This window comes from Camellia sinensis, chromosome 10, assembly GCF_055761805.1.
Source record: "Camellia sinensis isolate YWXY chromosome 10, ASM5576180v1, whole genome shotgun sequence".
NCBI classification, from domain to species: Eukaryota; Viridiplantae; Streptophyta; class Magnoliopsida; order Ericales; family Theaceae; genus Camellia; species Camellia sinensis.
The window spans coordinates 37,908,741-37,980,829 of NC_138970.1; the positions used below are offsets into that span (position 1 = coordinate 37,908,741).

General features: G+C 39.6%; 2 protein-coding genes across 2 annotated transcripts; both read right to left on the bottom strand.

The window, feature by feature from the left end:
- Positions 1 to 3,495: 3,495 nt before the first annotated feature.
- On the bottom strand, positions 3,496 to 5,506 carry LOC145801596 (uncharacterized). The gene is made up of 2 exons (XM_082893354.1): positions 4,760 to 5,506; positions 3,496 to 4,650 (listed from the first exon to the last, which is right to left on the bottom strand). Exons 1-2 carry the CDS (start codon positions 5,229 to 5,231, stop codon positions 4,088 to 4,090), a joined length of 1,035 nt encoding a protein of 344 aa, XP_082749480.1. The 5' UTR covers positions 5,232 to 5,506; the 3' UTR covers positions 3,496 to 4,087.
- A 3,220-nt stretch (positions 5,507 to 8,726) lies between these two features.
- LOC145800311 (uncharacterized) lies at positions 8,727 to 19,707 on the bottom strand. Its single transcript, XM_082889965.1, has 3 exons — positions 19,320 to 19,707; positions 18,899 to 19,210; positions 8,727 to 8,737 (listed from the first exon to the last, which is right to left on the bottom strand). The coding sequence occupies exons 1-3, from the start codon at positions 19,705 to 19,707 to the stop codon at positions 8,727 to 8,729; spliced, it is 711 nt and encodes a 236-aa protein (XP_082746091.1).
- Between the last annotated feature and the right edge of the window lie 52,382 nt (positions 19,708 to 72,089).

The window sequence follows — 72,089 nt, forward strand, 5'->3', positions numbered from 1 at the left end:
GTCATATAAGGAAATGCCCGGACTAGATCCTGACCTAGTCTCCCACTATCTTGATGTGTTCCCAAACTCCAAGCCAATTAAGCAAGCTGCTCGAAAATATCATCCAGATCTCGAAGAGAAGATTAAGGAGGAGATTGAAAAACTTCAACAGGCTGGTTTCATTCGGCCAATACAGTACCCCACGTGGTTAGCAAACATCGTGCCAGTAAAGAAGAAGAATGGCCAAATCAGAGTATGTGTAGACTTTCGAGATTTGAACAAATCTTGCCCGAATGATGAATTCCCTCTTCCTCACATCGACACCCTCGTGGATACTACCTCGGGACACCAGATGTTCTCATTCATGGATGGATTCAGTGGATACAATCAGATTAAGATGGCTGAAGAGGACGCAGAAAAGACCGCTTTTAGAACACCTCTCGGAAACTTCTTCTATACAGTCATGCCTTTCGGACTCAAGAATGCCGGTGCAACTTACCAAAGGGCTATGACTGCAATCTTTCATGACATGATCCATCATGAGATGGAAGATTATGTTGATGATCTAGTGGTGAAATCCAAGAAAGAAGAAGACCATCTCCGAGACCTTGAGAAGGTATTCAAGAGGTGCCAGAAATTCAAAATGAGGATGAATCCTCTCAAATGTGCTTTTGGGGTGACGGCCGGGAAGTTCCTCGGGTTTCTTGTACATAGGCATGGTATCGAGGCAGATGAAGACAAGGTCAAATCTATCAGAGCAATGCCTCCCCCGCATTCTCAGAAGGAGTTAAAGAAGTTCCTCGGGAAGGTGTCTTATATTCGGAGGTTTATCCCAGCACTGGCAGAGATCTCTGCGCCTTTCGGCTCTTTGTTAAAAGGAGATGCCAAGTTCGAGTGGAACCAAGAGCACCAAAAGGCCTTTGAGAGAATCAAGGCGGCCTTGACCTCGCCTCAGACCATGATAGCCCCGCAGCCCGGGGTGCCTCTAATGTTGTACCTAACTTCAACCCCCAAGTCCATAGGGGCATTATTGGTCCAAGATGTAGATGGAGTAGAACGCCCGGTGTATTACATCAGTCGGAAGATTCGAGGAGCAGAAGTCCGATATACTCCAGTAGAGAGACATTGTTTAGCTTTGGTATTCACTGCCCAAAAGCTCAGACATTACTTCCTAGCACATCAGATTCAGATTGTTACTAGAAGTGATCCAATCCGATACCTCCTCAGCAAGACTGCTCTAACCGGGAAGGTGGCAAGATGGTTGTTAGCACTGGGTGAATTCGAGATCACATGTGTAGCCCCCAAGGCGATCAAAAGCCAAGCCTTAGCTGATCTCCTTGCCCAATTTCCAAGTGGTGACTATGAGCCAGTGAATGAAGAATTAAGAGGAGAGGTGCACGCAGCTATGGCTTCCGAGGAAAGCTTCTGGACATTGAGCTTTGACGGAGCAGCAGCCGGAGGGAAGGGAGGAACCGGGATAGTCCTTACAAGTAAAAGTGGGGAAAAGTTATATTTGTCTTATAAACTGGATTTCCATTGTTCGAATAACGAAGCCGAGTATGAGGCTCTTATTTTAGGCTTGATAGCAGCTGAGAAGCACAGTATCAAGAAGATTCGGATCCGGGGGGACTCAAAGCTGATAGTGAAGCAAGTTTCAGGACAGTTCGTCTTAAAGGAGCCTGCCTTGGCCACATATCGAACAACAGTCCAAAGGCTTCTTGACAAATTTCAGAAGGTCGAAATAGAGCATGTGCCTCGCTCCTCGCAACATTAGGGGCAAGAGTTGACATTCCAGAGGAAGAGGCAACAATTGTTATCAAGAAGAGAACAGAACCTTCAATAATACCCGAAGACAAAGGCCTTCCGGAGGACTGGAGAGGAGAAGTCCTCGAACAACTCAGAAGCAAAGTTGGAAAACTGACTATGGCCAAGCTTGCCCAATTCACAATTATTCAAGGTGAACTTTACTTCCGAGGAGGTACCGGATTCCTAGCCCGGTGTGTTGGCCAACAAGAAGCAAGCTTCCGACTACAACAGATCCATGAAAAGTCTTGCGGGGATGGGGATATCAGTCTGTATAGAAGAATCCAAAGACAAGGTTATTATTGGCCCGAGATGGAGAAGGACTCGAATCAATTACAAAAGGAATGCCCCAAGTGTCAGTCATACATCCGGGAGGATGAGAGTTGCTTTGAAATTGATACCCCTGACTGGAGGCAAGTCTACATTGACTATCTCAAAGAGGGAACACTACCTGAGAGCCCGAGGGACATTGCACACCTCAAGAGGAGAGCGAGGCAGTACTTTCTTGATCAGGACAAGCTGTATAGAAGAAGTATTGAGGGCACTCCCCTGAGGTGTCTCTCCAAGGAGGAGTCAGATCTAGTCCTCGGAAGAGCCCACGAGATTGAACATCAAGGAGGGGCTCGGCTGTTCGAGCAACTTATACACCTTGGGTATTACTGGCCGACCATGGAGTCAGATGCATCCCATCACGTGAAGAGGTGCCAGACTTGTCAGAAACACGGAAATTTGATCCATGCTCCAGCTGTAGACCTGCATAGTATCCGAACGCCATGGCCGTTCCATACCTGGGCTTTTGGTCTGATAGGACCCATCTCCACATCTTCTAAGGGGTACAAGTGGATTCTCGCAGCCACAGAATTGAGTACAAAGTGGGTCGAAGCAATTCCTCTGAAGAACGCTACGGGGCCTGCAGTCGCGAACTTCATCAAGGAGAATATCATTTGCCGATTTGGGGTACCAAACACCATCCTCTCGGATAACGGCACTCCCTTCATAAACAAATATGTGAAGAGCCTCCTAGAGACTTACCAAGTGAAGCATCACAAATCCACACCCTACTATCCAAAAGGGAACGGGCAGGCGGAAGCCACAAACAAGACACTGATAAGGATTCTGAGCAAGATGATGGATGAGTTTGGGGGGACTTGGTCCGAACAGTTGATAGTAGCCCTATGGGCGTATCGCACTTCAAAGAGAAAGCCAACTCAAGCAACTCCTTACTCCCTTGTGTATGGGTCCGAGGCAGTGTTACCTATAGAGTTGGAAACGCCATCTGCTCGAATGGCTCTCGCCTCGGGGATGGTATTGGAGCCCCGAACCACCAGATTGGAAGCATTAGAGGAAAAGCATGACAGAGCTGCAAAAGTCATGGAAAGGTATCATGAGTCCATCGCCCGAGCCTATAACCAGACTGTGGTACCAAGGAAGTTTGAAGAAGGTGATCTAGTATGGAAGATTGTAGACCCAATCATGCGAGGACAATCTTTGCCCAAGTTTTCTCCAAAATGGGAAGGGCCCTACAAGGTGGTTCAGGCCAGCTCAAGTGGGTACTACAAGCTTGTAAGGGTTGAAGATGGCTTCCGAACTGGACCGCTCAATGCAAAGTTTATCAAGCATTACTACCCATAGTTGGACTCATCTATGTTGAAATTCATTTTCATTTTCTTACTTTGTCTAAAAGTCGTATTTCCCTTACGCTATGAAGAAGCTGGTTTTCTCTATGGTGTATGTTTTATCCCATCACTTACAGTGAATCTATTATACTTTTGTCAAGAAAGTTGAAGAACTAATGAGAATATTTCAGCTTTTATAAACATGTGCATATGATTGTTCTTTCCATTGTATCATTCGAAATAAATATTTTATCAAGTAGAATGAGAAAACAATACGAAAATATCCAAACAACAAAAATTTTGTCATTTCATTGCATTGTCCTAGATAAAACATTTTTATCGAAAGGGGCAAGAAAGTAATGATAAAAAAAAAAAAAAACTCAATCTTTCCTAAAGACACCCTCGAAGAAGCTGCCCGTCACATCTACATCTGGAGGACAAATAGTAGAGTGTGCCTCTAAAGTCTCTAAGGCCCGAGCATAACCCGACTCAAGTTCACGAAGAGTTGCCTTTATCTCATCTATAGAGGTGCGATAAGAGGCAAGCACAGACATAAGTTCCAGCCGATGACTGGCGTTCGAAGCTATATCCAGGCGCTTCCGAAGCCATGATAAGTCCACTTGGTGACGCTCCATGTCAGAGATCCCCTGATACGCCGTCTCGACTACTTTCCCATTAAGGTCACACAACTATTGTCTGTCCAAGCTATATAAGATAGTGGCAAAAGACTCGAGAAGAGCAGTCTGAATGAGTGGACACTGGCAAGCAAATGAAGCAAAGGTCTCCAGGTAACTTGAATGCACAAGCTGTAGAACTGAAGCAAACTCAGGAGCTACCCAATAATGGAGAAATGATACTTTGCCAGAAGCTGAAGGAGGAATTGGGGCCGGAAAGCTGCTAGTCTCAGGAATCTCCCCAATGTCTATCGGGTTAGATGAACCACCCGGAGGGGTAACTCCCGGCAGAGGTCCCGAGCCTGAGAATGCCGAACGATAAGGGGAAAGACCAAAAGCATCACTATCAATGTGAAAATCACTGAGATTCAAATCCAAAATATTCGAAGGCACTGGCGATGAAGAACCTCTGGCAGTCGTCTCAAAGGCAGGTGTTCCCCCTTGAGAAGGAGAACCGTGAGGAGTTACAAAGAGAGTCGGAGTAGAGTCCGGGGCAGGTGAAGACGGGACCACGGTAGCAGCTAACACTGGAGCAGAGTCTGAGGCAGGTGAAGGCAGGACCCCGGTAGCAGCTAACACTGAAGAAAAGATAAGGAAGCCTTATTAGAGGTAGGGAACAGGAAAGCCATTTGAGTAAAGATTTCTCACAGATAGAAGTAAATGACAAACTTCAGAAAGAAAGATTACCAGAGGGAGAATCAATATGCAAAGCCGGAGCAACTGAAGGACTCCTAGCATCAGCAAGGTCACTTGGCCGTATAGAGAGCACCTGATCGATCTCAATGTCTGACAAAGCCTGAACAGTAGCAGTCATCCCTGAAGAAGGAAGGAGGGCCGGAGGATGAGAATCACCATAAGTGCCAGAGCGAGTCTCAGAGATTTCTAGCACATCCACCTCCACACCATTCCCAGAGGCGCACCTCGTCTCTACATTGCTTCTAGATGCATGGCCTACGGCATCAATTTCTGTGGCATCAGTCCCTCCAGTAATCTCAACATCAGAACGGTGAGCCCCAATAACCTCGTCACCAAGATAGCGCTCCTCCTCAGCTACGGTAGGGCAGTGACGACGCATGCGTGGAATAAGGTCACAAAAATGGTCGGAGGACTCAGCCTCATCATCGTCCTCATCTATAACTGCTATACGAGAGGTGCGCATCTTCACAAGTCTTGCAGACAAAGGGAGGGTGTCGTCCAAGTCTGAGTCCGGCCTGGGGGAGGCAGCATGGCCAGGAGCCACGGTACTGAGAACGTCAACAACCGCAGGATCCTACACAACATGGACAAATAAAAGTTTTCATTTTAGAAGGTATAGTCGCAAAAAGGAAAGTAGCTTCAAATCAAAAATTTCGGGTACCTCATGAAGCCTTTTGGAAAGGCGAGAAGCGGAAGGACTGGCATCAGAAGTCCTCTTGTGAGCCATCTTCTTAAGGCGGGTCGTCCGAGGACCAGAGGCCTTATTCAAAGGGACTGGCTCCGGAGAAGAAATTGCCAAGCTAGAAGCAGATGCCCGAGCAGAAGGGTTAGTGGGAGCAGATGAGGTGAAGAAACTCTCGTACATGTGGTCAGATTTTCGGCTCTCGGGTAGCCGAAGAGAAGAATCCTTCTTATAAATCGGCGGAGGCAAACATACGGTCGGTCTGCTCTGGACAAATGCAATAAACGCATCGATATTCTTCTGCCAATACCGCCTGAAAGAGGAGGTGAAACCCCCTACTCGACTAAAGCCTGGCATCGTCAAAGAGCCGGATATGGGAAACACGGTGTGTACAAGCCCGCGACTGAAGCGCCCGTAGCTCGCTGAAAATGATAATAAAGGAGGTGCTGGCCCCGGGGCACATTGATCAAACCCGAATTGATATGCTACGCGGTCAGGCCTATAAACGGCACTATCAACGCCTTCCTCATGCCATACCGGTAATGAACTCGGACGGATCATAATCAGCATATCAACAAAGGGTGCAGGGATGTTCTTCGGCAAAGGAAAGGACACCGAGCGGGAGGAACCATGATAGATAAGCGGTGTGGCCACACCCACAGGCGGGCATACATACGGCCGTGCCACAAAGCGTCGGGGATCATCCACTAGAGTATTCAAGGATAAGGTGGAAATGGTACGTGACCAACGTGTAATCAACGGCTGGCAAGACTTCGCTTTCCCAAATGTTCGAGACCCATCAGTATCGAGCACGGGGATGCCATCTTTATCCACTATCTCCCGAAGAACCTCCGCCTCGAATACAGTCGGAGCAGGGGCAAATTTTGGGAACCTCTCGAAGAAGAAACAAAGCAGGAACTGGCTGTGAATAAAGGAGACAGGCTCATATCGACCCACGGAGCGAACCATATCTCGATGTAGTAGATCCAACCGATAATAGAGATTCCCAAGAAATAGGGGAGCCAAAGGGATCCGATCTCCTCTGAAGAGCCTGACTGCCAAGGGGAAGACGAAAGGATTGAGGGAATCCGGAGGCGTGCTCGGAAGAATGAAGAATGAAAGGAAGCAAGCCAGAAATCCCAAGAAATAGAGCCTGGAGTCGTACATCGGACCGACCTCATACTCCCGAGAGTTAGGGTCGGCATCTCTGGCCAAGGGCTGAAGATTTTTGAAGAAGTGGCGGATCCATGCAGTATAGGAGGCACGGTCCGTCCTTACTCGACTAGTCCTCCTCACTGAACCATCAAAAACGGAGCTCCACCGACCACAAGTTTGAAGATTTAGCTTCAGAGATTGGATCAAAGAATCATCTTCGGGGGGTGTCTGCTCAGGGTCGAAGGCATCAGGGCCGGTCACCTCCAGACGCAGCAACATGAACACATCCTCAAGGGTGGGCCCCATCTCGTGCTGGCCAAGTATAAAGGTGTGTGTCTCGGTGCTCCACCGAAGAGCCATGGCTTCCAGGCTAGCATTGTTGCGACGGATGGATAGGGATCGAGATATTTTCACTGGGATCAATAGGCGGGCCTCTTGAAGCCGCTGACAGAAGCTCTTGTCCGAGAGAACATCATCGACCCACTCCTGCCAACCAAAAGGAGGGTTTGAGAAGGCCTTGAACTGAGGATAACAGTATGGAAAGTCCCCCCGCTCAATCCGAAAGCGTAGCACCGAGGAAGGAGAAATGAAGGCCTCGTGTCCAGAGTCAGTGTCCTCAGTGAGACATAATGGAGCCCCCTTCGGAGATAGAAGAGAAGTGGTGGAGGTAGCCGCCTGCCAGAAGGGGTCCTTCCGACCAAAATAAGGAGATTTCCTCCACTCAGATGCCGGAGGTACATCCCTCTCTTTCATGAGAGCCGGTTCTGATGACCCCGGAGCTACGGGTTTCTTTTGAGAAGACATATGGCTGAAATAACCGGTATAAATATTAAAGAGTTGACCGTATTAAAATTCAGAATATTGTTACATGCAACATGATAGGTTTATCAACAAATTTTAATACCAATGGGTGCATCATCAACATATAGATTTTCGTCTTCTATCATCAATAAGAGGTACAATGTCATAGGTCGCTTCATGATGAAGTTCAATCGGGTCAATTTCTTAAAGTCACTATGTTCCATATTAAAGGTCCAATTTATACGGGGCTCAAAATTTGGACAGAGTGAAGTTCAATAGTAAATTTCAGGCCCGAGATCCGAAGTATATTACATTGCTTATCAGTAGCAAGATTCAATGGATCATTATGCAAATTACAAGAATGTCCTTTCCAAAGTCCATATTCATAAGTCCAGGGTTTTCTCTCTCCATGTCAAAAATGGAGCTCAAATACTAGTCAACAAGTTATATTCTTCCTTTCCTCGGTGATAAAGTTCAACAAATTATGTTCAAGCCAAACACCTCAATAAGGTTTCAAGTGCTAGTGCATGTTTCCATATGGCCAAAATCACAGTGTTTGAGCTAAAAAAAAAATATCATTGGGATTGCCACAAAAATTGAGTCCATATTCAGATTCAGTTTTTATTTATTTTATTTTTATTTTCATCAGACTGCTTGAGCCCTCTACATTGCCACAAAAATATATTTATATATATTTAAATATATTTATATTCGGAAGAGGGGGTCGAATGTCATACTTACAAATTTGGGCAGTTAGAGAGGTGAAGTCCGAAGCCGATACTGGAAATTTAAGCTGAAATCAGAGAGGCTTTACAGACTGTAATCAACAAGACTGGGCTAGGCTTGGGCAAGACCACACACGTTGCGTTGAGAGGGCGAACGTGCGTGGTCAACGTCGGATAAGCTGAAGCCGGAAGCAGCGATGTGGAGCTAGGTTGGGCAAGACCACACACGTTGCGTTGAAAGGGCGAACGTGCGTGGTCGACGTCGGATAAGCTGAAGCCGGAAGCAGCGATGGTGCCACAGAAGAGTCGGCAACCACACACGTCACGTTGAGTGGGGCGATATGTGTGGTCAGCGTTGGACCGTCGAAGCCAGAAGCAAACCAGCAGAGAGAGGCTAGCGGTGGGTATTGTCTTCACTAGTTCAAGATTGTTTGCAAGCCTCAAGACTGAAATAAATCATCACCAGAATTCCCAAATTAGGAAATGTATCAGTACATATTTATTTTGAGCACAAAAGTCCATCAAAACAATAAGATGGAATACCCACAGATCCAAAAATATAAGAAGAAAAAGGAAGAGGGCTTTGAACAAAGATTCAACTAGATCCTGAAGTCCAAAGATCAATAAATCTGAAACAGTGAAGGGAATGAAATTAGTTGAGTAAAAATCAAAATCCATATATATATATATATAAAGAGCTCACTCCCAGATCTGGGACAATTCAAGAAGATGGGGTATTAAACACTTACTCACAGATCTAGAGAACAAGAGAGAGTGTGCCCAAATGGGTCCTTGGAGTTTGATCTCCTGCAAATAAAAAAAAAAATATATATATATATATAAAAAAATCGTTAGTGAGGTAAGGTGTAGAGTAAGCACTGTGGAAGCATGGCACGGCCCCGACGAGGACGACGCACAGCCGAACCAACGACGGCACTATTTTGGCGAGGTTGGAAAATGATGACGTTGCAGAGGAGTCGGCATCGGTGTTTCGGTGACGTCGGTGGTCTTTAGTAGTTGCAAAGCAAGCTGGCCACGATTTGTTTTGTTAGCTGAGGAACGCTGAAGAAGAAAGCTGGGTGCCGAAATGGGTCCTTGAATTTTGATCTCCTGTACACAAAATAAAAAAATTCGTGGTGTCTGCTTTCTTGATTTAGAGAAGCGGCGGTGGTAGTCTTCAAATGGAGTCCAAAGCAAGCTTGGGTCTTGTCCCAGTGTAGAGAAAGGAGGAGGGTAACGAAGAAGACCCAGATGTAGTAGTAGAAATGGTTATGCCAGAGCTTGATGGAGAGGATCAGAAAAGTTTTGAGGCTGTTCAGCCGACATGGCTATGTCAAAAAGGTGAGAGGTATTGACTAGGATTGTTATCTCTTTCTTTAAATAGAATAAAAAAAGGGGTGTGATGGCCTATCCTCTCAAATATTTTGCATATATATATATATATATATATATACATATAACGGTTCACGGTTTTCCAATTTAAAAAAAAAAAAGTGGGTTTCCACTTTTGTAAAGAGAGAGATCACATGGGTCATCATGATATAGGACCTGTTTGTTTGCTAATGGAAAAATTATTTTTTGGGTTTGAAGTTTCTAGAGAGAGACTGCCTAAAAAAGCAATATGTTTATATATTGTAAAAAAAAAGGGGGGTCAGCTTTCTGATTTGTTTATTCTCGAAAAAAAAAAAAAAAAATCAGTTGCAAAAAAAAAAAAAAAAAAAAATTATTATTATTATTATTATTTTCTTTGGCAATTTAGTTGTTGCGGTATGAATTACATGTCCAGGTTGGTTTGGTGGGGCATTAAACAATTCAAGTTTTGATTTTCTTTCCAAAAAAAAAAAAAAAAAAGAGAAAAAAAAAAAGTTCAAAAAATAATAATAATAATAATATTAGTTGTCAATTTTATCCGTAATTTACAGTGAGTCCTCAGTTTTTATCTATAGATTTTATCAAGGCCAAATATTCTCGAAAACATGATGTGAAGTATGGATGATAAGGTGAAATTATGCATGTCCGAGAAAATTACAATTTCTCATACACGCAAGGGGCAAATGTAAGAGGAGCTAATTTAAGCCCACTAAATTATTTAGGCCCAATAGCCCAAGATTAGTGGGCCCGAATTTATCGCAAGTCCAAGATTGGTGGGCTTGGATTTATCGCCGTCAAACGGGCTGAATGGCTCTAAGCCTCGAAAGGGTTCGGATCCACGAACCTAGAGACTTACTCGGGTCCGGACTCGAAAGGGTATTAAGCAAGCCTAGAGATCCGAGGCACTCGGACTCGAAAGGGTTCGGATCCACGAACCTAGAGGTCCGAAACACTTGGCTTCGAACGGATTCAGACGCAATCTAGAAGTCACTCCGTTAATAAGTCCCAGAACACTTGCGGGCTCGGAGCTTTCCGGGATCTACGCACCAGAACCATGGGCGTAATGGAGTTCGAACAAAGGACCCGATCCCGAGGACGGTGAGTGGAGACAAATTCACTCTTCGGTTAAACTAGCCTATACCCGGGTCGAGGTGGCACGACCTCGGGGGGTCCATGAGACTCGGCAATACTTTGCGGCAGGACGTCCTCTGGGACTACCCCTGACCCTTTGGGATGATTGGGGATCATTGGTTAGGTGTGGCTAAGAAGAAGGGTTCGCCGAGGGACTGATCTCCTCTTCGGGGTTTTCTCATCCTCGGAGAAGTCACCTCCTCGGAGAGGTCACCTCCTCGGACAAGGTGGTTAGAGAGAATATCCCCCATGTGCCTTGCACATGGGCTCCATCCTACATCATGAGGTGCCTATAAATAGCACCCACCCATAGCTTTACAGGGGATGGATTTTGGAGATTTTTAACTCTTGGGAAAGAACTAATTTCCCTTCTCCATTATCAACCTTGAGAGTGAAAGTGGGAGATCAATGGGAGAGCCTTGCCATTATTCTATTCTCTAGCCATTTTGCCTTCTTCTTCACTCAATCTCTTATCTCCATCATCTCCTTTGTTGTTGTGTTCCTAAGTTGAGATTATTGAAGAATCTAAGCCTCTCATCATATTCTAGAGAATTTGAAGTTGTTCTTCAAGGATCTTTGAAGATCTTCGAATTTTCCAACTCCTTTCTCAAACTCTCTCCTACATTTTGGCGACTCTGCTGGGGAGGCGGATTGGTTAATGGTCTCAACGAGATCTGGAATCCACACAACTCCAACAAGGATGGCGGGAGAAGATGAAGTTCACCAACAAGGATCCTCTAATGGTGGTGATGACAGAACCATGGCTCCAGATCAACCACTTTTTCTTGAAGCCATTCAAGGACTTCAGAATACTCAGCAAGAGATTCTTACCACTCTTCAGAATCTCACTCACACCATGTTGGTGATGAGTTCTAACTTTGCACCGGCGCCAAACGGAAATCAAACTGGTGGTGGAGTTATTCCCGCCGGAGCGCAAAATCAAATCCAAGGAGAAGTAGGCCCCAATCAGCCTCTGGCTCATGGCAACACGGCCACAGTAACACATGCTCAAACCACAGTAGGCGGCGGCAGTTTGCCCATACCCGGGCTCCATGGCGTGCCATGCCAAGATCCAATGGTGACTAGGGGAGTTTCTGGTGTAATGAATGGTGCTCCGGCGACTGTTGGTGTCCAGGAAAGCATAAGGAGCATGATGGAGCAAAAGGGAGCTCTGCCCATACCTAATCTTGTCACGCCACCAGTAAATGTTACCCAAGCACCAAGCGGGCCTCCTTTGGTGCCGACAACAAATCTGCAAGCACAACCCGGTATAGCGGCGCCGTGCGGTGGACTCTATGGGCCTCAATTCAATATCTCATCACCAACTGGCTTGTCTATAGGCGCTGATGGCCAATATCGTCAAATGTCCTCACCAATGATGAATTCGCAGCACCAGAATGGCCAAGACGCCCCTAGCTCAGTCTTCGGGTACATAAGCCAAGTCCCGGGAATACCACCATCAAACTCTCTCCCTCAACAGTTTCTCACTCTCGCCGATGTGCAAGCCATGTTCGATCTCGAACGGGGCAAGAGGACCTTACCCTCTTTGCCTGATCCAGACGTCAAGCCGCCTTACCCCATTGAGATGCTGAGCTATCTATACCCTGAGGGGTATACAGTGCCGAAGTTCATCAAGTTCGACGGCAAACAAGGAAATGCCCGAGAACATGTTGTGCGATTCATCGAGACTCTAGGTATTCATGGTTCAAACCACGTCCTCCGACTGAGAGAATTCTCTAAGTCCCTCACCGACCGAGCATATAGTTGGTATGTTAATTTGGCCCCAAACTCTGTCCGAAGTTGGGAGGAAATGGTTAACAAATTCCACTCCAAGTTCTTTCAAGTGGCGGAGAAGGTGACCACACTTACATTGTGTAAAGAGAAACAACAAGAAAGTGAAGACATCCTTGACTACGTCAAAAGGTTTCAGGACAAGGCCGTGGATTGTCATGAAGCAGTTGAGGAGAGTTATCTGGTTCAAATTTGTCTAGAAGGGGCATTGAGCAGGTACAAAATGTTTCTAGTTAACCACAAGCTACCCACCTTCTCGGCATTAATAGAAGCAGCTCGGAACATTAGCATTCCTCAGGCTCAGGAGTTCGGATTTAAAGCCAGTTACAAGACTAGTTTCAAGTCATCTCGTGGACCTATCGTTGCTGCTGCCTCTGCCCCGGATACCCGAAATTCACAAGGAGGAGGTCATAGAGGCCAGAAAAGAAAGCAATATAATGGTGAAAAGGGGAATGTTTCTTATCCATGTGAAATCGAGGAAGTGAAAGCTCTAGTTAAGGAATGGGTGGCTGACGGGGAGCTAAAATTGCCTTATGTTGAAGAAATGCCATCAAAAAAGGACCGTGAGAGCCCTGAATTTTGTGTCTACCATCGTACATTGAAACATCCGACAGAGAAGTGTTGGACTCTCAGGAAAATCTTCAGAGATAAAGTCGAGGCAGACGAATTGAGGTTCAAAAAGCGAGGGACTCAAGACATCCGAGAACAACCATATCCTCAACACCGAGACAAGGGCAAGAATGTTGCTATGATAGCTTATGAAGGCCCAATGATCGAGGCTATCGCTAATCTCGATGACGATGACTGTTATCTGGACGACATCCTCGAGCCAGAGGGTGAGCAAGTTTACTATGGAAGTGCTCTCGATCCAGAGGGCAGAACATTTATGACTCATGGCGAAGATCCCTTTGATCCAGAAGGAGGAGAAGAATACTATGGAAGAGGAGGACACCATGTTTATGTGGCATCTTATTTTGAGGAGACCGAGGAGATGGTTAACTACGAGCCTCCAAGAGTGGAAAAAGATCCGGATCACTATGCCAAAACCCTGCAAGATTGTGTAAAGTTCAAGCAGTTCTTTGACCAGCTTGGACTTTCTAGGGAGGCAAGAACGGAAATCACCAAGTCTATCATTAATATAGCCGAGGCACACCATGAAGAATGCATGTCGACTGAGGCGAGGAAGGCAAAAGAGCAATCTAGTGCCATTACTTTCTTCGAGGCTGATCGAAAGTATCCTTTTTCTCACAATCGCCCGCTTTATGTGACTGTTTTTATTAACGGGGTTGAGTTCAAAAGGGCCTTTCTAGATAGTGGAGCCTCTATCAACATTATGACTCGCGCTACTCTAGAAAAAGCCGGAATCTCTGAAGAACGCATTGTGAAGCAGCCGATAGTCATCACTGGCTTCGGTGGAGAAAGGAGAGTTACTATCGGATGCGTAACAGTTGATTTAGCCGTTGGAGAGATTCGCTCGGCCACCAAGTTCCATATTATCGATTCTGAGGCAAATTATCACATCATTCTAGGGAGGACCTGGATGCATAGATATGGGGCTGTACCATCAAGTTATCATCAGTGTGTTAAGGCTAAATGGGGAAAGAAGACGGTGACAATTCAAGCTACAGAAAGGCCGTTCGAGATCCATGAAGCTCATTATTCGGATGCCATCTACTTCACCGAACTGGCTGTCGAAGAAGTTCCCACCACCTCTAAGCCTCGAGGGGTCAAAATTCCTCGTTGGGAGGATATCAAAGATGACAAGGAGCCGATGACAGAATCAAGTAAGCGGGCGATGTCTAGACCAGAAAGTCCGCCTATTCCTCGGAAGGTGATGAAAGTTCGAGAAGGAGGCAAGATGGTGTATTATTTATGAAGGTGCGGGGAGTCGGTTTCTTCAGTCACCGACTCCGAGTCAAAAGAAGAGCCTCCTGACAATGATATAGTAATAAAGCCTGAAGTGGCTCCAGAATGTATGCAAGATGGGCCGAAGCCTCAGCCCGAACAACTTATCGAAATAGATCTGAGTGATAGACAAGATGCACCGAGGCCGGTATTCGTAAGTTCGAGCCTTAGCCCAGAAAAGCGGGAACAGTTGTTAAAGTTGATAAGCCGATACTCAGATGTGTTTGCTTGGTCATATAAGGAAATGCCCGGACTAGATCCTGACCTAGTCTCCCACTATCTTGATGTGTTCCCAAACTCCAAGCCAATTAAGCAAGCTGCTCGAAAATATCATCCAGATCTCGAAGAGAAGATTAAGGAGGAGATTGAAAAACTTCAACAGGCTGGTTTCATCCGGCCAATACAGTACCCCACGTGGTTAGCAAACATCGTGCCAGTAAAGAAGAAGAATGGCCAAATCAGAGTATGTGCAGACTTTCGAGATTTGAACAAATCTTGCCCGAAGGATGAATTCCCTCTTCCTCACATCGACACCCTCGTGGATACTACCTCGGGACACCAGATGTTCTCATTCATGGATGGATTCAGTGGATACAATCAGATTAAGATGGCTGAAAAGGACGCAGAAAAGACCGCTTTTAGAACACCTCTCGGAAACTTCTTCTATACAGTCATGCCTTTCGGACTCAAGAATGCCGGTGCAACTTACCAAAGGGCTATGACTGCAATCTTTCATGACATGATCCATCATGAGATGGAAGATTATGTTGATGATCTAGTGGTGAAATCCAAGAAAGAAGAAGACCATCTCCGAGACCTTGAGAAGGTATTCAAGAGGTGCCAGAAATTCAAAATGAGGATGAATCCTCTCAAATGTGCTTTTGGGGTGACGGCCGGGAAGTTCCTCGGGTTTCTTGTACATAGGCATGGTATCGAGGCAGATGAAGACAAGGTCAAATCTATCAGAGCAATGCCTCCCCCGCATTCTCAGAAGGAGTTAAAGAAGTTCCTCGGAAAGGTGTCTTATATTCGGAGGTTTATCCCAGCACTGGCAGAGATCTCTGCGCCTTTCGGATCTTTGTTAAAAGGAGATGCCAAGTTCGAGTGGAACCAAGAGCACCAAAAGGCCTTTGAGAGAATCAAGGCGGCCTTGACCTCGCCTCAGACCATGATAGCCCCGCAGCCCGGGGTGCCTCTAATGTTGTACCTAACTTCAACCCCCAAGTCCATAGGGGCATTATTGGTCCAAGATGTAGATGGAGTAGAACGCCCGGTGTATTACATCAGTCGGAAGATTCGAGGAGCTGAAGTCCGATATACTCCAGTAGAGAGACATTGTTTAGCTTTGGTATTCACTGCCCAAAAGCTCAGACATTACTTCCTAGCACATCAGATTCAGATTGTTACTAGAAGTGATCCAATCCGATACCTCCTCAGCAAGCCTGCTCTAACCGGGAAGGTGGCAAGATGGTTGTTAGCACTGGGTGAATTCGAGATCACATGTGTAGCCCCCAAGGCGATCAAAAGCCAAGCCTTAGCTGATCTCCTTGCCCAATTTCCAAGTGGTGACTATGAGCCAGTGAATGAAGAATTAAGAGGAGAGGTGCACGCAGCTATGGCTTCCGAGGAAAGCTTCTGGACATTGAGCTTTGACGGAGCAGCAGCCGGAGGGAAGGGAGGAACCGGGATAGTCCTTACAAGTAAAAGTGGGGAAAAGTTATATTTGTCTTATAAACTGGATTTCCATTGTTCGAATAACGAAGCCGAGTATGAGGCTCTTATTTTAGGCTTGATAGCAGCTGAGAAGCACAGTATCAAGAAGATTCGGATCCGGGGGGACTCAAAGCTGATAGTGAAGCAAGTTTCAGGACAGTTCGTCTTAAAGGAGCCTGCCTTGGCCACATATCGAACAACAGTCCAAAGGCTTCTTGACAAATTTCAGAAGGTCGAAATAGAGCATGTGCCTCGCTCCTCGCAACATTAGGGGCAAGAGTTGACATTCCAGAGGAAGAGGCAACAATTGTTATCAAGAAGAGAACAGAACCTTCAATAATACCCGAAGACAAAGGCCTTCCGGAGGACTGGAGAGGAGAAGTCCTCGAACAACTCAGAAGCAAAGTTGGAAAACTGACTATGGCCAAGCTTGCCCAATTCACAATTATTCAAGGTGAACTTTACTTCCGAGGAGGTACCGGATTCCTAGCCCGGTGTGTTGGCCAACAAGAAGCAAGCTTCCGACTACAACAGATCCATGAAAAGTCTTGCGGGGATGGGGATATCAGTCTGTATAGAAGAATCCAAAGACAAGGTTATTATTGGCCCGAGATGGAGAAGGACTCGAATCAATTACAAAAGGAATGCCCCAAGTGTCAGTCATACATCCGGGAGGATGAGAGTTGCTTTGAAATTGATACCCCTGACTGGAGGCAAGTCTACATTGACTATCTCAAAGAGGGAACACTACCTGAGAGCCCGAGGGACATTGCACACCTCAAGAGGAGAGCGAGGCAGTACTTTCTTGATCAGGACAAGCTGTATAGAAGAAGTATTGAGGGCACTCCCCTGAGGTGTCTCTCCAAGGAGGAGTCAGATCTAGTCCTCGGAAGAGCCCACGAGATTGAACATCAAGGAGGGGCTCGGCTGTTCGAGCAACTTATACACCTTGGGTATTACTGGCCGACCATGGAGTCAGATGCATCCCATCACGTGAAGAGGTGCCAGACTTGTCAGAAACACGGAAATTTGATCCATGCTCCAGCTGTAGACCTGCATAGTATCCGAACGCCATGGCCGTTCCATACCTGGGCTTTTGATCTGATAGGACCCATCTCCACATCTTCTAAGGGGTACAAGTGGATTCTCGCAGCCACAGAATTGAGTACAAAGTGGGTCGAAGCAATTCCTCTGAAGAACGCTACGGGGCCTGCAGTCGCGAACTTCATCAAGGAGAATATCATTTGCCGATTTGGGGTACCAAACACCATCCTCTCGGATAACGGCACTCCCTTCATAAACAAATATGTGAAGAGCCTCCTAGAGACTTACCAAGTGAAGCATCACAAATCCACACCCTACTATCCAAAAGGGAACGGGCAGGCGGAAGCCACAAACAAGACACTGATAAGGATTCTGAGCAAGATGATGGATGAGTTTGGGGGGACTTGGTCCGAACAGTTGATAGTAGCCCTATGGGCGTATCGCACTTCAAAGAGAAAGCCAACTCAAGCAACTCCTTACTCCCTTGTGTATGGGTCCGAGGCAGTGTTACCTATAGAGTTGGAAACGCCATCTGCTCGAATGGCTCTCGCCTCGGGGATGGTATTGGAGCCCCGAACCACCAGATTGGAAGCATTAGAGGAAAAGCATGACAGAGCTGCAAAAGTCATGGAAAGGTATCATGAGTCCATCGCCCGAGCCTATAACCAGACTGTGGTACCAAGGAAGTTTGAAGAAGGTGATCTAGTATGGAAGATTGTAGACCCAATCATGCGAGGACAATCTTTGCCCAAGTTTTCTCCAAAATGGGAAGGGCCCTACAAGGTGGTTCAGGCCAGCTCAAGTGGGTACTACAAGCTTGTAAGGGTTGAAGATGGCTTCCGAACTGGACCGCTCAATGCAAAGTTTATCAAGCATTACTACCCATAGTTGGACTCATCTATGTTGAAATTCATTTTCATTTTCTTACTTTGTCTAAAAGTCGTATTTCCCTTACGCTATGAAGAAGCTGGTTTTCTCTATGGTGTATGTTTTATCCCATCACTTACAGTGAATCTATTATACTTTTGTCAAGAAAGTTGAAGAACTAATGAGAATATTTCAGCTTTTATAAACATGTGCATATGATTGTTCTTTCCATTGTATCATTCGAAATAAATATTTTATCAAGTAGAATGAGAAAACAATACGAAAATATCCAAACAACAAAAATTTTGTCATTTCATTGCATTGTCCCAGATAAAACATTTTTATCGAAAGGGGCAAGAAAGTAATGATAAAAAAAAAAAAAAACTCAATCTTTCCTAAAGACACCCTCGAAGAAGCTGCCCGTCACATCTACATCTGGAGGACAAATAGTAGAGTGTGCCTCTAAAGTCTCCAAGGCCCGAGCATAACCCGACTCAAGTTCACGAAGAGTTGCCTTTATCTCATCTATAGAGGTGCGATAAGAGGCAAGCACAGACATAAGTTCCAGCCGATGACTGGCGTTCGAAGCTATATCTAGGCGCTTCCGAAGCCATGATAAGTCCACTTGGTGACGCTCCATGTCAGAGATCCCCTGATACGCCGTCTCGACTACTTTCCCATTAAGGTCACACAACTATTGCCTGTCCAAGCTATATAAGATAGTGGCAAAAGACTCGAGAAGAGCAGTCTGAATGAGTGGACACTGGCAAGCAAATGAAGCAAAGGTCTCCGGGTAACTTGAATGCACAAGCTGTAGAACTGAAGCAAACTCAGGAGCTACCCAATAATGGAGAAATGATACTTTGCCAGAAGCTGAAGGAGGAATTGGGGCCGGAAAGCTGCTAGTCTCAGGAATCTCCCCAATGTCTATCGGGTTAGATGAACCACCCGGAGGGGTAACTCCCGGCAGAGGTCCCGTGCCTGAGAATGCCGAACGATAAGGGGAAAGACCAAAAGCATCACTATCAATGTGAAAATCACTGAGATTCAAATCCAAAATATTCGAAGGCACTGGCGATGAAGAACCTCTGGCAGTCGTCTCAAAGGCAGGTGTTCCCCCTTGAGAAGGAGAACCGTGAGGAGTTACAAAGAGAGTCGGAGTAGAGTCCGGGGCAGGTGAAGACGGGACCACGGTAGCAGCTAACACTGGAGCAGAGTCTGAGGCAGGTGAAGGCAGGACCCCGGTAGCAGCTAACACTGAAGAAAAGATAAGGAAGCCTTATTAGAGGTAGGGAACAGGAAAGCCATTTGAGTAAAGATTTCTCACAGATAGAAGTAAATGACAAACTTCAGAAAGAAAGATTACCAGAGGGAGAATCAATATGCAAAGCCGGAGCAACTGAAGGACTCCTAGCATCAGCAAGGTCACTTGGCCGTATAGAGAGCACCTGATCGATCTCAATGTCTGACAAAGCCTGAACAGTAGCAGTCATCCCTGAAGAAGGAAGGAGGGCCGGAGGATGAGAATCACCATAAGTGCCAGAGCGAGTCTCAGAGATTTCTAGCACATCCACCTCCACACCATTCCCAGAGGCGCACCTCGTCTCTACATTGCTTCTAGATGCATGGCCTACGGCATCAATTTCTGTGGCATCAGTCCCTCCAGTAATCTCAACATCAGAACGGTGAGCCCCAATAACCTCGTCACCAAGATAGCGCTCCTCCTCAGCTACGGTAGGGCAGTGACGACGCATGCGTGGAATAAGGTCACAAAAATGGTCGGAGGACTCAGCCTCATCATCGTCCTCATCTATAACTGCTATACGAGAGGTGCGCATCTTCACAAGTCTTGCAGACAAAGGGAGGGTGTCGTCCAAGTCTGAGTCCGGCCTGGGGGAGGCAGCATGGCCAGGAGCCACGGTACTGAGAACGTCAACAACCGCAGGATCCTACACAACATGGACAAATAAAAGTTTTCATTTTAGAAGGTATAGTCGCAAAAAGGAAAGTAGCTTCAAATCAAAAATTTCGGGTACCTCATGAAGCCTTTTGGAAAGGCGAGAAGCGGAAGGACTGGCATCAGAAGTCCTCTTGTGAGCCATCTTCTTAAGGCGGGTCGTCCGAGGACCAGAGGCCTTATTCAAAGGGACTGGCTCCGGAGAAGTAATTGCCAAGCTAGAAGCAGATGCCTGAGCAGAAGGGTCAGTGGGAGCAGATGAGGTGAAGAAACTCTCGTACATGTGGTCAGATTTTCGGCTCTCGGGTAGCCGAAGAGAAGAATCCTTCTTATAAATCGGCGGATGCAAACATACGGTCGGTCTGCTCTGGACAAATGCAATAAACGCATCGATATTCTTCTGCCAATACCGCCTGAAAGAGGAGGTGAAACCCCCTACTCGACTAAAGCCTGGCATCGTCAAAGAGCCGGATATGGGAAACACGGTGTGTACAAGCCCGCGACTGAAGCGCCCGTAGCTCGCTGAAAATGATAATAAAGGAGGTGCTGGCCCCGGGGCACATTGATCAAACCCGAATTGATATGCTACGCGGTCAGGCCTATAAACGGCACTATCAACGCCTTCCTCATGCCATACCGGTAATGAACTCGGACGGATCATAATCAGCATATCAACAAAGGGTGCAGGGATGTTCTTCGGCAAAGGAAAGGACACCGAGCGGGAGGAACCATGATAGATAAGCGGTGTGGCCACACCCACAGGCGGGCATACATACGGTCGTGCCACAAAGCGTCGGGGATCATCCACTAGAGTATTCAAGGATAAGGTGGAAATGGTACGTGACCAACGTGTAATCAACGGCTGGCAAGACTTCGCTTTCCCAAATGTCCGAGACCCATCAGTATCGAGCACGGGGATGCCATCTTTATCCACTATCTCCCGAAGAACCTCCGCCTCGAATACAGTTGGAGCAGGGGCAAATTTTGGGAACCTCTCGAAGAAGAAACAAAGCAGGAACTGGCTGTGAATAAAGGAGACAGGCTCATATCGACCCACGGAGCGAACCATATCTCGATGTAGTAGATCCAACCGATAATAGAGATTCCCAAGAAATAGGGGAGCCAAAGGGATCCGATCTCCTCTGAAGAGCCTGACTGCCAAGGGGAAGACGAAAGGATTGAGGGAATCCGGAGGCGTGCTCGGAAGAATGAAGAATGAAAGGAAGCAAGCCAGAAATCCCAAGAAATAGAGCCTGGAGTCGTACATCGGACCGACCTCATACTCCCGAGAGTTAGGGTCGGCATCTCTGACCAAGGGCTGAAGATCTTTGAAGAAGTGGCGGATCCATGCAGTATAGGAGGCACGGTCCGTCCTTACTCGACTAGTCCTCCTCGCTGAACCATCAAAAACGGAACTCCACCGACCACAAGTTTGAAGATTTAGCTTCAGAGATTGGATCAAAGAATCATCTTCGGGGGGTGTCTGCTCAGGGTCGAAGGCATCAGGGCCGGTCACCTCCAGACGCAGCAACATGAACACATCCTCAAGGGTGGGCCCCATCTCGTGCTGGCCAAGTATAAAGGTGTGTGTCTCGGTGCTCCACCGAAGAGCCATGGCTTCCAGGCTAGCATTGTTGCGACGGATGGATAGGGATCGAGATATTTTCACTGGGATCAATAGGCGGGCCTCTTGAAGCTGCTGACAGAAGCTCTTGTCCGAGAGAACATCATCGACCCACTCCTGCCAACCAAAAGGAGGGTTTGAGAAGGCCTTGAACTGAGGATAACAGTATGGAAAGTCCCCCCGCTCAATCCGAAAGCGTAGCACCGAGGAAGGAGAAATGAAGGCCTCGTGTCCAGAGTCAGTGTCCTCAGTGAGACATAATGGAGCCCCCTTCGGAGATAGAAGAGAAGTGGTGGAGGTAGCCGCCTGCCAGAAGGGGTCCTTCCGACCAAAATAAGGAGATTTCCTCCACTCAGATGCCGGAGGTACATCCCTCTCTTTCATGAGAGCCGGTTCTGATGACCCCGGAGCTACGGGTTTCTTTTGAGAAGACATATGGCTGAAATAACCGGTATAAATATTAAAGAGTTGACCGTATTAAAATTCAGAATATTGTTACATGCAACATGATGGGTTTATCAACAAATTTTAATACCAATGGGTGCATCATCAACATATAGATTTTCGTCTTCTATCATCAATAAGAGGTACAATGTCATAGGTCGCTTCATGATGAAGTTCAATCGGGTCAATTTCTTAAAGTCACTATGTTCCATATTAAAGGTCCAATTTATACGGGGCTCAAAATTTGGACAGAGTGAAGTTCAATAGTAAATTTCAGGCCCGAGATCCGAAGTATATTACATTGCTTATCAGTAGCAAGATTCAATGGATCATTATGCAAATTACAAGAATGTCCTTTCCAAAGTCCATATTCATAAGTCCAGGGTTTTCTCTCTCCATGTCAAAAATGGAGCTCAAATACTAGTCAACAAGTTATATTCTTCCTTTCCTCGGTGATAAAGTTCAACAAATTATGTTCAAGCCAAGCACCTCAATAAGGTTTCAAGTGCTAGTGCATGTTTCCATATGGCCAAAATCACAGTGTTTGAGCTAAAAAAAAAATATCATTGGGATTGCCACAAAAATTGAGTCCATATTCAGATTCAGTTTTTATTTATTTTATTTTTATTTTCATCAGACTGCTTGAGCCCTCTACATTGCCACAAAAATATATTTATATATATTTAAATATATTTATATTCGGAAGAGGGGGTCGAATGTCATACTTACAAATTTGGGCAGTTAGAGAGGTGAAGTCCGAAGCCGATACTGGAAATTTAAGCTGAAATCAGAGAGGCTTTACAGACTGTAATCAACAAGACTGGGCTAGGCTTGGGCAAGACCACACACGTTGCGTTGAGAGGGCGAACGTGCGTGGTCAACGTCGGATAAGCTGAAGCCGGAAGCAGCGATGTGGAGCTAGGTTGGGCAAGACCACACACGTTGCGTTGAAAGGGCGAACGTGCGTGGTCGACGTCGGATAAGCTGAAGCCGGAAGCAGCGATGGTGCCACAGAAGAGTCGGCAACCACACACGTCACGTTGAGTGGGGCGATATGTGTGGTCAGCGTTGGACCGTCAAAGCCAGAAGCAAACCAGCAGAGAGAGGCTAGCGGTGGGTATTGTCTTCACTAGTTCAAGATTGTTTGCAAGCCTCAAGACTGAAATAAATCATCACCAGAATTCCCAAATTAGGAAATGTATCAGTACATATTTATTTTGAGCACAAAAGTCCATCAAAACAATAAGATGGAATACCCACAGATCCAAAAATATAAGAAGAAAAAGGAAGAGGGCTTTGAACAAAGATTCAACTAGATCCTGAAGTCCAAAGATCAATAAATCTGAAACAGTGAAGGGAATGAAATTAGTTGAGTAAAAATCAAAATCCATATATATATATATATAAAGAGCTCACTCCCAGATCTGGGACAATTCAAGAAGATGGGGTATTAAACACTTACTCACAGATCTAGAGAACAAGAGAGAGTGTGCCCAAATGGGTCCTTGGAGTTTGATCTCCTGCAAATAAAAAAATATATATATATATATAAAAAAAAAAAAAATCGTTAGTGAGGTAAGGTGTAGAGTAAGCACTGTGGAAGCATGGCACGGCCCCGACGAGGACGACGCACAGCCGAACCAACGACGGCACTATTTTGGCGAGGTTGGAAAATGATGACGTTGCAGAGGAGTCGGCATCGGTGTGTCGGTGACGTCGGTGGTCTTTAGTAGTTGCAACGCAAGCTGGCCACGATTTGTTTTGTTAGCTGAGGAACGCTGAAGAAGAAAGCTGGGTGCCGAAATGGGTCCTTGAATTTTGATCTCCTGTACACAAAATAAAAAAATTCGTGGTGTCTGCTTTCTTGATTTAGAGAAGCGACGGTGGTAGTCTTCAAATGGAGTCCAAAGCAAGCTTGGGTCTTGTCCCAGTGTAGAGAAAGGAGGAGGGTAACGAAGAAGACCCAGATGTAGTAGTAGAAATGGTTATGCCAGAGCTTGATGGAGAGGATCAGAAAAGTTTTGAGGCTGTTCAGCCGACATGGCTATGTCAAAAAGGTGAGAGGTATTGATTAGGATTGTTATCTCTTTCTTTAAATAGAATAAAAAAAGGGGTGTGATGGCCTATCCTCTCAAATATTTTGCATATATATATATATATATATACATATAACGGTTCACGGTTTTCCAATTTAAAAAAAAAAGTGGGTTTCCACTTTTGTAAAGAGAGAGATCACATGGGTCATCATGATATAGGACCTGTTTGTTTGCTAATGGAAAAATTATTTTTTGGGTTTGAAGTTTCTAGAGAGAGACTGCCTAAAAAAGCAATATGTTTATATATTGTAAAAAAAAAGGGGGGTCAGCTTTCTGATTTGTTTATTCTCGAAAAAAAAAAAAAAAAATCAGTTGCAAAAAAAAAAAAAAAAAATATTATTATTATTATTATTATTTTCTTTGGCAATTTAGTTGTTGCTGTATGAATTACATGTCCAAGTTGGTTTGGTGGGGCATTAAACAATTCAAGTTTTGATTTTCTTTCCAAAAAAAAAAAAAAAAAAAAGAGAAAAAAAAAAAGTTCAAAAAAAAATAATAATAATAATATTAGTTGTCAATTTTATCCGTAATTTACAGTGAGTCCTCAGTTTTTATCCATAGATTTTATCAAGGCCAAATATTCTCGAAAACATGATGTGAAGTATGGCTGATAAGGTGAAATTATGCATGTCCGAGAAAATTACAATTTCTCATACACGCAAGGGGCAAATGTAAGAGGAGCTAATTTAAGCCCACTAAATTATTTAGGCCCAATAGCCCAAGATTAGTGGGCCCGAATTTATCGCAAGTCCAAGATTGGTGGGCTTGGATTTATCGCCGTCAAACGGGCTGAATGGCTCTAAGCCTCGAAAGGGTTCGGATCCACAAATCTAGAGACTTACTCGGGTCCGGACTCGAAAGGGTATTAAGCAAGCCTAGAGATCCGAAGCACTCGGACTCGAAAGGGTTCGGATCCACGAACCTAGAGGTCCGAAACACTTGGCTTCGAACGGATTCAGACGCAATCTAGAAGTCACTCCGTTAATAAGTCCCAGAACACTTGCGGGCTCGGAGCTTTCCGGGATCTACGCACCAGAACCATGGGCGTAATGGAGTTCGAACAAAGGACCCGATCCCGAGGACGGTGAGTGGAGACAAATTCACTCTTCGGTTAAACTAGCCTATACCCGGGTCGAGGTGGCACGACCTCGGGGGGTCTATGAGACTCGGCAATACTTTGCGGCAGGACGTCCTCTGGGACTACCCCTGACCCTTTGGGATGATTGGGGATCATTGGTTAGGTGTGGCTAAGAAGAAGGGTTCGCCGAGGGACTGATCTCCTCTTCGGGGTTTTCTCATCCTCGGAGAAGTCACCTCCTCGGAGAGGTCACCTCCTCGGACAAGGTGGTTAGAGAGAATATCCCCCATGTGCCTTGCACATGGGCTCCATCCTACATCATGAGGTGCCTATAAATAGCACCCACCGATAGCTTTACAGGGGATGGATTTTGGAGATTTTTAACTCTTAGGAAGAACTAATTTCCCTTCTCCATTATCAACCTTGAGAGTGAAAGTGGGAGATCAATGGGAGAGCCTTGCCATTATTCTATTCTCTAGCCATTTTGCCTTCTTCTTCACTCAATCTCTTATCTCCATCATCTCCTTTGTTGTTGTGTTCCTAAGTTGAGATTATTGAAGAATCTAAGCCTCTCATCATATTCTAGAGAATTTGAAGTTGTTCTTCAAGGATCTTTGAAGATCTTCGAATTTTCCAACTCCTTTCTCAAACTCTTTCCTACAGAAACCAAATTGAAAACTTTCCCTTTAAATACAAATAAATAAAAGAAATTTTATTCATATCTGTCAAACACATAATTTATTTTTTTAATCAATCTAATACAATAATGAGAAAACTCAATCGTTATTCATATTTGTCTCACACATAATTTATTCATATCTGCCGCACATAATTTTTTTTTATTATTTGAAGTATTTTTTTTTGTTTTTAGACACACCTAACATAAAAAAAAAAAAAAAAAAAAAAAAAAAAAATTCAGAATAATTTTTGTATTTTTATATATTTATTAATTTTTAAAATATTTTTTCACAAATATTTACTCTTTAGACACATCTAAGTAAAATGCATTTTAAAAAATAAAAAAAAAATTGTTTAAAATTTTAAAATATTTAGGGAAAAAAAACCCCCAAGATTTGAGTCTTGTAACAAAATCAATCATAAGTTTTCAATTTTGTCAATTTAAATCCTTTTTTTAATTTATTTTTTTTGAATTTAAACCATTTGCTTATTTTTGTTTAGTAAAATCAATGGAAAAATAATATTTTAATCATTAAACTCAATGTAGATATATATAAAATGTCTAAAATATATTTTTTTATTGAGTTTAATAACTAAAATATTTATTTTTTCATCGATTTTACTTAATGAAAATAGTCAAATGGTTTAAATTGAAAAGAAATTAAAAGTTCAGTGTTTAAATTGACAAAATTAAAAAAATATTTTGTTGCAAGGCTCCTTGTTTGAAACAATTTTGGAAATATACACATTCAAACTTCACGTTTGGATAGGCTTTTCAAATTGTATTTCCACAACTAAGAGAAAACACTGCAGAAAACTCTGTCTCATATGCGTTTTTCAAAAAAAAAAAAATTCAAATTTGGCCTAACCAGTTGTCCCACCGGTCATCCGGCTGGTTAACCGGAACTGTGTTTTTTTTTTTTTTTTGCAATTGACCTATGTTAATTTTTATATATTCGAAAAAAATATTTTCTGAATTTTTAAATTTTTGTTATACGTTTTAATGGAATTTTGAGTTATATGTTTGGTTATGAGTTGTAAGTTTTTGTATCAAATATCATATGTCACATCAATAATTCCCACTTAATTCAAAACTCTTTTCAAAACTCTTTCACTAAACAAATTTTTCATACTCAAATCATAATTCTAAAACTCACAAACTCAAAATACAACTCATACTCTCAAATTATAGTTAGAAAAAGCTGTACCAAACGCAATCTAATTTTTTTTTTTGGGGTAATTATCCCTTAATAACATGATTACTCATCAATAAGTAAAAAGAATTGGTATGATTTGTTAATTTATATAGGATTAGTCTAGTAAGCCGAATTTGGGTTCGTTTGGAAAGTGGGTTGACTTTTTGATTTTTTTTTTTTTTTTTAACTTTTTTGTTAGAGAAAGAATGTAATGATTATAGGTTAAATGTGATATTTTGTCTTATTAAGCTAAAAAATCACTTTTTTTTTTTTTTTTTTTTTTTTTTTTTTTTTTTTTTTTTTGCTAAAATGGGTCCCAAAAAAAAAACCCAACTTTTGCTTCACAAACGAAGCTTCGCTGATTATAGGTACACGATGTCATGGGAAGCAATTGCTTTACATTCAATTGTGTAATTGTTAAAACCAAAATAATAATAATAATAATAATAATGAGTGATCTTAATTTTTTTTTTTTTTGTTACAGGATTATTATTCATATATATATATATATATACGTCATTTGGATGAGATGATTTAGTGAAAAATAATAAGGAATTGTGAGAAAAGATAACTCTTTTATCATATTTGTTTTATAAATTCATGAGAAATAGTGAACAAGATAAGAAGTTGTGAGTAAATAAATTGATTGGTATTTCCAGAAAACACTTTTTAAAAATTCTACTTTTTGATTTTCGTATTTTTTGGTTTCACCGAATTTTTTCTATTATTTTAAGTTTTTTTTTTTAATTTTTAGATACACCTAGCATAAATACACTTAAAAAATATAATATTTGTGAAATTTTTTTTTAAAAAATTCATTAAATACCAAAAATTTAAAAAAAAAATGAGAATTCAGAATAATTTTTGTATTTTTGTGTATTTATTAATTTTTAAAATATTTTTTCACAAATATTTTACTATTTATATACATCTAAGTAAAGTGCATATAAAAAAGTAAAAATATTGTTTAAAATTTTAAAATATTTACTAAAAACAAAAAAATAAGAAAAATAAAAAATTTAATTTCCAAAAAACTAAACTCAGAAAATTATTCACCCAAAAAAAAAAACTCAGAAAATTAAAACGAAATTGAAAACTTTCCCTTTAAATACAAATAAATAAAAGAAAATTTATTCATATCTGTCTCGCGCATAATTTATGTTTTTAATCAATCTAATACAATAATGAGAAAACACAATCATTATTCTTATCTGTCTCACACATAATTTATTAATATCTGTCTCACACATAATTTATGCCAAATAGTGATTATCAACAACACTCATTTCTTGTAAAAGGGGGCGACTGTGTAAAATGTCTGCACAATCGTGAGGCCAAAGATGAAAATGACAGCGAAGACAGCTATGCCTGTCCATGGATTAGCAAAGTGATCGCGTCTCAGCGACGCCATAAATCTTGGCCACAGTTCCCGACAGTGATTGCCCGCGGCCTCACATGTTTTTTCAAAATAGAACCTTCCGACCACAACTTCCTTGCAGATGTTGTTGAAGAGATCCGAGGCCTCTTCGCCGGTACCCAAATAGTTATGTAAAATTTCAGCATTTTCAAGCAACTTAACATCTTCAGCCGAATTTATGAGTTTGTCCATAAAGAAGCCATACGATGTCATGTAACGCGGAACAGCAAGGCAACATTGCTCGAAAGCGATGAGGTTTCTCAGCAATGGCTCGGTGTCATCGTAAGAAAGATGATCCGCACCCCCACAGGGAGTTACCCCCACGACCCCCTTTGACCTGTGATTGGTTAATTTTTTTTTTTTTTTTTCTTCTCCTCCAATCACCAACTCCACATGTATGTGGGGGTGGTGGGGTGGTGGGAAAGAGAGTCCCAATCACATCTCGTCATCATAAATGGATAAAGTTGGGATTTCAAAACGAGCTCTATGGAACCACCGTGATAGGCCTTGAGGTTTATCGAATTTGACATTGAACATGTCTTCTCCAGTACCCGCCACGAACTTGACTCCTGCCAAATCGAGGTCTGATGCAGATGGGAATCTGAATTTCTTTTTTGGGAATTCAATTTCATCCTCATCCCCTTTCCCTTCCCATGATTCATCATTAGGAAGGTAGCACTGGTGTAAGAGATGGAGTACATGATAATCACTTGTATTAACCTTCTTTTTGAGGTTATCATTTCCGAAACTAAAATTATTGCCAAAGAAGGAAAGGACGTACTCAGTAAGAGAAACGTCGTGGGAACGATCGGGGATACATTCTATGGTAAGGCTGAACAATTTTTCAAGAACAAAGAAGGGAATCTGGTTCTCTAGCAATAGCAAGTCGTGCCTGATAGCGAGGAGCTTCATAAGGCTGCTGAAAACAGGGTCATCTATGCTTCTTTTTAATAATTTGTTTTCTATAGAGTAATACTTGTATAGAAGTTCAGCAACCATCAATAAACATCATCTCAGCTAGCGAAATCTTTTTTTCATCTATGATCAATTTCACCTTCTCTGCATAGCATTTCTCTGCATTGGCTTCCAAGTCTTTCATGGCACTCCTACAGAGTTCCATTGTTTCATCTCCTGGCATTCGAGAACAAAGGGAATCTCTGTAACTCAATTTGATGGGCTCGTTTGCATTCAGATGTTCGTTGTTACTGTGAATTGGACCAATAGAAACAACACGAGGTTTATACGCGCTTTCCTTTTGTACACGAAGCTCGTCAGGGATCTTGTAAATACAAGGGATCAATCTTTCGGCTGCTGTGGCTGTGTCTGTGTCTGTGTCATAATATTAGCTTAGTTTATTGTCATTATTGAAAGCATTTATATGTAAATGAATGATGTTAATCTCTGCATTTGTTCCAGGTTTGATTTGCATAAGCAATGCTTCAAAACAAATTAAAAAATCTAGAAATCCTCTAGATATTGATTTGTGATTATGTATCAATTTTAAGCAAAAAAAACAATCTCAATCAAACAATCAAGACAAAACGACACAACGATTTTAACGTGGAAAAACCACAATTGGACACCTCCAACTGTGATTAAAAAACCACGGGCAACAGCCACAAAACAATTCACTAAGAAGATTTAAAGGAATTACACAGGTACACTCTCAATTACCTAGCGAATCCACGCCTAATTGAACCAACCTCTATATGCCTCTTCCAACCCCGTCTTCACCTCGGAATTGTTTTTACGATGAGCCACTCTAAAATCCACCGAAGCTTCAGGCTCAAATTCTTCAGAATCCACCGAAGAATAACTCTCTCTCTCTTGTGTATAGCAAACAAAACCTTTGATGTACTCTCTTTAAACCATGAGTTGAATACTCAATAAAACATCAAATAAAACTAATAAAATATTCCCAGATATAAACTTTAAGAACCAAAAAGAAGATCTGGAAGAATTCAATAGTTTTGGGAAAAAACCAACTATTTATAGAAAATCCAAAAGTAATCCTAGTTTTGGAAGAAATCCAATTACTTATAGAAATTCAAAAGTAATCCTAGTTTTGAAAGAAAATCAACTTCTTAAAGAAATCCTTGTCAAACGGGATTGCCAATAATAAAATCTAACAATCTCCCCCTTTGGCAATGCCGTGATAAAACGCATCTAACAAATAAAATCCTAAACACCCCAACCCATTACAGCCAACAAAAACCAACTTCTTTTTTAAGGTCATGATCTGCAAAACAGCTATTAGTGCCACAATCTCCAAAATAACTATTAGTCCCACAAGAGTATAAGAAAAAACAATAAACATAGGACAAGATTATCTTGAAACATGAGATGGAAAACATGAATAGATGAAAACTAAGACTCATGAAAAACAACTCTCAAACAACAAAAGCAAGATCATAAACCAACAACAAAAGCAAGATCATAAACCAACCCAAGTCAAGATGAACCAAACTCCCCCTCACTAAAAGCAACCACAAACACTGAAAATAATAAACAAGAAGAAAACGACAAAAATAATATGGTGGTGCAAACTAGAAATTTCAGATTAGTACCTTAAAACACACAAGACTATCCAAGAAGCACAATTACTAGTAAACACAATGTGCACAGTCTGTAGAAGATTCCTCATGCAAGAAAGTGATGCATTATGTGAAAAGCATAGATCCCGTGATAAAAGTGTGTGTGTGACTCTTGAAGTTCGACAAACACTAGATTCAATCCTAGTAGTGACATGAAAGTTGGACCTCCGACAAGAGAATCTTAAGCACGATAAAGGAAAGTCAAACCACTAGGAATCAATGGGTATTTAGTGAGTAAAGACGGAGGCTCCCCCTCAATCAATGAATCTTTTCCTTTTTTTTTTCTTTCTTTCTTTTGCACATTTTTTTTTCTTTCTTTTGCATATTTTGTCTTCTTCTCTTTCTTTTTCTTTTTCTTTTTCTTTTTCTTTTTCTTTTTCTTTTTCTTTTGCACAATCATTGGTGGCTGACACGCTCAAGAGTATGGAAATCGAATCAGAGAAGCATAGATATAATAAGGATGGCCTGGTTGGTGACTCTGAGGTAGCCTTTTCCTCATGGCTAGACTGCAAAGAATTAAGGAGAAAGCCATGGAGATGCAAAAGGATGGTAGGTGGTTAAGAGACTCAACATCACCCAAGATATGCTAGTATAGGTCAATTCCTCTAGAAACGCAAAAGACCAATGTCAGAAGTCCATAAAAAAAAAATCACTAAGGCGGAAGACTCCAAAATTTGCTAATCCAAGAGTGTGTACAGAATGAGACATACTAATAAAAAAACACACACTCCAAAATGAGTAATGACCACAGAAAGCACACATATATTAACATGTAATGGATATTCTCATCAAATCCAATATGCACCAAGGACCACTCAAAAATTTCAAGCTTGCAAAACCATACTAAGAAAATCTTTTTGGGATTTTTTTTTTTCAAAAATAAAGCAAGACAAAAAAAATGAACAAGCATACTTTTTTTTTTCCATTAAAAACAACACACAAAAACCCAAAAGCTAAAACAAATAAACAAATTAACACAAGTCAAGTTTTCTCACCCAAACTGCTTTAGTACGAACAAGGTTGTGAGAATTGCAGTTCTTGGGTGGTGTCTTGACATTGTGGTTCCTTTCCCCTGCAATAGGAACCCGTCTCGACATGGTTTCCAACTTCCTATTCTTAGGTCTAGGCAAATACACTTTCCCATGCAACTTATAACAATAAGGGCGAATATGACCATGCATACCACAATGATGACAAATAAAAGCAGGGTGTACCTTCTTTTCTTTTACCTTACCAACTCTAAGAAGTTTGAGAAGTCCATCCTTATGTTGAATTTTTTGTTCTCCCTTTCCTTGAGTTCTTGTATCATGAGGTGTTAAAGCACTCTGTTTTTGCTCTTTCTTACCACCAAAGCCAATGCCACTCTTGTCACAAATCATTTGTTGAGACCCAATGATATCCTCCAAAGTCTTTGATTCTTTGTTCCAAAGACCAATGGTAGCCATTGCACACTTGAGCTCTTGCTCTTTCTTGATCATTAGTTCTTCCAAAGCGACTTGTGACATCTCGAGAGATTCAATCTTTTCTTCATACATGGCATGGGTTTGCAGCAGCTCATTCCTCTCTGTCTCACAAGTCAACAGTTTTGCACAGAGAACTTGTCGATCATCAGCTACCTTGATGGCATTAATCTTGGCCTCGGAAATCTCCTCCTTCAGTTTGACATTCTCACTTTCACACGCTTTGAGTTTCTTTGTGAGTTTGTCATTCAATTTGAATAAGTTAAGAGATTCCTTATACAACTTTTCATAAGCTTGCTCAAGCTCTTCATGATCACTCTCCGAGGATTCATCATCAGTGATATTCTCAACTGACATCTTCGGAGAATCTGTTTGTCCTTCAGCTTCGGAAGCCGCCATGAAAGCAAGAAATTATTTATGTCCCTCTTCACCTTGATCTTCATTGTCACTTTCATCTTTATCAGATTCTGATTCATCATCCCAAGTGATAGCGAGGGCTTTCTTTTTCCTCAACCGAGTGGGGCATTCTTGAGCAAAGTGGCCAAAACCTTGACATTCATAGCATTGGAGTCTTTCAAAGTTTCCTTGTATCTTTCCTTTCTCCTTCTTGGCTATGGAATTAATTTTGAGTTTATCTTTGCCTTTAGATTTATGAGAATGAGTAGATTCCAAAAGATTAGGATTCTTTTTCAAAAAAGATTTTTTAAATTGTTTAACAAAAGCAGCCGTAATCTTGGAATCTATATCACAATCCTCATCAGAATCCTCTCTAACTTTATGAACACTACTAAAAGCAATATCTTTTTGTTTCGTTTTGAAATTCCTGTGTGCCTCATAAGTTTGGAGATTTCTAACCAACTGATCCAGCTTGAGGTTGTCAACATCTTGAGCCTCCTCAATAGCCGTAACTTTTGGTTGGAACCAATCGGGCAAGGATCTCAAAATTTTTCCCACAACTTTGGATTCTGGAATTTTTTCACCTAATTTGAAGCTGGAATTTACAATGTTACTCAACTTCGCATAAAATTCATCAAAGGTCTCACTATCTTTCATTGAAAGGTTTTCGAAACTAGATGTGAGCCTTTGAAGTTTTGAGTGTTTAACAGAAGGAGTGCCCTCATGAATAGTTTGTAAGATATCCCAAGCCTCTTTTGCGACTTCACAATTACAAATACGACTAAATTCTTCAGGTGTGACAGCGCAAAAGAGAGAATTGATGGCTTTACTATTCCAGTTACTATTTTGGTAATCAATTGTGTCTCACTTATCAATTGGTTTGGGGATTGTAAATCCATCAACGGCAATTGTTGGTTCAGTCCACCCATTCATGACGGATTGCCAAACTTTTTCATCAATAGATTTTAAAAAAGATCTCATCCGAGCTTTCCAAAAAGAATAATTGGATCCGTCAAGTAGGGGTGGTCGAACCATAGAATTTCCTTCATGAATTGTATCCATTATCACAAATCAAACAAGATCTCGTTCTAAAAGAATATTTTTTTTAAAAAAATAAAACGACCTGCTCTGATACCAATTGAAAAATCTAGAAATCCTCTAGATGTTGATTTGTGATTATGTATCAATTTTAAGCAAAAAAAAACAATCCCAATCAAACAATCAAGACAAAACGACACAACAATTTTAATGTGAAAAAACCACAATTGGACACCTCCAACTGTGATTAAAAAACCACGGGCAACAGCCACAAAACAATTCACTAAGAAGATTTAAAGGAATTACACAGGTACACTCTCAATTACCTAGCGAATCCACGCCTAATTGAACCAACCTCTATGTGCCTCTTCCAACCCCGTATTCACCTCGGAATTGTCTTTATGATGAGCCACTCCCGAATCTACCGAAGCTTCAGGCTCAAATTCTTCAGAATCCATCGAAGAACAACTCTCTCTCTTGTGTATAGCAAACAAAACCTTTGATGTACTCTCTTTAAACCATGAGTTGAATACTCAATAAAACATCAAAGAAAACTAATAAAATATTCCCAGATATAAACCTTAAGAACCAAAAAGAAGATCTGGAGGAATTCAATAGTTTTGGAAAAAAGCCAACTATTTATAGAAAATCCAAAAGTAATCCTAGTTTTGGAAGAAATCCAATTACTTATAAAAATTCAAAAGTAATCATAGTTTTGGAAGAAAATCAACTTCTTAAAGAAATCCTTGTCAAACAGGATTGCCAATAATAAAACCTAACACACATAAATTTCAAAATAAAAGGTACCTAGTGCAAAAAAAATACGCACAGAATGCATTAATCCTGCACCTTTTTGAAATTTTTTTGTATACCTGAAAGCTTTCATTCATTAAGTACAAGTAAAATTAAAGGTAAATTATATTTGTTATTTGTCTTTTATGACAATTTGATTCTTATAGTTCTAATGGCATTAATTAAACCATTGAATTTTTCATATTGTGTCAATTTAATACCAAATAACTCATTTTTAGAAATTGAATTGAAATTAAGAGACAAAATATTTCATCAGGGGGATATGAGGAGTGTTTGTCTTTGCTTTGGTTTGTTGTGTTTAGCCTCATTTGTTTCTTTCTGTTGTATCTGTTGTGTGTCTGCTAGTTGAGTTCTCCTCAACTAGTTTTAGGAGGGAGTGCCTACAAGCTCGGTCCTGAGATTTTCGGGACTCAAAATTGATAATCAATTAATAAATATCATTAGATCTTTTGGAGCTTTTCACATTTTTTTTTTCATTCAACGAAAAATTTAACACAGGTAGCAAGAAATTAACTCTTTTTTATGATGCAAATTTGTATAAAAACCAATATTATAAAAACAATTGAGCAAAAGACGAGACATGTTTAATTAATTGAATAGAAAAAAAGACCTACCTATGGTGTGCTGTTGCTCTACATTCTTGAGAAATTCGTTAGTGCTCTGTTGTGCTGCTTTTCTCAAATTTTTGAGAAAATTGAATTAAGAGTTAAGGTTAAGAATTAGATATGGAGAGAGAATGGCCCCTTTTAATTTTGAATAAGTCTTTTAATTTTTTAATGGATCAATTTATTTTAAATTAGTTTGGGCCTTCTTTAATTTTTTTTGGATTTAAAACATACCTAATATATTACACTAAATTATAATAGGAGGCGACTCATATATAATATATTACACTAGACTATAATAGGAGAGGGCCCCCTTTTTTTAGTCTATTTTGAATGGTCCTAAACCATAGCCTGGTAGGCCTATGCCTAAGGCCAGCCCTGAGTGCAAACCCAATTGGGATAAGTAGGTTTCACTACGATGTTTATAGAATTTTTTGTGTCTATCTTTATTGATGTAAAACGTAAAAGATTTATCCTTAGTTCTGATTCAATAAAGTTTATTTTTGCTAATAAAAAAAAAAGAAAAAAGAGAAGACAAAAAAGTTCAATTACTCTCTTCCCAATGGAATCAAGGGGTTAGCATTCAATTTAAAATGGTTCATTTCTTAAAATCTATTAATCGACTTAATGATTTATTAATAAAATGAGTTATTAGTTATATAATTAGAAATTTAAAGTGCGTGACGTAATTTTTAGAATCACAAAAAATAATTCGTATTTTAACCAAACATTAGAGTGTATTTATAGTTTATCCTAAATTTTTTGAAAAATGGATCAAATTCGAAATTTATTATTATTTTGTATTTGTTTAACATTTCCCTCAACAGAAATCTTCAAAAATTTATTTGTAGATTTAGAAATTTTTGTTTTAATACTTCTAAAGCGACAACATTTTACGGGTTGTTTGGATTGATTGTTTTAGTGATTTTCATCTTTAGGATTTTTTTTTTTAGCTTTTCAAAAAAAAATTATTAGTTTGTAGGTTCTACTTGATTTTTTTTTTTTGGGGGGGGGGGGGGGGGAATTAAATTTTTTTCATTTTTTTTATACTTATTAGATTCTTTAAAAAAAAAAAAGTAAAAAAATTTGCCATAAATTTAAGAAAAATTTACTTATAAATCTAATATGAAGGAATGTTGATCCATTTAGTTCTAAGAGTTTTTCTTACATACTAATTAATCATTTTTATTTTCTAAAGTTGTATTTATTTGATTTGCTATCATTTGAGTTTAAATGGATGCCCTTTTGTGATTCATTTTTTCAATTTTCTGATTCATTTTTGAGATGAAAATGGAAATGTGAGATGTGAAAGATTCTTTTTAGAGGAATTGGTGGCTTAAGTGTTAATTGTCGAGCATTGAAATATACATTTCAGTTAGTGTGGTTTTTTGGTGTTGCATTAGATTATTACGTTTACAAAAGTATACTAAGGAGTTTTTGTGTGTTATATTGATTGAAGTGTTACATTTGACAAAAATATGCTAAGAAGTTTTTTTCGAAATGTTACGTTGTTACGTTTAAAGAAAGTACACTAAGTAGTTTTTTGGAATATTACATTATTATGGTTGAGAGTACACTAATGAGTTATTCAATGTGTTACATTGGAGTGTTAGGTTTGGAAAAAATACACTAAAATTTTTTTGTGTATTACATTAATTGAAGTGTTACATTTGAAAAAGTACACTTAGGAGTTTTTTAATATATTACATTGGAGTATTAGATTTGAAAAAAATGTACTAAGAAATGTTTGTGTATTACATTGATTGGAGTGTTACGTTTGGAAAAGTACAGTAAGGAATTTTTTTAGAATGTTACATTGTTGCGTTTGAGAAGAGTATACTAATAATTTGTTTAGTGTGTTACATTGGAGTGTTACATTTTTTGAGTGTTACATAAAAATGTTACGTTTGGAAAAAATATATTAATGATTTTTTTTTTAAGTGTTACGTTTAGTAATTTCAACATTATGAGAAAATTCACATTTATCCCTCAACACATAGCACACGTACGTTTATGCTTACTAGAATGAGACCTTTGGGTCTATAAGAAAAAGTGGAGAACTAAACAATTCATAAGATCACTAGATTTATTGGTATGTCACCCTAAATTAAAAAACAAATCACTAAAATAAAAAAAAATAAAAAAATCTAAATATTTTTTTTTTAAAATTACAAATGCACCATTGAGATTTGCTTATGAATCACTCTTTATGATTTGAAAAATTACAAATATCTCTTATTAAAATTTTTCCTTTAACAAAATTAATTGAAACAAATAAAATTTATAAATGTTCTTTTATACAATGATAAAATTACTTGAATTAATAATTGAAATCATTAGCAATTATTAATTGACTTGATAATTTATTAATGATAAATACTTCATTCTCCCAATTTTTCCCCGTACACTCCCTCTATTGATGTGGCAAAAAATACTAACCAATCTGCTCTGTTCAAACTTTTCTCTCTCATTTTAAAATTATCTACCACATCATTGAAAAAAGTTTGGGGGAAATTTTTTTAGAGAGATGTAACGTTACTCATTATCAATAAAAAAAAGACATTTATTATGAAATTAGAAATTTTAATAAATAGCACGTAATTTTTGAAATCATAAATAACAACTTATTTTTTTAGCAAATCTCAAAACTATATTTATTAAAAAATTAACTTTTTAAGTGAATGCGACGAAATGTTAGAGAAAAAGCCAAGAAGTTGTACAAACTGTTAAAAAAAAAAAAAAAAAAAGTTATACAAAGGTTTACCCTGGTCGGAATGTTGTATGCTGCAGTTGCCCAATGATGAGTCGAACGGTGCCGCGCAACCACAGATGGGGGCCGAGTTTTCTTCCACTAATAATCCAATCTTTAACGAAGACGTTGACTCCGTTGAACTGTCCTCCATTCTTTTACCATACAAATAGAGAGGAAATCCAAATGGAAAATCAGCTTCTCCTCTTACAACTTACAAGTTTCACACAACTAATCAATTTAAAAAACAGAAAAGCAAAAATAAAAAAAATTAAATTAAATAAATAAATACAAGATCTATTATTATTTTTTATTTAAACAGACGATCTGTTTTATTATGTTGGGGTATATCTCTTGAAGTTTGAGACCCAATTGGTTTGTTTAAAAATTTTAATTTAATTTGGTTTAAGCATAATATATTTTAATATATTACATCTAATTTTTTGAAGACCTAATTCAATTTGGTAACAATTAGAATTTGATTACAAAATTCAAGATTTAACAATATATATATATATATATATTTGATATTGTTTTTCCAAAGAGAGGTGTTGCGGCTGCTAAAAATTGCATTGATTAAAAAAAACAATTTGGTGGGTTAACAAAGTTGATCATTATTCAGTGGGTTAATCGGCTAAGGTGTGGCTAGGTGTATTGCTTTCACAAACAAGCAATAGTGTGCCTTGGTTGTTGCTTTGCTTTGAAGCGTTTGGTTTGGTTTTTAGTGCTTATTTGGTTCATTATTTTGAGTCTTCTACAATTTTGATTTTAAAAATTTTGATTCATCTATTTGGTGAGATCTTTTCCTCTTATTTATTTGTAATTATTTGAAATTTACCTATAGATGGTTTGTGAGACCATTCGTGTCTCGTTTGTAATCGTTTGAAAACTATTTGGTTGATAGTGGAATTGGATTTCGATCTCGTGGACGTATCTCACATTGAGGAAACCACGTAAAATTCTTGTGTTACCTTTTGATTTAATTTTTTCGCATTAATTTTTATTCCCATTGATTGATTTACTTGTGGGGAATCATATATTTTCTCTAACAACTGGTATCAGAGCTTACGGTTTATTTGGATTTATTTATTTGTGTAATCAATGGAGGGGAATGTGGGTCATATGTCTAGTTTCAATGGAAGTAATTGGGTAACTTAAAAAATTAAAATGGAGGACCTATTATTTTGTAAAGATTTATATAGATCCATTGAGGGTGATAGTGGCAAACCCAAGGATATGAAAGATGATGAATGGAATAGGCTTAATCGAAAAGTCGTTGGTGTTATCCGCCAATTGATTGATGACAGTGTGTTTCATCATGTTGCTACTGAAACTTCGGCACATGATTTATGGAAAAAAAAAATTAGAGTCTTTATGATAGAAAATTAGTCACAAATAAAGCCTTTCTATTTTGTAAGTTGATTAATTTAAAATATAAACATGGCAGCCCTATTCCGGAACATTTGCATGAAATAAAGAGTATTGTTAACCAACTTGCTTATATGAAAATTATTTTTAATGATGAATTGCAGGCTTTGATGCTACTTAGTTCTTTGCCCAAAAGTTGGGAGACTTTGGTTGTGACAGTTAGTAATTCGGCACCTGATGGAGTTGTCACAATGGGCTAAGTCACTAGTAGCCTGTTGAATGAAGAAACTAGAAGAAAAATTAGCGGGTTTCTCTTATTCAAAAACATTTGTTGTGAGAGGCCGAAGCAAAACAATGGGGAGGAGTAAGACTCTTCATGGTCGTGATCAAAGCCGTGACAAATCAAGAAATGATTCTTTTTCAAAGAAAGACATTGAGTGCTATTATTGCCATGAGAAAGGGCACATGAAGCGAGAATGCCGAAAGTTCAAAAACAAAGAGAAAATGCATGACAAAAGTGTGGATAAGAAGTAAGAAGACACAACGACAATTACTACCAATGATCTCATGGTCGTTTGTGAAGATGATTGTATCAATTTTGTGGGCCAAGAGAGCAATTGGGTGAATGATTCTGGTGCTTCTTTTCACGTGACTTCTCGTGTTGATTTCTTCGCTACCTACACCAAAGGAGATTATGGTTCTGTTCGGATGGGTAATGAAGGTTTGTCAAAGATTATTGGCATGGGTGATATTTTCTTAGAAACAAATTTGGGCTGCAAGTTGTTACTTAAAGATATGAGGCATGTTCCTGACATTCGCCTCAATTTGATCTCTATTAGGAAGCTAGATGATGAAGGCTTCAACAACAAATTTGGTAATAGAATATGGAATCTCACAAAGGGTTCTTTGGTGGTGGCTAACTGTAAGAAGACTCATACACTTTATTCAATGCAAGGAAAAATTTGTAAAGGTGTTGTCAATGCACTTGAAGATGATACTTCTCCCGAATTGTGGCACAAGCGGCTTGGCTATATGAGTGAAAAGGGGTTACAAGTTTTGTTCAAGAAAGAGCTTCTAACCGGTTTGAAAGGTACACATATTAAAACTTGTGTTCATTGTTTGGCGGGTAAACAATATAGAGTTTCTTTTCATAAAAATGTTACTTCTAGAAAAGAAAATGTGTTGGAGTTGATTCATTCGGATGTTTGTGGTCCTTTAAAAGTTAGAACACATAGTGGTGCACTTTATTTTATTACTTTCATTGATGATTATTCAAGGAAAGTTTGGGCTTTTCTACTAAAAACTAAAGATCAAATTCTAGAAGTATTTAAGCATTTTTAGGCCATGGTTGAAAAAGAAACAGGACAGAAATTAAAGTGCATCCGATCAGACAATGGTGGTGAATACATTGGGCCATTTGATGAGTATTGTTGTAGCCAAGGTATTCGGCACCAAAAGACAATTAAGAAGACTCCTTAACAAAATGGCGTTGTCGAGAGGATGAACCGCACCATTGTGGAAAAAACAAGGGGTTTGCTTCACAAGCTAAATTGCCAAGATCCTTTTGGGGTGAGGCAATGAAGACAGCGGTTGACGTGATCAATTTGTCGCGTTCCTATCCTGTGAATAGTGATGCTCCTGAAAGAGTTTGGACCGGCAAAGATGTATCTTATGAGCACTTGAGAGTGTTTGGTTGTCGAGCTTTTGTTCACATTCCAACGGATGAGAGGTCCAAGCTTGATAGTAAATCAAGACAATGTATTTTTCTTGGCTATGGGCGTGATGAATTCGGGTATAGATTGTGGGATCCGGTTGACAAGAAAGTCATTCAAAGCCGTGATGTTGTGTTTCTTGAAGACCAAACAATTGAAGACTTTGGCAAATGTGATCAACCGGAGCCAAAAACTAGTGATCTCATTGACATAGATCCATCTCCTTCATCTTCAGTTGGTGAAGAAAACGGAGGAGATATGCAGCCATCTATTGAAGATGTGGATGATGATTCTAATCCTAATGAAGTTGAGCCCGAAATTAAGGAAGAGCATCCAACTCAAGAACCACCACCACAACTTGAGTTGAGAAAATCTACAAGGGACCAACAACCTTCAAGAAAGTATCCTCCCAATGAATTTGTATTGATTTCCGATCAAGGGGAGCCTGAGAGTTACCAAGAAGTAATTGAGCATGCAAAGAAAGGTGATTGGAAAAAGGCCATGGAAGAGGAGATGAATTCCTTACTTAAAAATCACACCTATGATTTAGTGAAGTTGCCTAAGGGGAGGAAAATTCTAAAAAATAAGTGGGTCTTCAAATTGAAGAATGATGGCAAGAATCTGAGGTACAAAGCGCGTTTTGTTGTGAAAGGCTTTTGGCAAAAGAAAGGTAGTGACTTTAATGAAATTTTCTCACTAGTTGTGAAGATGTCTTCTGTTCGGGTTGTACTTGGCATAGCTGCAAGTATAAACCTTGAAGTTGAATAACTTGATGTGAAGACCGCATTTCTTCATGGTGATCTTGAAGAAGAAATTTACATGGAGCAACCGGAAGGTTTTGTAGAGAAAGGGAAAGATAAATTTGTTTGCAAATTAAAGAAAAGTTTATATGGTCTTAAGCAAGTTCCGCGGCAATGGTACAAAAAATTTGACTCTTTCATGATGAATAATGATTTTTTTAAAACCATTTCGGACCATTGTGTTTTTGTGAAAAAATTTTCGGATGGCAAATTTATTATTCTTTTGCTTTATGTTGATAACATGTTAATTGTGGGTCAAGATTACACTATGATTAACAGGTTGAAATTAGAGTTGAGCAAGTCTTTTGCTATGAAAGATTTGGGGCCGGCAAAGCAAATACTTGGTATGAAAATTGTTCCTGATCGTAAAGAGGGGCTGATTTGGTTGTTTCAAGAAAGCTACATTGAAAAAGTTCTTAAGAGGTTCAACATGAATAAAGCAAAGCCAGTTGATCGTGTACTTACGGGTCACTTCAAACTTAGTTCGCATCAATGTTCTACAAGTGAGAAAGGCAAGGAAGAGATGTTAAAAGTTTCTTATGCTTTAGTAGTTGGTTCTTTGATGTACGTCATGGTTTGTACAAGGCCGGATATTGCTTACGTCGTTGGTGTAGTGAGTCGTTTTCTCTCTAATCCGGGTAAAGAACATTGGGCAGTGGTAAAATGGATTTTAAGATATCTTTGAGGGACTTCGAAGGTGTGTTTGTGTTTTGGGGATGGGAAGTCGATGCTTGATGGGTTCACAGATTCTAACATGGTTAGTGATGTTGATTCTAGGAAATCTACTTTGGGGTATTTGATGACTTTTTGCATGGGGAACTATGGCATGACAATCTAAATTACAAAAAATGTGTTGCTCTCTTAACTACCGAAACTAAATTTATTGCCATTATAGAAGCTTGCAAAGAAGAGTTATGGTTAAAGAAATATTTGCAAGAGTTGGGTTTGAAGCAAGAAAAGTATGTGCTTTATTGTGATAGTCAAAGTGCTATTCACTTGAGTAAAAATCACTACGCCAAAATTGGGGTTTAGCGGCGGTTTTTTACCGCCGTTAAACCCTTTAACGGCGGTATTAACGGCGGTTTTGTTACCGTCGTTTATACGCGTGTCGAAAAAAGTACAACCGTCGTAAAAAGTCGACCAAAAACGGCGGTAACATAGGACCAAAAACGGCGGTTTTTTACCGCCGTAAATAGGTTCAAATTTTTCAAAAAATAATTCTTTCTTCTTGCACTCCCCAAGTCTTGAACCCTCAACCTCTCATCCACCCACACTAACCACTCTACCATAGCTACTCTTCATAAAATATATTCCCTAAATAAATATTTAAACATTACTTTTACTTTATTGTAGATGGTTTCGCCGGAGCTCGCCGAAGTTTCGCCGGCAAAGACCGCCGTCATTAACGGTGGTAATGATTGAGCATTAGCGGCAGTTTTGTTACCGCCGTTAAAAGTGGGCATTAACGGCGGTTTTTTTAACGGCGGTAACAAAACCGCCGTTAATGATACCTTTAACGACGGTTTTCGTTACCGCCGTTAAAAAAATGCCGTTAATGCCCTGTTTTGGCGTAGTGAATTATACTTTTCATTCAAGATCAAAACACATTGATGTGAGATACTATTGGATTCGTGATGTGTTAGATTCGAAATTGTTACAACTCGAAAAGGTTCACACAGATGATAATATTTCGGATATGTTGACTAAGACTTTGTCGAGGAACAAATATTTGAAGTGTCGAATTTTGGCAGGTATGGTTGATGTCTCCACCTAAGTCGATAGGGGAAGAATTGTTGGGGTATATCTCCTTATTGGAGTTTGAGACCCAATTGGTTTGTTAAAGAATTTTAATTTGGTTTAGTTTACGTATAATATATTTTAATATATTATATCTAATTTTTTGAAGACCTAATTCAGTTTGATAACAATTAAGATTTGATTACAAAATCTAAAATTCAACAATATATATATATATATATATATATATTTGGTATTGTTTTTCCCAAGAGAGGTGCTACGGCTGCTAAAAATTGCATTGATTAAGAAAAACAATTTGGTGGGTTAACAAAGTTGATCATTATTCAATGGGTTAATCGGTTAAGGTGTGGCTGTATGTATTTCTTTCACAAACAAGCAATAGTGTGCCTTGATTGTTGCTTTGCTTTGAAGCGTTTGGTTCGGTTTTTAGTGCTGAATTAGTTCGTTATTTTGGGTCTTCTACAATTTTAGTTTTGAATATTTTGATTCATCTATTTGGTGAAATCTTTTCCTCTTATTTATTTGTAATTATTTAGAATTTACCTAAGAGTGGTTTCTGAGACCATTCGTGTCTCGTTTGTAATCGTTTGGAAACTATTTGATTGATAGTGGAATCGGATTTTGATCTCGTGGACGCACCTCACATTGAGGGAACCACTTACAATTCTTGTGTTACCTTTTGATTTATTTTTTCTGAATTAATTTTTATTCCCATTAATTAATTTACTTGTGAAAAATCATATATTTTCCCTAACATATTATTCATATTCCCCACAGAAATTGGTAGTAGTTATTCTTGTTAAACAAAAATAAATAGGAACAATAAGTATACCTCTTGTAAGAAGAAGAAAGAAACTTACAGAAATTACTTTGCTTGATTAAAGGGCTGCACAAATGCAAGTAACACCAGCTCTTCAAAAGGGCAGACTATTAATTTTTATTTTAATAATTCATGGTAACATAGTAAGAGCAACTCTAATGGCTTGTTATTGGAGTTGCTATTGTCATAATTTGACAATTTCAACAAAGCAATGTGTTCCAATAGTAAGAAATGGTAGTTGTTAAATTTGAGAAACGTCAAAAATTGTGTCAAATTTGATACAAGCTTTAGCATCTACTATTTGTGTCCATGAAGTGTAGCAAAGCAACTGTTTCTCTTCCTCTCTCTCTCCCTCCAGTTTTTGTTTGAAAAAATATTTAGGGACTAATTTCTATCATTGTGAGGATAGTCGCTTAAATGTCGTCCCAAAAAGTAAAAAATAGGCTTTTGACAACAAAATTTTAAAATTGTCGCTAATAAATACATTTTTAAGGACAAAATAAATTGGTCCCAAAAGGATAATAATTTATCACTAATATCTAATTTTCATTGTTAAAAATATAATGACGACAGTTTTTGGTAATAAAATATTTCATCCCTAAAAAGTAATTTTGTCGATAAATTTTTGTCTATAAAATCTTAATCTTTTGTAGTGAATAAAAAAAATTTTAAATTTATTTGTAAAAATAGTTATTAATAATTATTATTCCCAATTTATCTCTATCTTCCTTAGAAAATCAATTTATACCATACAATATATTTTCATTTCATTTTCTATTATTTTTATTTTTCATCATTTAATTCAATCTAATCATACGGGTTCTAAATAAATTCAAAACTCACGGGGCCTTGGGAAATGATCCATCTTAATGAGAAATTTTTTAGGCCCATTTTGTTGGGCCAAACCATTTTCTAGGCCCATATTTATGAGAAATTCAATACCTATCACGTGTAAATATTCAATTTCCTTTAATTAAAAAAATATTGTCAGTATCATGTTTTATCACATTTTATTATTATTTGATATTATTAGCTTTTAATTATCCACATGTATTTTTTTAATTGTCAAATATAAATAGCACCCATGCTCATTACGGGCTATTGTATCTAATTATTAATTCAATATTTCACGATTTATAGGATGTCGATCTACATTCTTATTAGTCACACTATTTAAATTTATATTTATTGAATTGAGCATAATTGCTTATTACGGTGATTTGATTCTGTGAATATATATACAAAATATATTGGTGTGCTATTGGTTTCAAATTCTAGCATTAATGCGGGGCATGTTTACAATCCAATATCACCTATATTATCATGTAAAATATGTTATTTGATTGTCAAAAATAAATAAATAATGGTATTTAGATTTTGAATAATATTTTCTTAATTGTTGTCGAACTCATGCCCATTGAGAGGGTAATTTTTGGGAAAATTGGGCCGGGCTTCGAGTTGGGTTTTGAGGCCCAAAACGCAGAGGACTAGGTAAAAAGGCCGTACTGAATACTCCGGCCTAAAGGGCAAGGTTACTCCGGCCTTGGGGAGACAAAGTTACTTCGGCCCAAGGAGGTGAGTTTATTCCGGCTCAAGAAAAGATAGTTGCTTCGGCCCAAGGAAGAGTAAGGCTACTCCGGTCCAGAGACAACTCGGAGTAGGGCCGGTCTTAGAGTTAGTCCGGTCGCAGTATGTTCTGGGAAGACCGGTTTCGGAATTAGTCCGGTCGTGACACACTCTGGTTAAGTCGGTCAGAACTTGTTACTTGGAAGTTTGATCTAAGCATACCAAGGTTGAACAGGGGCAGCCGAAGTAATGAGTTAAAGGAGAAGACCGAGCTAAGGATAGTTCGGCCTTCTCTGTGGCTCAGCATAGCCAGTGTTATTTCGGTCGTGTGGTAGTTCGGCTATGGAGAAAACCATCCCACTTGGTTTAAGCAGTGGGGGAGGGTGTAAAAGGATAAGCATTATCCTTTGGAGTATGAATCCTAGGAGGACTCTGCATGGAGAAATACAAGTCCTACCAGGATTGTGCCACGGGAAACTTATAAAAGCCTACAAGCATCACCTTGGAGGAGGTAATTGAACACAATCTTTCTGAGAACTTAGAGCCTTGTCTATTTGTCAAGTTTTCTGACTTAGGCATCGGAGAGGTTTCCGGCACACACCCGCCGGCTAGCTCACGTTTGTGTTTTCAGGTGACAAAGCGACGTCGTACGGAGGAGCGTGGACTTGGTCAACAGGATTATACGAGGAGAATTATTTCCTCCCCGTACAATTGGCGCCGTCTGTGGGAAGAACAGACAAGAACAAAAACCTCTTGACTAAGCTTCTCCTTTTCTCATTCAATGGCACACATTGAAGACTTGCCACAGTCCGCCATCGACGGACTAACTCCAGAGGGGGGCGCAAGGCGCGAAGGATTACCCTCTGTCCCTCCTATGGCAGATCTGGAGCCCCAACAACATAACTCCAGGAGGAGTGGCAGGGGAAGGCGGAATAGCAGCCCTCGACATTCTCAGAGCCCTGACAGGCAAAGGAGGAGGATAGATCCTCAAGCCCTGGAAGATCGCGTGAAGGAACAAGATGAACTAATTCGAAGGATGGCGGCGGACATGGAGGCTTTAAAACGCCAGATGAAGACTAAAGATGTGGCGACAGGAGAGGGGCGCAAGCACAAAATGCCCCCTCGCCACTCAGAGAATCGTAGTAGGAATACTGCACCCTCCCAAGGAGAGAGCAGAAGCCTCAGGACAGGCGACACTCACTCCTTATCTTCAAGGACTCGTCACTCCAGGTCTGAGAGGACGAAATCCGAAAGATCATACACTGAAGGAAGCACGTATTGGCCTTCACATTCACACCAAACCAGATCCAGACAAACAGAGCTGCCCAGGTCATCCGACTTACGAACCGTGCTAGAAGAAAAAGCACGATGCAAGGAGGATGCCAGGGCAAGAGATCCACACCGAGTTTCGGCCTTACAACGGTTGGCTCCTCGGACGCATGGAAGCGTCGAGGTTGGAATGCCAATACCGCGACTGGCCTACGAACCAACGGACAAGGCATTGGCAGGACTACAGACTTCGCCGTTTGTCCCAGCGATCGAAAACGCACCCCTACCATCAGGCTTCCTTCAGCCGAAATTCAATACATATGAAGGGAAGACGGACCCGTATTCACACTTGAGCCACTTTCGCCAAGTCATGGCTGTGTACAGGCGAAACGAGGCCTTAATGTGCATACTCTTCCCATCAAGTCTGGGCGACCTAGGCTTGACTTGGTTTGAAAAACTCCCAGAGGGCAGCATAGCCTCCTGGGCCCAATTGGCAGAAGCGTTCGTAACAAGGTTTCGGACAAATACTAAGACACCGGTGGAGATAGACCAGTTGCTCTCCATCGACATGGGTGAAAAAGAGACCCTCAGATCTTACAACAGTCGCTACTGGGAGACATTCAACCAGATTGGAGACTGCCCCACCAATCTAGCCATTGCGCAGTATAAAAGAGGCCTACCAGTAGGGAACCGACTAAGGGATTCGATTACCATGACGCCACCCCTCACCATGGAGGCCCTGATGGAGAGAGTGCATCAGCACATCAGGGTAGAAGAGGATGGCGCACGTGCAAAAGCAAAAACGAGTACAACCACAATGCCAGAAAAGAAGACCTCAGCAAAGGTCAATACAGTAGATCGACGGAATAAAAACGGACGTGACAGACGAGATAACGGAGAAGACCCAGACAAAAGATGGTTGAGAATCCGCACTGCCATAACAACGGTGTTCAAAAAACCAATATATCGGATTCTGAGCAAAATAAAAGACAAGCCTTTTGTCAAGTGGCCAGCCAAGCTAGGGGAAGGTCAGAAGAATTACGATGACAGATCACGGTGCACCTTCCACAAAGAAAAGGGGCACCGAACTGAGAATTGCACGCCACTGAGACAGCACTTGGAAGAATTGGTGGCAGCAGGCCACTTGGACGAATACATTGAAGGAGGAGCGCAACCGGCCCCCTAAGATCATAATGACCATCCCAATAGAATGCCAAACGATGCACCACCTCAAGGCATTATCAATGTAATTCATGGAGTTTTTGAACCCGAGCGCGTATGTGAGCTCAGAGGTTCAATCAAGAAGGCTGAGCACTTTAGGGAAGTATTAAGTGCCCAACCTGCCATCAAGAAGGGGAGGACAGAGGCAACAAACGTCATGACCTTTTCAGATAAGGACTTAGAACGAATTTACTGCCCCCATAATGATGCCCTGGTCGTCACTCTCCGAGTCAAGGATTTTGACGTCAAGCGGATTCTGATTGACCAGGGTAGTTCATGTGAGATCATGTATTACGACACATTCAAACAACTAAAGCTGCAAGACAAAGACTTGGCACCTGCAGTTTCTCCCCTGATTGGATTCAACTCCATGCCAGAGTGGCCTGTCGGCAAAATAATCCTTCCAGTCAGAGCAGGAAGTGTAACAAAACAAGTGGAGTTCTGGGTATTGAAGGTCCCCTCCACCTACAACATCATCCTGGGCCGAACATGGCTGCATACCATGCGTTCGGTAGCGTCGTCGTACCATCAGGTAATGCGGTTCCCCAATGACGCCGGTATAATTGAAGAAGTCTATGGCGATCAGATCATGTCAAAACAATGCTTCGCCACAGCGAACGGAAGCCGAGCTGCCAAAGGATACGTTCATTCGGTGGAAGAACCAGAGAGTAATGAACTATTCGCGGACGTCGGCAAAGAGGCTGATCAGAAAGCGGTGGAAGACTTGGTGGAGGTAAAAATAGATGAGAAGAACCCGGATAAGTTCTTCTTGCTTGGCTCATCATTGTCCAGCGCTGAGAGATTAGAGGTCTTGGAATTCTTGACCTCTAATATCGAAGTATTTGCCTGGACACCTTACGACATGCCAGGCATTGATCCAAACTTCATCATTCACCAACTCAATGTCCACCCATCCGCCAGACCAGTCATTCAACGCACACGCAGATCGGCACTCCACCACGCCGAAATAGTGGCAGAAGAGGTAGGCAACCTGCTGGAGGCAGGAGCGATAAGGGAAGTGCACTACCCAAAATGGATCTCCAACACCGTCGTAGTGCCAAAAAAGAATGGTAAATGGCGTGTCTGCGTCGACTACAAAACAGTCAACAAGGCATGCCCCAAAGATAGCTTCCCTCTACCAAGGATAGATCAACTAGTGGACCTAACGGCAGGGCATAACCGCCTCAGCTTCCTGGATGCATACAGAGGCTACCACCAGATCGCCATGCATGAACCAGACCAGGAGGTCACATCCTTCACAACACCAAGGGGGTTATATTGCTACAAGGTCATGCCCTTTGGCCTAAAGAACGCAGGGGCGACATTCCAAAGGATGGTCACCAAGATGTTTGAACCATTGTTAGGCAGAACAATGGAGGCTTACATCGACGACATGGTGGTCAAAAGCAAGGATGAGAATGACCATCTGAAAGATTTGGGCGAGATGTTCCAGATCCTGAAGAAACACAAGTTGCGCCTCAACGCGTCCAAATGCGCATTCGGAGTTAGATCTGGCAAATTCTTGGGCTTCCTGGTGACCAACCGAGGTATAGAAGCAGACCCCTCTCAGATCAAAGCAATCCAGGAGTTGGAGAGACCAAACTCAGTCAAAGAAGTGCAGCATCTCACTGGAATGGCGGCTGCACTCAACCGGTTCATAAGCAGGTCATCAGACAGGCTACGACCATTCTTCCAAGCTTTAAAGGCCAAGTTTGAGTGGGATGAAGAATGCAACCGAGCTCTGGAAAGCTTGAAGGAGTACATGTCTTCCCCACCACTACTTGTTACTCCAGTACCTGGTGAAGAACTCTTTTTGTACCTGGCAGTCTCTCAGCACGCAGTCAGCGCGGTGTTGGTTCGTGCAGAAGGAATACAACACTTGCCCATCTTTTATGTCAGCAAGACATTATTGGGAGCCGAAACAAGGTACTTGCCATTAGAGAAACTAGCATTAGCATTAATGATGGCATCCAGAAAATTAGCGCACTACTTTCACGCCCACACCATCGTCGTCCTCACAGCCTTTCCACTAAAAGCTCTGTTTGAAAGGGCGAACTTCAGTGGGCAAATTTTGAAATGGGCAGTAGAGTTGGGACAATTCGACATCAAGTTCCAACCCAAGACCGCAATAAAAGCTCAATCTTTGGCAGACTTCGTCGCAGAATTTACGCCTGGAAGTCATCATATCTGCCCAGTCGACCTAACTGACACAACCGAACTAGGGACGGAAGTTGACGCCGGAATAGCGCAACCCCTAGACGTAGCTAGTCAATCAAGCACCAAGGCAGACCACACTAAGGACAACAAGGAAGAGACAAACAACGGCTCACCAACAGTTCAAACAGAGGACGAAGGGCAGACAGCCAATAGGGACTTTGAAGAAAACACCATCCTTGACCCCACGGCATCGTCTGACCCTTCCACCTGCTGGAAACTATTCGTTGGAGAGATGTGGAAGCTCTTTGTGGATGGAGCATCCAACCGACATGGTGCAGGGCTTGGCATAGTCCTCATCTCTCCAGACGGCCTGGTTATAGAGCAAGCAATCAACCTTGGCTTTCCAGCATCCAACAATGAAGCGGAGTATGAGGCGCTTCTCGCAGGACTCAAATCGGCACACTTCATGAAAGCAACCGAACTAATGGTGTACAGTGACTCTCTGCTGGTGCTAAACCAAATTTCTGGCGAATACGAAGCAAAGGATGACAGAATGGCCAAGTACCAAGAGTTAGTCAGAACGGAGATCAAGAAGGTTGATGTGGTAAGGATAGAACAAATTGGCAGGGAGGAAAACAGCCGAGCGGATGAGCTAGCAGGCCTGGCCTCAATGGCAGATACATCGATCCCTCATCCATTACTCATCGACTTCTTACCAAGACCAAGCATAGAAGACCCCGAAGCAGAAGAAGTATGTTGCACAGAATTAGGCCCTTCTTGGATGGATCCCATCATCCTGTTCTTGAAAGACGGCATCCTACCAGGAGAGAAAAAAGAAGCCAACAGAATAAGGGCAAAGTCGCAGCGGTTTTGGCTATCTCCATCTTTGGCATTATATAAGAAGTCGTTCTCTGGGCCTTACCTCAAGTGCGTTCATCCCAGCAAAGTAGAAGCATTCCTGTTCGAAATACATGAAGGGGTATGTGGAAGTCATCAAGGGGGAAGGTCGCTCGTTTACAGGGCTATTTCACAAGGATATTGGTGGCCATATATGCAAGCAGACTCAGAGAAATATGTGAAGAAGTGTGAAAAATGCCAGAAATTCGCGCACCAAATACATCAACCAGCAAGAGAACTCCTACCCTTAACTAGCCCATGGCCTTTCGCAATGTGGGGCTTAGACATAGTAGGACCACTTCCAACAGCACCCGGGGGCAGAAAATTCTTCCTCGCAGCAACAGACTACTTCACAAAGTGGGTGGAAGCAGAAGCATTGGCGTCAATCAAGGAAAAAGATGTGAAGAAGTTTGTTTGGCAAAATATTATCACTCGGTTTGGCATACCAAAAGCACTGATCTCAGACAATGGAACTCAGTTCGACGGCAGAATCTTCAGAAGCTTTTGTGAAGAATACAAGATAGAGTTCTACAATTCCACACCGGCTTATCCTCAAGCAAATGGGCAGGCTGAAGCATCAAATAAAGTCGTCTTGGATGGACTAAAGAAAAGGCTAGAGAAAGCAAAAGGCAAGTGGGCGGATGAACTTCCTCACGTCTTATGGGCTTACCGCACCACACCTCGGCGATCAACTGGAGAAACACCATTTTCCTTAGCCTATGGCATGGAAGCAGTGATCCCACTAGAAGTTGGCCTCCCCACAATTCGAAGCGAAAATTTTGATCCAGACTTAAATGGAGAAGCCATAGCCTTAGAAGTCAACCTTGCAGAAGAAAGAAGAGAAAGAGCATTGGTCCACATCGCCTCATACCAACGAGAGTTAATCAGAAAATACAGCAAAAAGGTGCATCCAAGACAATTCAAGATTGGGGATTGGGTACTACGCAAAGTAATGGGAAACACCTTGGTCCCAGGAGACGGCAAGTTAGGCCCAAATTGGGAAGGTCCTTATAAGGTGGTTGGGTTAGCAGGCAAAGGGGCATACCACCTAGAAGACAAGGATGGCAAGGCAATCCCTAGGCCATGGAATACGGCCAATCTCAAGATATTTTACTTTTAGCTTTTCTTTTTCAAACATGTAATTTTCTCTTCCTTCAATAAAATGAGAAATTCTTTTTAGCACGAGTTACTCTTTAGTTAGCTTTCAAGACTCAGGTATATTGCAAGCATTCTATTCTAAGTTAGCTGGAAAAACTAACTTAGAGGTTGGCTGGATTAAACCAACACTTGTTACTCTTCAGCCGAAGTAAGTGTATGACTGAAGAGTGGTTGGCTGGAATAAACCAACTCTTGTTACTCTTCAGCCGAAGTAAGGGTAAAGCTGAAGAGTGGTTGGCTGGAATAAACCAACACTTTGTACTCCTTAGCCGAAGTAAGCGCATGACTAAGGAGTGGTTGGCTGGAATAAACCAACTCTTGTTACTCTTCAGCTGAAGTAAGTGTATGGCTGAAGAGTAGTTGGCTGGAATAAACCAACTCTTGTTACTCTTCAGCCGAAGTAAAGGTAAGGCTGAAGAGCGGTTGGCTGGAATAAACCAACACTTTGTACTCCTTAGCCGAAGTAAATGCATGACTAAGGAGTGGTTGGCTGGAATAAACCAACTCTTGTTACTCTTCAGCCGAAGTAAGTGTATGGCTGAAGAGTAGTTGGCTGGAATAAACCAACTCTTGTTACTCTTCAGCCGAAGTAAAGGTAAGGCTGAAGAGCGGTTGGCTGGAATAAACCAACACTTTGTACTCCTTAGCCGAAGTAAATGCATGACTAAGGAATATTTGGCTGGAATAAACCAACTCTTGTTATTCTTCAGCCGAAGTAAGTGTATGGCTGAAGAGTGGTTGGCTGGAATAAACCAACTCTTGTTACTCTTCAGCCGAAGTAAGTGTAAGACTGAAGAGTGGTTGGCTGGATTAAACCAACACTTAGTACTCCTCAGCCGAAGTAATTATGTCGGCTAAGGAGTGGATGGCTGGTAAGTATAGTTTAACCAACCAAAACCGAAATAACAGTTGGAGTAATAGAAGACATTACAAAATACAGGCATACACATCAAAACTGGAATAAGAGTTGCGTAAAATTTTCATTCAACAAGAAGTCATTACATGGGCATACTTCGGTTACAAAGAGAAGAAAAAATTAAGAGAAAAGTTCATCTATCTCGGCGTCAAACTCAGCGTCACCATCAACTCGCAGACCGGTTTCCGAAGGGAGCTCATTCACAATCGGGAAAGCCACTTCGGCTGGAATCACGGTTTCCCTGGGAAGATCAACTGTCAAGTCTTCCACAGCGGGCTCCGACCGAACTGGCTGGTCCACATTATCAACCGGAATGTCCTCAGGAGCAGAGGAGTCATCAGTGTCTCAGTCCTCCAGAAACTCCTGCTGCAAGGCGTCTGCATACGCCGCCAGGGACTTCGGTATAAAGTAGGCTGGAGGGTCGAAGACCTCGGTCTGTTCGTCATGACCGAGCTTCTCCACAGCCCCCCTCCAGCCGCACTTGAAGAAGAGCTCCTTGGCGGCGTCGCATTGTTTGACGTAGGCATCTTCCGCCTCCTTGTAACCTCGCTTGTACCCCTCCTTTTCGGCCACCTCCATGTTCTCTTTTAGTTCGTTTATTTCGGCGTCTTTTCTCTTCTCAAGCTTCAGCAGCTCACGCAGATATTTATCTTTCATCACAATGGCCGCTTTTTGCTTCTCCGCTTCAGCCGAGTTAACCAGCTCGGCAAGTCGGCCGTTCTCCGCTTGAAGCTCGGCCATTCTCCTTTCGGCCTCCACTAGTTCGGCCGCCTTCGCTTCGGCTTCCGCCATCGCTTGCCTTGTGGTCTTGCGGAGTTCTTGGACCTTCCTATAAGTAATATTGTTCTTTTGCAAGGCCTGGCAAAACAAAGATTTCTTCTCAGCCTAAGTAAAAGTTGGAAAAATTTAGACAGAAAAAACAGACAGAGCTACTTACCAAGATCATGGACTTGGAAGCAGACCGAATTGATTTCATTTCGGTGTTCAGTTGCTTCAAGTGGTGCTCCATGTCCTTGGGGAGGCACACACTTTTGGCCAGGTTAAAGACCAGTTGGTGGTCTTTTTCAGCCACGACCGAGTCAGTGGCTTTGATGTTTCGGTCGTTGAAGATCAGCGGCGGAGCCCACTTCGGAGATCGAGCTCGGTCAGTTTGCTCTGGTTGGGGGGCAGGATGAGGACTTTGGGGGACGGATTCGGCCTCATCAACAAGTTGCTGTTCGGCTGACATAGATCGGGCGCGTTTGGAAGGGCGAGATGAAGAAGGCCGTTGTGAAGGAAAGGCCACGACGGCGGGCTGCACCTCAGTAGTTGGTGTTACTTCGGCCCTGGTTGTTGCGGTCAGGAGGGCCCTAACTCTGCTTTTCTTTGCCATTTCTTCTTCAGCTGTTAGTGGGACAAGTCTTATCTCGGGCAAAGTTGGGTCCGGTTCTGGGTCTTCCTCGAGAAGAAAATCGATTACCTTTGCTTTCCGTCGACCGCTGTACCGGTAGGTCGGTTCGAAATTCAGAAGCTTAGCCCAACTCCTCTCTTGGCACCGTAGTGCGGCTCGCAAAATTGCAAGGTTGGGATAACTATATAGAGAACGGAGGTGGGCAAAATCTGCAAAAAAGAGAAGTGTTAGTTCGGTCAATGGACTGAAGAACCGAAATAAAATGCAAAGAAGAAGATCGAAGTTAAATTACCAGGCTCTCCCATTTTCCAATTTATAGGTCGGCCAGGAATTTGAGCTTGAAAATCCTCAAAATTCCCAGAGACCCAAAAGAAATCATCATCGTTAAGATCTTTGTCCGGAGTGTGTTTAATTATCTTCTCTCGGCGGCGGCGAATTCTAAGATAATAGACCCACCCAGCATTCTTTGAGCCAATAGAGTATTGATGAAAGATCTCGGCCAGACCAAGATTTAGTCCGGTTTGGTGGTTTAATGCGGCTATTCCCATTATAATACGATACGTATTGGTGGACAGTTGGGTGGGGCACAACCTAGTCTGTCTAAGAAATTCGCAGATTAGCGGTTGGACAGGAAACCGTAGTCCGGTTTCTATTATGGATTGAAGGGTAAAAGGGACGAAGCCTTCATTGTCCCAGGGAGTAGCATCTTTCTTGGCCAACACCAGTTGGACATCATCAGGAATCTGGTAATCTTGCCTAAATTCGGCCATGCCACCAGGGGTTTCGACTAAATATCTATACTTACCCATTTGTCGTATAAATTATGAATAAATTATTTCGGTACAAAAACTAGGCTCAGTAGCTCGGTTGAGCACACGCAGGAAAGCCTGGGCAACCTAAGTCTGCAAGGTAGAAAACAAAGGGGTTAAGCACAGATCGTTGGACCGCGCTACAAATTATAAGCAAGATATACAAATCCTACTTCGGCTTAGTGGGCTGGTTCTACCTCGGCCCATCAGAAGGTTTGTTAGCTCGGTTTTGAGCAGTTTAGACCGGTTTAATGTCTAGGGGCAGCTTTCTGAGTTCGGTCTAAAAAACTAAGAAAGCTGGTTTAGTCCCAAGGCTTAAATCGGTTGCAGTATGAGGAAAGTTACTTCGGTTGAACCCCTAGGGGCGGTTTTCTGAGTTCGGTTTAAGAGCTAAGAAAGCCAGCTTGGCCCCGAAAGGCTTGGCTCGGTTATAGACCGAAGTACCTAGTTCGGCATGTGCACGTTTTTTCGGTGATCTTATCTTGGCTAGAGTGGTTCAGAAGAAACTACTGATATTCCTACAAGTCCTAGTTCGGTTGTTCTCTGAAATCTATCTACATACATAACACAAACAGTATCCTAGTTCGGTTGGGATGTGATTCTGGATCAAAATCGAGTTTTCTCTAGGGTATATGACATATACTCATGGGTTATGCTGGTTTCTTCATAAAAGTACGAAAGCAAAGCAGACAAATGAAGAAAAATGTTTGCAAAAAGCATACAAAACAAAAACAGATGGAAAAACAAATAAAAAAAAAAAGCGAGAAGGGTAGGCTTGCTTACCAGATTGGAGAAGAAGAAGCTGAAGATGGAGCAGTAGCAGCAACGGAAGCACGAACACAGTAAGCTCAAAGCTCAAAAACTCAGGAAACAGAGGAGAAGAGAAAGTGAAGAATGGAAGGTGAAGTAATTCGAGAAAGAGTAAAAAGGTTGTTTTGTGAAAGAAGGGAGAGAAAAAGGCGGCAAAAAGAAGCGGGAACAGTACAAAAATTCTGAAGGGCGGCATGACAGTTGGCCACAGCTTATCAGAGTTTGCCACGTGTCACTGGAATGGGAAGCGTTACAGTCGCTGTGATTGAAGAGACGTTTTGACCGGACATAGTGATACCCGAGGTAAACTTAGTTCGGCTGGAAAGGCTAAAAGGGTTTTTTAGCTCGGCTGAAAAAGCGTAACAAACTCTAGCTCGGCCGGAAGGCTGGTAATCCCAATCATGTTGCACAGATGGAATTAAGGGGCAATTGAGAGGGTAATTTTTGGGAAAATTGGGCCGGGCTTCGAGTTGGGTTTTGAGGCCCAAAACGCAGAGGACTAGGTAAAAAGGCCGTACTGAATACTCCGGCCTAAAGGGCAAGGTTACTCCGGCCTTGGGGAGACAAAGTTACTTCGGCCCAAGGAGGTGAGTTTATTCCAGCTCAAGAAGAGATAGTTGCTTCGGCCCAAGGAAGAGTAAGGCTACTCCGGTCCAGAGACAACTCGGAGTAGGGCCGGTCTTAGAGTTAGTCCGGTCGCAGTATGTTCTGGGAAGACCGGTTTCGGAATTAGTCCGGTCGTGACACACTCTGGTTAAGTCGGTCAGAACTTGTTACTTGGAAGTTTGATCTAAGCATACCAAGGTTGAACAGGGGCAGCCGAAGTAATGAGTTAAAGGAGAAGACCGAGCTAAGGATAGTTCGGCCTTCTCTGTGGCTCAGCATAGCCAGTGTTATTTCGGTCGTGTGGTAGTTCGGCTATGGAGAAAACCATCCCACTTGGTTTAAGCAGTGGGGGAGGGTGTAAAAGGATAAGCATTATCCTTTGGAGTATGAATCCTAGGAGGACTCTGCATGGAGAAATACAAGTCCTACCAGGATTGTGCCACGGGAAACTTATAAAAGCCTACAAGCATCACCTTGGAGGAGGTAATTGAACACAATCTTTCTGAGAACTTAGAGCCTTGTCTATTTGTCAAGTTTTCTGACTTAGGCATCGGAGAGGTTTCCGGCACACACCCGCCGGCTAGCTCACGTTTGTGTTTTCAGGTGACAAAGCGACGTCGTACGGAGGAGCGTGGACTTGGTCAACAGGATTATACGAGGAGAATTATTTCCTCCCCGTACACCCATCATGAGATATTATATCTAATTACAATAATGTAATATATATTTTCATCTCTCCAAATCTCTCCAACAAAGGGAATACAATAATCGCTTGAGAAATCATATATAGAATTGGGATGGGTCTTGGTGAGCAATTGAGTCTCTCAAAGATCTTAGACCTTGCTTCCCACAGAGCACGATAAGAGGATTTCGTGCAACAACGTAAGGTTTTCTCTTTCTCTTCCTTTATTGCCTATTTTATGTTTCAACTGTTAGATGTGATCATGCAAGACGAATACTTGGGGATTTTGAAAGAAATGTTCGCAATTCTTTTTTTTCTATTTGACACTTCCAAATTTTAGCAGGACATTGAAGACAACACAGTACAGTAAAAATCAAATAGTAAGCAAGTTTAGACACCACAATACGAAACAATCATTTTTTAGGAAAACTTGTAAGCAAGCGTAGACAACACATACATAGCTGATAATATGAAAAGCTTGAGCCTTCATTCTTTTTTTGTATAGAATCACTATTATTTCCAAAATCGATACATTAAGCTTGCCTAATGTAGAAATTAGACCGAAAACTTCTAGAAATTCAATAGGCTTTTTGTTTTTCTTCAACCATACAACTTCTACAATTGCTAAAGTCACTTCAACCACATAAGCATATATTATATTCTTGTCATTTCCAACTTGTTTTGTTGTGACACTCGTAAATTTTAGCAGGTCATTGAAGATAACACAGTAAAAATCGAATTGTTCCTTCACAAACTTGTAAAACACTTTGAAAAACATGCAAAAATTTTGAACTTCAATTCCTTGAAAATTTTGTTAGTGAAAGGAAACACTTTGGACTTCATTTCCCCAAAAACTTTGCTAGTGAAGTGAAACCCTTGGAAAAGCATGTGGAGCACTCTCAACTTAGTCCGCCAAGCCCAACAACACCTTTTAGTTGGATATTCATTTGGAAAGAATCTATTTCTTGTATTATATGATAGATGCTAGCAAGTCGGCATTTTTTTTAATATTGAGTGTGTGAGTGATTTTCTGATCACACTGTCCGCTTAGTAACCAGCTGGAGAGCACCGGCAGAATAGATGGCACCTGGCTGACCTGCAATAGAAAGAGAAGTCTCCAGCGGTGGTTCGTCCACCCGGGGGCACTCCGACGATCAAGTCAATATATCTCTCAAAGATAATCAAGTGCTAAACTCACAAGCTTGAGTATCAAAAGCATACCTTAGACCCATGGGGGTGCCTCTCTTTTATAGCTAACATAAACTTAGTCCCAATAGAAGCCTAACTTCTATGAACTCAGGATTACTGCTAATCTTGGACTCCCAGTAAGATTAGGATAAACTCTCTAAGAGTCTTATCTTAATATAAACTGAAGTCTTCTCTCATTTTAGGACTCTTGTCCCTCATCCAGGTTGAGTTCCCTTTTCATTCTAGGACTCTTGTCCCTTATCCACTTATCTCGGATTCCGATATCTTCAGAGATAACCTCGGCCTTGCCGAGATCACCTCGACATCACAACCAGGACACGTGGCACCTCGGCTGACACGTCGGCGTCACCTTGCCACGTGTTGGTACTTAGAAAATATATCCCCACAACTGCCCCCTAGGTTTTATTACCTCGGCATTCTGAGGTGACGGAACCTACACTGTTCGTTCATCTGTGCCCCTCTGTCCGAGATCAAACTCGCCGACCTCAAAGTTCCCTGGACCTTACTGTCCACTTGTGTCAAGTATCAAGTTTCATGCTTTCCAAGCTGCTTGAAATCGCACCTCTTAGCCGAGGTTCTGGTTCCATTAATTCGTAAACTCCAAGAGTTTTGTAACTGCTCCACTCACACTCTCTGGTGAGTTCCCGATTTCCAGTCATCTATTTGACTCCGGCGATTTTCATATCGGCGTTCATTTCTCTTTGTAGGTTCATAAACTCTTTACTTGCTATTACACTCAATCTTTTATATCTCTTCTGAATCTGTTTACTTGCCATCTGTTGCCTCCTCTGGTTCTCGAATGCTACAAGTGGATTTTATTGCTGCCATGGAGCAATTCTCCGCCTGCAGTTGATCCCCTCTGACTTCTTCAATCCCATGTTTTGTTGGGAACCGCAGTAGTTGGTGCAATGTTGAGGGAACTGCCCCCATTGCATGCAACCATGGCCTTCCCAAGATGATATTGTATGGCGAGGGCATGCCAATCACCATGAATTCTGTCTTGATCTTCTTCTAACTGCTCTCGCATGATTCTATACTTAGAATATTTTGCATATCTTATGTACTTTTCCTTCTTTGTGCAATCTTCTCGGGGTGACACACCTCGGTTATGCCACCTGACGTTTTACTTCGGCAAGTACTTGTCTTTTAGCAAGACTTTTGTCTTCAAACTTTTTCCAAGTCTTGGCAATATGGTAATCTCGGCAAGTATGTAGATACCTCTTTCAACATAACTTTGATTTAACTTGTAAATTTTTGCTCGTTCAACTTGTAAATTTTTGCTCAAAAAATTTCAACAAGTATTTAACCATAGTCTTCAATCTTGTAAACTCTTCTCAAGTTTCAATAAGTGTTTGAGCATCTTCTCAGTTTAACCTAACTTGTAAACTTTTCTCAAGTTTCAACATCATCTTGGCTTAACTTTGGCTTAATTTCGGTTAAGCATTATCTTAGTTTAACTTTGGCTATCATCTTCGGCTTAACTTCGGATAAGCATCATCTCGGTTTAACTTCGGTTAAACATCATCTGGGCTTAACTCTGGTTAAGTATCATCTTAGCTTAACTTCAGTTAAGCATCGTCTTGGTTTAACTTCAATTAAACATCATCTGGGCTTAACTTTGGTTAAGCATCATCTCGGCTTAACTTCGGTTAAGCATCATCTCGGTTTAACTTTGGTTAAACATCATTTAGGCTTAACTTCGGTTAAGTATCATCTTGGCTTAACTTCGGTTAAGCATCATCTTGGCTTAACTTTGGTTAAGTATCATCTCGGCTTAACTTCGGTTAAGCATCATCTTGGTTTAACTTCGATTAAACATTATCTGGGCTTAACTTTGGTTAAGCATCATCTTGACTTAACTTCGGTTAAGCATCATCTCGGTTTAACTTTGGTTAAACATCATCTGGGCTTAACTTCGATTAAGTATCATCTTGGCTTAACTTCGGTTAAGTATCATCTTGGTTTAACTTCGGTTAAACATCATCTGGGCTTAACTTCGGTTAAGTATAATCTTGGCTTAACTTTGGCTAAGCATCATCTTGGTTTAACTTCGGTTAAACATCATCTTCGACTTAACTTCGGTTAAGCATTATCTCGGCTTAACTTCGGTTAAGAATCATCTTGGTTTAACTTCGGTTAAATATCATCTGGGCTTAACTTCGGTTAAGTATCATCTTGGCTTAACTTCGGTTAAGCATCATCTTGGTTTAACTTCGGTTAAACATCATCTTCGGCTTAACTTCGGTTAAGCATTATCTCAGTTTAACTTTGGTTATCATCTTCGGCTTAACTTAGGTTAAGCATTATCTCGGTTTAACTTCGGTTAAACATCATCTGGGCTTAACTTTGGTTAAGTATCATCTCGGCTTAACTTCGGTTAAGCATCATCCCGTTTTAACTTCAACTTGTAAATTCACACAGAATTTCAACAAGTGTAGATAACCAATTATCTTGGCTTAACTTCAACTTGTAAATTGCTACAAATTTCAACAAGCGTTAAGCATTACTTCGGTTTAGCTTCAACTGGTAAATTGCTACAAATTTCAACAAGTGAAGATAAACAATAATCTCGGCTTAATTTCAACTTGTAAATTCACACAGAATTTCAACAAGCGTTAAGCATTACTTCGGTTTAACTTCAACTTGTAAATTGTTACAAATTTCAACAAGTGAAGATAAACAATAATCTCGACTTAACTTCAACTTGTAAATTGCTACAAATTTCAACAAGTGAAGATAAACAATAATCTCGGCTTAACTTCAACTTGTAAATTGCTACAAATTTCAACAAGCGTTAAGCATTACTTCGGTTCCAACTTGTAAATTGCTACAAATTTCAACAAGTGAAGATAAACAATAATCTCGGCTTAACTTCAACTTGTAAATTGCTACAAATTTCAACAAGTGTTAAGCATTACTTTGGTTTAACCGACTTGTAAATTGCTATAAATTTCAACAAGTGGTAAACATCATCTCGGTTTAACCAACTTGTAAATTATTACAAATTTCAACAAATGGTAAACATATTCTTCTTCTCTCTGCCCCCAATGTGAATTTAAAATCCACTTGGGTTCTCATCATATATGTAGCTTCGACCTTTTCGCCGAGGTTGAATTCAAGTCGAGGTTGTCGGCCTTGGTTTCTCTATTGATCTTACTTGGCTCCAACCTGAGTTTGATTTTTGGCCTCGCATCGACGAGCCGTTTCTCTTTTCTTGTTCCGACGCCTTTGTTCCCGGCATGTCCTCCTCGGCCCTAGTCTACTTCTCAATTCTGGCAAACTTTAGTCTGATCTTGTGTGTTTTCCTTTTTATCTTCTAGGATCTGAGATCTGCTCCTTATGCTCTTCTCTTCTCGGACTCAGGTGCCGAGATCTTATCTTCTGGAATCTTGGATCTGCTTACTCAGGTTGAGCTCTTTTTTTCTCGGACCTACTCATTTAGGCCGAGATCATGTCTTCTAGGATCTGGGATCTGGGATTTGCTCACTTAGGTTGAGCTCTCGTCTTCTCGGGCCTACTTGTCTAGGCTGAGATCATGTCTTCTTGGATCTAGGATCTAGGATCTGGAATTCGGGATCTGCTCACGCAGGATGAGTTCTTCTATACTTGAATGTTGTCTTCTTGGGAGCGCTCATGCCCCCTGTCTTTGCATCCCTTCTGGAAGGGTCTTCGTTCCTCCGCAGGTATCTATCCTTTCATACCTGGAGGTCATCTTCGTTGTAGTATCCGCTTCAATCTGTTATCTTTAGTGCGTCACCTTCCTGGCCGGCGTCTTTCACTCCGTGACTCCGGTCACGAGTTTCTGTGTTGCTATTGTCCCTTTCAACGTCGAGGTTGATAGACCTCCCATTCCCAGCAGGAGCATTGTCTCCAGTCTGATCCTTCTGTCCGTCATTGGCCATCTATTCTTCTTTCTTTCCCACAGACGGCGCCAAATTGTGTGAGTGATTTTCTGATCACACTGCCCGCTTAGTAACCAGCTGAAGAGCACCGGCAGAATAGATGGCACCTGGCTGACCTGCAATAGAAAGAGAAGTCTCCAGCGGTGGTTCGTCCACCCGGGGGCACTCCGACGATCAAGTCAGTATATCTCTCAGAGATAAATCAAGTGCTAAACTCACAAGCTTGAGTATCAAAAGCATACCTTAGACCCATGGGGGTGCCTCTCTTTTATAGCCAACATAAACTTAGTCCCAATAGAAGCCTAACTTCTATGGACTCAGGATTACTGCTAATCTTGGACTCCCAGTAAGATTAGGATAAACTCTCTAAGAGTCTTATCTTAATATAAACAGAAGTCTTCTCTCATTCTAGGACTCTTGTCTCTCATCCAGGTTGAGTTCCCTTTTTTATTCTAGGACTCTTGTCCCTTATCTACTTATCTCGGATTCCGATATCTTCGAAGATAACCTTGGCCTTGCCGAGATCACCTCGGCGTCACAATCAGGATACGTGGCACCTCGGCTGACACGTCGGCGTCACCTTGTCACGTGTTGGTACTCAGAAAATATATCCCCACATTGAGATTGAGATGAAAAGTACTTAAGATAGTAAGATGCTAGCAAGTGGGCATTTTTTTTTTAATATTGAGATTGAGATCAAAAATACTTAAGATAGTAATAAAAAAATAAAGTTTAAAAGCAATAAAAAGTGTATTGAAATAAATAAAGAATATCTTGTGTACTTGTGTTTGGAGACACTTGTTAACAACATTCTTTTTATTATTACATACCCCCTCTATTTCAAAATAGTGGTATTTTTTGGAGAATTTATTTTTATTTTATAGTACAATCATTGTATTTTAAAAATATTAATTTTTTAAAATTACTCTTGGATAGTACATTTTTTTGGGAATATCAATTATCATGATTGTATTTTTTATGTTATTAATGAATTTAAAAGAAAGGAAAAATAGTAAATTCATATTATTTTATTATTTGATTTTTGAAAAGAGACTAATATTTTGATACAATAATAAAAAATAAAAAAATGGACTAATATTTTGGAATGGAAGGAGTAAAATATAACAATTTATGATAAAGTCTTTGAGGTAGAAATCTCAAACTACTTTCTTTTTTTTTTCTTTTTTTTTATACTTTTTGTTTTCTTAAATCATTTAAATTACACTAGTACTCCTAGGGTATTTAATGGAAAATATTATCCATACAAAAGAATATTTGTATTTTTAAAATTATGAGCAAGGCTGGTGTTGAGATTTATAGGGCCTTAGACGAACTTTGAAAGGGAGGCCCTCCTACATATATATATATATTTTATAAAAAAAATTACGAATCAAATAATAAGTTAACAATAATTTTTTTATTATTTAGCAGTTACAAAAACTTTTTTTACACATATAATCATTAAAATTTATGGGCGAATAACACTAACAGTCCTTATAATTTGGTTCTTGTGTCACTTTGGTCGCTCACTTTTCAATTGTGACACATTTGACCATGAACTTTGAATCTTGTTCCAAATAAGGACAATTGAAAATATCATTGCATAATTTCAAGGGTAAAATCATCAATTTAATAAAATAAAAACTAATTTGACAAAAATAAATGTCAAAAAAATATTTTTGAATTTTAAAAAATTAATATTCTACCCACTAAAGATAAAATTATGTAAATTTGATAAATCTTTTAGACATTTTTTTTACCAAATTAATTTTTATTATGTGTTTGGATGATGATCATGTAATGGGTAGTTATTTTTATTTTCATTAAATTAGTTTTTACTTTTTCAAAATTCAAATATTGCGACAACTCTGATATCATTATTAAACCAATCCATTAAATCAAAAATACAAAACTAAAAATATTTAATATATTAAATATATCAATTACACATTAAAATTTTAATAACCACTCATTACATGATCATCATCCAAACACATAACAAAAACTAATTTGGTAAAAATAAATAAATAAATAAATGTCTAAAAGATTTATCAATTTTACATAATTTTATCTTTTCTGGGTAGAAATAATTTTTAAAATTTTAAAAATATTTTTTTGACATTTATTTTGATCAAATTAGTTTATATTTTATCAAATTGATGATTTTGCCCTTGAAATTAAGCAATGGTATTTTCAATTATCCTTTTATTTGGAACAAGATTCAAAATTCAGAGTCAAATGTGTCACAATTGAAAAGTTATGGACCAAAGTGACACGAACCCCAAACTATAGGAACTATTAGTGTAATTCACCCAAAATTTATTTTCATATATTAAGATACGAAAAAATCATTACAAAGACTCAAAAAAGATAAAATAAGGTCTCATTGTTTTATAGTTTAGCAATAATCAGTACAAACAACATAATTCACTAATATCTAATAATGGAATGATTATATTATTGTAATATGATATCTGATAACATAATTATAATCTGCACAAATCACAATCCACTAATTATTTGATAACAAAACACAAATTATTGGAAAAAATTGGGAGAAAAAATTAAGGCAAAATTATTAAATTAAATTATAATAAAGAGAGAGGGCAAAAAAATTAGGGCAAACAAAATTAAGGACATGAAATTAGGGTAAAATTATTCAACTAAAATATGATAAAGAAAGAGGACAAAAAAATTAGGAAAATTTATCCATAAATCCTATATGGTGGAATGTTGATCCATTTAGTCATAAGAGTTTTCTTATGAACCAATTAGTCTTTTTTGTTTTGAAAAGTTGTATTTATTTGATTTGGTGATGTTTGAGCTTAGGTGAATGCCCTTTTGTGATTTAATTTTTCAATTTTCTAATTTGTTTTTTTAGATAGGAATGAAAATGTAAGGTGTAGAAGACTCATTTTGAGGGATTGATGGCTGAAATATTAGTTGTTGAGCGTGGAAATGTATATTTCTGTTAGTATGGTTTTCTAGTATTACATTGAAGTGTTACATTATAATGTTATGTTTGGAAAAAGTATACTAACGAATTTTTTAGTTGTTACATTGGAATGATACGTTTAAGAAAAGTACACTAAAGAGTTTTTGTGTATTATATTGATTAAAGTGTTACGTTTAGGAAAATTATACTAAAGAGTTTTTTTGAAATGTTACATTCTTACGTTTGAGAAAAGTACATTGAGGAGTTTTTTCGTGTGTTACATTGATTGAAGTGTTACGTTTAGGAAAAATACAATAAGAAGTTTTTTTGAAATGTTACATTGTTACGTTTGATAAAAGTACACTAAGAAATTTTTTAATGTTACATTGGAGTGTTACGTTTTTTTATTGTTGCATTGGAGCATTATGTTTGGAAAAAGTATACTAAGAAGTTTTTTTGAAATGTTACGTTTAGTAATTTTAACACTATAAGAAAACCCACATTTATCCCTCAACATATAACACACGTGCGTTTATGCATAACCCTTTATATAATTCACACTAGAATGAGACCTTTCAAAGAGAGGACCAAATAGCTTATAAGATTACTATTTGAGATTTATTGGTGCTTCACTCAAAAAATTAAGATAAAGCTATTTATTCTATTAAAATCTTGACATTAGACTCTATTTGGACTCAAAAAATTAAGATAAAGCTATTTATTCTATTAAAATCTTGACATTAGACTCTATTTGGACTCATTATATTACTTCGTTTGGGAAGATCGATTTGGGGCTTTTTTGGCTATTTTAGCCACAAAAGACAAAATAGGCTATTTTAGCCACAAAAAACAAAACATCACATCCCATTCATAATCATTACATTCTTCTCTCACAAAAAAAGTAAAAAAAACTAAAAAGCTAAAAAGTCAAAAAGCCCTTTCCAAACTAAACTTTTTAGCCCAGGCTAAAATAGCAAAAAAACTAAAAAGCCAACCCACTTCCTAAATGATTTGAAAAGTTCTTTGGGAATTAGGAAAATCTATTATGTATTGATTTACACATTTCAAAAGAAAAGTTAATTAATCCATTTAAAATTTTAAATTTAGAAATTTGAAAAGGAAACTTAACTAATTAGTTTTAAAATTTAAATTTTTGTACCACTAACATATATGAATCAATTCACATCTTCCATATATTTTTTTCTCTTGATGTTTAAATTTTTAAGTAATTAAAAATTTTATTTTTTATGAATTGATAAAAACATCGTAAACTTTAAGATTTTATATATATATATATTTATGATATTGAGTTATTAAAATATTATGTATTATAGGCTTAAATCAAGAATTGCTGAATTTTTTTTGACTTGGACTAGATCTTCTAGACTCATTTTAATATTTAATCTAATATTAGAACCGCCAAACTAGCTCATACCGATCATGAACCAATAAAGACAATTTTTAATAATTAGGTGAATGTCACATTGAAATAAATATTGAGCCAAGTAACTTCTTGGTCACTTCTAATGTTTACTCCAACACCACAAGTCAATACTAATTTATTTTTATGTAAGAGTTATGATATAAGATAATTTACAATTTTGAGTAGACAAATTTTTAGATGTTACAAAATAAGAAAAAATTATTATATTAACAAATGTAATTTACTACCATCATATGATAAATTAAAATTACAAAACTAATAAAAGGAAATGTATTTATAATTTATCGTAAATATATCTTTTTAAATTTATTCTTTAATTTTTACCAATTGATTATGACATGCATTTTTTTTTATTAAGAATTTAGAACACACAATTAATTACATCTAAATAAAAATATTCTCTTATATGTAACTCTGATAAAAATGAATAAAATTTAATCGATTATAAACTATTTTTACTATATAGTTTTAATAAATTTTATATTATTATTTTAATTTAAAAACTAATTTTTAATTATTTATTTATACATGTATTATATATATATATATATAAAGAGTATTGTTATTTAAAATAAAAAATTAGACTTAATTTTAAAGTCCAGTAATTTGACAATCAATTAAAATATTAAATGTAACACTAATTTTTTTTTATATCTTATCTAATTATCATTTGGGTAATTTACAAATACACCTCCTGAGATTTGCTTAAAATACGAATTGCCCCATGTGGTTTGAAAAATTGTAAATACTTCCCTATCAGAATTTTTCATTTAGCAGAATTAATTAAAAAAGTAAAATTTCTAATTGTTCACCTATACAATAATAAAATTATCTAAATTATTAATTGAAATAAAATTTTAATATTATTAAAAATTGTTAATTAATTTGATGATTTATTAATAATATCTATTTATTATGAAATTAGAAATTATAAAAGGTATAATATAATTTTTAAAATTATAAATGATAATTTGTAATATAAATAAATTTTAAAAGTTGTATTTATGATTTATCCATTATCATTGTATACAATTTTCCATATAAAGACGAAGACAACACTAAAGTAATATTTCTAAAGCTTGCATGTGTTGACTTTCAAGGCTTGGCAGATCTAGAAAATCTCTCTAATTATATATATTTGTTTGGATTAATTATATAAATTTTAAATGGGCCTAATAATAATTTTATATATATATATATATAATTTGTCTCAATAGATTTTTTTGAGGGACCTTTTAGAGTGGGCCTTAAACAATATAAAAAGATGGGTTTTGGACTTTTAGTATAATATAAAATTAATAAATTTAGAGCTTTATTTTAAGCCAAAATTTGAGGGCCTTAGGCACAAGTTTTAGTGGCCTTAGCTCAAGGCCAGACGTGATTATAAGTCATTTTAATGGTCTTATGGTTTAAACAGATAAAATTAATACTTGTCAAATCATTTTGTAATGATTTTATATATGGGTATATATTTTTGGAGAAATTTCAATTCAAGTTAAATTCTAAAAATTAATAGAGATAAATAGTAAATTTTATAAATATTAATTAGGGCAAAATCTATTTTACCTCCTTGTGTTATTGTCTTGGAGCACTTCAACCCCCACACATTTAAAAATAGCCAAGAACCTCTTGTGATTTTAGCCATTTTGCACCTCGACTCTTCCGCGGTCTTAAATTCCATTTAATTTAACAGGGAGTAGATCTCATCTCTCTCATTTGAGAGTTGGCTTGAAAAAAAATTCAAAGTAAAGTCAAAATATATAATGTGAAATAACAAATGTGCCGTTATCATCATCTTTTTTCCCAAACTAATATGAAAACTCTAATCCTAACCCTTTTCCTCTCTTCCCTTCTGGATACCTACATTGCTCAACAAACAACAGAAAGATTCATTATTTTAAGTGGTAATTTTTGCAAAAAAAAAATAAATAAATAAATAAAAGATTGTGAACCACTCACTATTTTCTATTTATTTTATCTAAACCAGTAGCATTTTGTGAGGCAATAAGGCAATCACCTTTATGCATCTAAACATCCCAATGATTTGCTTGGAAGCAAAACTGTCACGCCCCGAATTTACACGGTCTGGTTCACGTGAAAAAATCACCCCACGATAAACAATAGATAACAACTCTCATGCAAATAAATATAATATATAGTTATGCAATACATGCGTTTATCCAATTTTATACATTCCTAGATGCAGCATTTAAGTCGAATGGATATTCCGTAACTAAAGCATGCACAAATGTTATAAAATCAAATTAAACGTCCTGAGGCTTACATTATACACAAGGGTGTAACCCTTACAAGAATGGCACATGGCCAGTAAATAACATAAATGACCCTTGGCCTATAAATAACAGAACCACCCTATACGGTTCCGAACACATCTTCACGTCTCAGTCTACATCCACACATGTACACTTGAAAAATATTTTCATCCACGTAGGGTGAGCATAAAGCCCAGTAGAGAGTATTTCAAAAACTAAACATGCTCCACCATCATAAATGATCATGATGCAATGCATATATACAATATACCCAAATGCATTTCCAAAATTCATTTGATAACTCAACAAAATCCTTTCTTTCTAAATATCAAAACCTTGTGTTTAATCAAAACGTTTTCTGAGTTCAAATCATTTGTTTGATATAAAATTCCTTTCCAAAACTAATCCCGGTATCTCAATACCAACCAACAAATACATTGCTAAATCAAATGCGAATACATCACGAAACAACAACAAATACATTGTTAAAACCATTTTCCAAACATCTTGTTCCAAACCAACATGATAGTAAATAAAATGAGTAAATCTCCAAAACAGATACAACCTTTCACAGATATTTCATCTGTGGGAAACCGTCAGATGGCACCCATGTAAACATAGTCTATACAAGCACTACTATTGCCATTTTACAGATATTTCGTCCACAGGAACTGACACCTAGGTATACGTGCGGTTTTCGGAACTTTCACCCTGGACACACAGGCCATTTTATCTGATGTAACAACTTTCTCTCAAATTCACTATTTGATTTACCCTTTCAATAGTACAATACATGTAACTCAAAATATTATTTTTCTAAAATAATGCAAATGTTCCAAAACATAATGTAAGAATTTGTAAAACCTCTTTTCAAAGCGTATCGTTTCAATTTCCAAAATCCATTACATGGTTCATGATATGAATGATTTCAAATTCCCTAATCCAGATGCAATTTCTAACACACGACAATGCTATCCTCTACTAATAGACAAAACAGTTATCTCTAATGCAATAATCGGAAGATATCAATATAGATATATTTTCTCAAAAGAGTAACAACAACCATTTCCAAAATCCCACAACCATTTTCTTTCCAGCTCTCACAAAACCAACATCATTTTTCATTGTTTTCCAACACAAGCCAAAACCCATGGTTTTAGAGCAAAACCTCATTTTCTTTCAAAATCACTTTTGAGTAAAGGAAAGCCACCATGTCAACATATCTCAACCACCAATACAAAATCATAACTTTGTTCAAAAACTCATTAAAAAAAAAAAACTCTCTTTTACATTTCAGATCCAAACCTTAAGCTTAATCCGAAACACCTAAATCCATAGATCTTTTGTAATAATAAATAACTAGGGTAAAAATGATACCAAATGACTATTGATTATAAATAGCAAAATAGGTCACAAATATGCTACTGAACTCAAATTGAGTTTAACAAAAAGACCCTACCTTTTGAAGCAAAGAGGAGAACTCCGAAAAACTTAAAGTCGATGAAATCATGAAACTCATGGATCAAAAGAAAACCATTGATGACATCTACAAATTTTCTCAAAGGACCAAGGTGAAAAGATGCCTCTAACCAAGTAGATCTAGAGATCTATATAAGAAAGTTGAGTTTCTAAGAGAGAGAGAGAAGGATTCACGATTTAAAGAGGGAAGAGAGAGAGAGAGAGAGAGAGAGAGAGAGAGAGAAAAGAAAAGAAAAAGTGAATGAGAAAAGTGTGTTTGAGGTCTATTTGTAGTGGTAGAATGATAGCCCTAAAGTCAAAGGAAAGAATAAGTCAAACCCTCAAAGAGTAGAGCTCAAAATCAAACAAAAACCTAGAAATTTACTCACAGGGGTTGACCCTTTAGACAGTGGTGTCGACTCTTCAGGAAGAAAAGTTGGGAGACTAATGTAGGCAGAGGACAAGGGTCGACCCTTGGAACTAGTGATGTCGACCCTTTATTTCATAATGCACCCAGAACAAAACAGCAATGGAAGGGTCGACCCTTAGAGCCTCTGGTGTTAACCCTAAAAACTAGCAAAGATACTAAGGACAGGGTAGCAAGGTGGTGTCGACCCTCAGAAAGGCTAGTGTTGACACTAGAATAGATTTTCCTAATTCCCAAAGAACTTTTCGATGTAAACAAGTGCGAATGAACAATCCCAACAAGTTTAGATGATCGAATCGTATACCTCCAAAACCAAGAGCAACAACTCCAAATAATTCCAAAATGAAAATTAAGCAATTAAATACACTCTCCAATAGTTTAAAAGACACAAGTGCTACAACCTC

Coding starts and splice junctions, on each gene's coding strand:
- LOC145801596 (XM_082893354.1), bottom strand. CDS start 5,231: ATGCGCACCTCTCGTATAGCAGTTATAGATGAGGACGATGATGAGGCT. Junction 4,651..4,759: donor GCATATTGATTCTCCCTCTG/GTAATCTTTCTT, acceptor TCTTTTCTTCAG/TGTTAGCTGCTACCGGGGTC.
- LOC145800311 (XM_082889965.1), bottom strand. CDS start 19,707: ATGCGTCGTCACTGCCCTACCGTAGCTGAGGAGGAGCGCTATCTTGGT. Junction 19,211..19,319: donor GCATATTGATTCTCCCTCTG/GTAATCTTTCTT, acceptor TCTTTTCTTCAG/TGTTAGCTGCTACCGGGGTC.